The sequence below is a fragment of the Salmo salar genome, chromosome ssa17 (assembly GCF_905237065.1).
Source record: "Salmo salar chromosome ssa17, Ssal_v3.1, whole genome shotgun sequence".
Lineage (NCBI taxonomy): Eukaryota > Metazoa > Chordata > Actinopteri > Salmoniformes > Salmonidae > Salmo > Salmo salar.
The window spans coordinates 77,274,527-77,335,474 of NC_059458.1; the positions used below are offsets into that span (position 1 = coordinate 77,274,527).

Here is a 60,948-nt window from a genome sequence, read left to right on the forward strand (position 1 = left end):
AGGGTGCCCATAGGGAACAGGGGGCCCATAGGGAACAGGGGTGCCCATAGGGAACAGAGGGCCCATAGGAACAGGGGGGCCCATAGGAACAGAGGGGCCCATAGGGAACAGGGTGCCCATAGGTAACAGGGGGCCCATAAGGAACAGGGGTGCCCATAACTGTCATTTTGTTAGTTATATTCCAACATTCTGTAATGTCTCTCTACGAGAGATGGGTGTAGGAGTCAGGCGCAGGAGAGAAGATAATTCCAATAACCAGAAATTAATAATGTCCATCAACAATTCACACAGGCACCGGACAAAAATACACAGTCCAACAATGACCTGTACTCAGGAAGGTTAATACCACCCTCAGACTCAGGAAGGTTAATACCACCCTCAGACTCAGGAAGGTTAATACCACCCTCAGACTCAGGAAGGTTAATACCACCCTCAGACTCAGGAAGGTTAATACCACCCTCAGACTCAGGAAGGTTAATACCACCCTCAGACTCAGGAAGGTTAATACCACCATCAGACTCAGGAACGTTAATACCACCATCAGACTCAGGAAGGTTAATACCACCATCAGACTCAGGAAGGTTAATACCACCCTCAGACTCAGGAAGGTTAATACCACCATCAGACTCAGGAAGGTTAATACCACCCTCAGACTCAGGAAGGTTAATACCACCCTCAGACTCAGGAAGGTTAATACCACCCTCAGCTCAGGAAGGTTAATACCACCCTCAGACTCAGGAAGGTTAATACCACCCTCAGACTCAGGAAGGTTAATACCACCATCAGACTCAGGAACGTTAATACCACCATCAGACTCAGGAAGGTTAATACCACCATCAGACTCAGGAACGTTAATACCACCATCAGACTCAGGAAGGTTAATACCACCCTCAGACTCAGGAAGGTTAAAACCACCCTCAGGAAGGTTCATACCACCCTCAGACTCAGGAAGGTTAATACCACCCTCAGACTCAGGAAGGTTAATACCACCCTCAGACTCAGGAAGGTTAATACCACCCTCAGACTCAGGAAGGTTAATACCACCCTCAGACTCAGGAAGGTAAATACCACCCTCAGACTCAGGAAGGTTAATACCACCCTCAGACTCAGGAACGTTAATACCACCATCAGACTCAGGAAGGTAAATACCACCCTCAGACTCAGGAAGGTTAATACCACACTCAGACGTAGAAAGGTTAATACCACCCTCAGACTCAGGAAGGTTAAAACCACCCTCAGGAAGGTTCATACCACCCTCAGACTCAGGAAGGTTAAAACCACCCTCAGACTCAGGAAGGTACCACCTTACTTTTTATTTTATGATTTTCCCATATAAAGTCTATTCTGACTGAGTGTACTTCTCTAAAGAATGTCTTTGGTGGGGTAATTGGTATTACAGAGAATAAGTACATAAACTTGTGGAGCCATGCCATTCTGAAGAGGTTTATTCTACCTGTTAGATGTATGGGAAGATCCATGTAATTAAATCTGCTTTCATATTGTTGAGTAATGGGATAAAGTTATAATTATATATTTGTTGTCACTTATTAAGCATCCTAAGTATTATATATGTGTTTTAGTCCACTTAAAGGATTACCGTAGATCATGAGTTATTCTTTTTATTATTGACATTATTTAATTTTTTGTCCATGTTAATTTTATATTCTGAGATTTTAGAGTATTCTGAAAATATTTTTAGCAGTTTTCAATATCGGTCAGGTATATCAGGAAATCGCCTGCAAATAAGTTGAGTTTATATTCATGTTTACTGATACCTGTTACGTTTGGGTCCTGTCTAATTATTCTGTAAGCCGTTCAATTGCCAGTGGAAACAGGAAGGGAGAGAGAGGACATCCATGTCTTGTGCCCCTTTCTAAAGTAATTTCATCTGATAATGTATTATTTGTGTATATTTTTGCTTTAGGACATTTTATATAATATTTTTATGAAATGTTTTTTTTTCAGCTGGAAAATTGAAAGCTTCCAAAGTCTTGCTTTAAAAAAGCAAATGTGAGACGGTGGAAAGGCTTTTCGGCATCAACAGCCATTATTGACGAATCTATATCTTGTTTTTTAGCGTATTGTATAAAACTGAAACATGTTCTTCTATTAGTTTGTCTATTTTTTAATAAACCCTGTTTGATTGATATGTACAGTGCATTCTGAAAGTATTTCGATTTAATCCATTTTAGAATAAGGCTGTAAGAGTAATGCTGTAACGTACCAAAATGTGGAAAAAGTCAAGGGGTCTGAATACTTTCCGAATGTACTGTATCAAGTCTGACTGCATCCTGATGACCCAATACCTCTGTAAATGTTCTGTCTCTCTGCATAACGATCTATCTCATTCAGTCATTAACGTGTCTCATTTTCAACGTGATTTCATGAATAGGAAAAACTGAGACTATGCAGGGGTCAGTTCAGGTTCTTTGCAATTCTTTTAAATCCTTTTTTTAAAATCTTCAATAGAGTATAGATGCAATCACCTCAACTGTTCATTCTTCAGACGTGGTCTTCTGCCACCTGGTGGCTCAATCGCTACATTACATCCCAGGCGACAAACTCATTCCAACGAGTGTCTGCGGGTTTTCGCTCCTCCCTTGTAATTGATTGATGAATTAAGGTCACTGATTAGTAAGGAACTCTCCTCACCTGGTTGTTTTAGGTCTCTATACTCTGACCCTAGGAGAATACTACCATCTACTGGTCAATGGAACGAAATGCCCCCTACACTGAAAGCTCAGCAAAAGTCAAATATACAGTATATAGGTGTTCTACTTCTTCTGGTAGTAAGCCTACACTCTTAGAACAAATAATCAAGTTCTACATAGTAACTGTATAAAGTTATATATAGTTATCTAATACACATAGCTATATCTAGTTCTCTAGTTATACATGGTTATATATAGTTATCTAGTTATACATAGTTATATAGTTATATATAGTTATCTAATACACATAGTTATATCTAGTTATCTAGTTATACATAGTTATATATAGTTATCTAATACACATAGTTATATCTAGTTATCTAGTTATACATAGTTATATATAGTTATCTAGTTATACATAGTTATATATAGTTATCTAATACACATAGTTATATCTAGTTCTCTAGTTATACATAGTTATATAGTTATATATAGTTATCTAATACACATAGTTATATCTAGTTATCTAGTTATACATAGTTATATATAGTTATCTAGTTATACATAGTTATATAGTTATATATAGTTATCTAATACACATAGTTATATCTAGTTATCTAGTTATACATAGTTATATATAGTTATCTAGTTATACATAGTTATATATAGTTATCTAATACACATAGTTATATCTAGTTATCTAGTTATACATAGTTATATATAGTTATCTAGTTATACATAGTTATATATAGTTATCTAATACACATAGTTATATCTAGTTCTCTAGTTATACATAGTTATATAGTTATATATAGTTATCTAATACACATAGTTATATATAGTTCTCTAGTTATACATAGTTATATATAGTTATCTAGTTATACATAGTTATATATAGTTATCTAATACACATAGTTATGTATAGTTATCTAATACACATATTTTTATATAGTTATCTAGTTATACATAGTTATATATAGTTATCTAGTTATACATAGTTATATATAGTTATCTAATACACATAGTTATATATAGTTCTCTAGTTATACATAGTTATATATAGTTATCTAATACACATAGTTATATATAGTTCTCTAGTTATACATAGTTATATATAGTTATCTAATACACATAGTTATGTAATACACATAGTTATATCTAGTTATCTAATGCACGTAGTTATATATAGTTATATACAGTTATATATAGTTATGTAGTTATACATAGTTATATAGTTATATCTAGTTATCCAGTTATACATAGTTATACATAGTTATTAGTTATACATAGAATCTAGTTATACATAGTTATATAGTTATATATAGTATATCTAGTTATACATAGTTATCAAGATATTAGTTATAATAGTTATCTAGTTATACATAGTTATACATAGTTATCTAATTATACATAGTTATATAGTTATATATAGTTATATTAGTTATACATAGTTATATATAGATATCTAATTATACATAGTTAGATAGTTATATATTAGTTATCTAAGATATACATAGTAAATATATATAGTTATCTAATATATACATAGTTAGATAGTTATATATAGTTATATAGTTATACGTAATTGTAGAACCAAAAAAGGTTATCAAATATAAATATGATAACTTGGAGTGAAGCATGCCTAACTGGAAATATAAATATGATAACTTGGAGTGAAGCATGTCTAACTGGAAATATAAATATGATAACTTGGAGTGAAACATGCCTAACTGGAAATATAAATATGATAACTTGGAGTGAAGCATGCCTAACTGGAAATATAAATATGATAACTTGGAGTGAAGCATGCCTAACTGGAAATATAAATATGATAACTTGGAGTGAGGCATGCCTAACTGGAAATATAAATATGATAACTTGGAGTGAAACATGCCTAACTGGAAATATAAATATGATAACTTGGAGTGAGGCATGTCTAACTGGAAATATAAATATGATAACTTGGAGTGAAACATGCCTTACTGGAAATATAAATATTATAACTTGGAGTGATCAAGTCTAACTGGAAATACAAATATGCAATGACTATAATAATAGTGTACTCTATGTAATCTTCCCAAATGGCACCCTATTCCCTACATAGTGCACTACTTCTGGCCCGATCCCTATTGGACCTGGCTAAAAGTAGTGCACTACACAGGAAATAGGGTGCCATTTGGGAGAGCCCCTATATACCCACGCACCTGACACACAAAGAGGAAGGAGAAAAAACAATATTTCCAGTAGATCAGGTGTTCTTCACATTTGCATAACCACCAGGAAGTTACAGTAAGTTAGGCATTTAGACGTTGTACCGACCTTCCTTCACGGGGAATTCTGAGTATTTACCTTCATGAGACATTTCGTGGACTCCCCATGTGAACGGCATCTTATTTACTGTCTGTCTAGTATAGCTACTGTATTGTACAGTAAATGCGCGTTTACAGATTAGAGAGAGTTTTTCTTTGTTTCTATCGTGACGGGTGCGCTACATTTATGATTCCAATGACAATTAGAAATGTGAAAATGATTTGCGGGAGGAAAGCTACTCGCTTTTGACTAAACGAAAATGAAGTTACTTCTCCCGGTGGGATTGTTGTTGGCGTTTGTCTCTACTTCATCAAGTCTATGGATTTTGACATGGCCCACACTAAACTGTACTCAGGAGGTAAATGACGACTGACTTTTAAAAATGTATTCGGGTAAACGGTCAAACTCTCTCAGTGCATCAGTACATCCGGCAGGGATCGGGAGTCCCATAGTGCGGCGCACAGTTGGCCCTGCGTGGCCCGGGTTTGGCCGGGGTAGGACGTTATTGGAAATGAGAATTTATTATTAACTGACTTGTCTAGTTAAATAAAAGTTACATTAAAAATATATATCTATAATCTGTCCATCAGGCTGACTTTCATTATGCCAAGGCTACTAATTTACTTTATCATAATAAGATAAATATCTTATCAAAAAAGATGACTACTCATTCTATCGTTCTTTGAAATTGTGATATTATCAAAAACACCACTAATCTCAGCAAGTACATTTATTTGTAATGCATTCAAAATAATTAAAGGACAAATACAGGTGTTTTTTTTTTCCTTCTCATTTACAGTTTGTGATGTCACTATGACCATTTCCAGTGGTCTTTTCAAACAGCTTTTTACACTACAAGGGCATTATCATAATTTTCACAATTTCACAGTATTATTCCAACCTCATAGTGTGTAAATATATCTAAAACAGAGGAAAGTCCGTTTTTTTTTGGCAGTGCTAGACTTAACAGAAATACATGATTAGTTCATCATACATTCTCAGTTGTTGTTGTTTCTTGTTCTATGGTTTTCATTTGCTCATGTGCCTGTGTACGTTCCTGTTTTTGTGCAGGGTTTGAGATGTGAAGCCAACATCAGTGAGTAGTATCTCTGACGTTCCATAGACTCTTACTATTGGTCCACACAGTGTTTTACAGTGTGGGGTTGTTTTGTTCAAACAAACGGTTGCATTGTTCCTTTTTGACGTGATAGTTCATCACTTCCTTCATCAACAAGTGCTCCCCTCCCCTCCCCCTCTGCTCCCCCTCCCCTCCACTCTGCTCCCCTCCCCCCTCTGCTCCCCCTCCCCTCCCCCCTCTGCTCCCCTCCCCCCTCTGCTCCCCCTCCCCTCCGCTCTGCTCCCCCCCCCTCTGCTCCCCCTCCCCTCCCCCTCTGCTCCCCCTCTGCTCCCCCTCCCCTCCCCCCTCTGCTCCCTCCCTCCCCCCCTGCTCCCCCTCCGCTCTGCTCCCCTCCTCTCCTCACCTCTCCTCCCCTCCCATCTCCTCTCCTCCTCTCCTCTCCTCTCCTCTGCTCCCCTCCCATCTCCTCTCCTCCCCTCCCATCTCCTCTCCTCTCCTCCCCTCCCATCTCCCTCTCCTCCCTCCCATCTCATCTCCTCCCCTCCCCTCCCATCTCCTCTCCTCTCCTCCCCATCCCCTCCCATCTCCTCTCCCCTCCTCCCTCCCATCTCCTCTCCTCTCCTCTCCTCTCCTCCCCATCCCCTCCCATCTCCTCTCCTCCCCTCCCATCTCTCTCCTCCCCTCCCATCTCCTCTCCTCCCCTCTCCCTCTCCTCTCCTCCCCTCCCATCTCCTCTCCTCCCCACCCCCTCCCATCTCCTCCCTCCCCTCCTCCCCTCCCATCTCCTCTCCTCCCCTCCACTCCCATCTCCTCTCCTCTCCTCTGCTCCCCTCCCATCTCCTCCTCTTCCATCTCCTCTCCTCCCCTCCCATCTCCTCTCCCCTCCTCCCCTCCCATCTCCTCTCCTCCCCTCCTCCCCTCCCATCTCCTCTCCTCCCCATCCCCTCCCATCTCCTCTCCTCTCCTTCCCTCCCCTCCATAGATAACTGCCTGGATAAAGGGTGGTTGAGGCCTCGGCTCTACACTCCTAACAGCCCAGTGAACCTAGAGGTGGAGCTGGACACTAGAGAAGATGAGGAGGGACACCTGGTGCCTGTTTTAGTGGCCCGATGGAAAGCTCAGGATGAAGGTGGGTTGACTGGCCACTATCACAGTGTGACATGACCTTGCCTCCCTATTAAAGCGCACTAAGCCACAGGGTGCTATTTGTTAGATGTGGAATAAGTGGAGAGTAGCACTAAGCCACAGGGTGCTATTTGTTAGATGTGGAATAAGTGGAGAGTAGCACTAAGCCACAGGGTGCTATTTGTTAGATGTGTAATAAGTGGAGAGTAGCACTAAGCCACAGGGTGATATTTGTTAGATGTGGAATAAGTGGAGAGTAGCACTAAGCCACAGGTTGCTATTTGTTAGATGTGGAATAAGTGGAGAGTAGCACTAAGCCACAGGGTGCTATTTCTTAGATGTGTAATAAGTGGAGAGTAGCACTAAGCCACAGGGTGATATTTGTTAGATGTGGAATAAGTGGAGAGTAGCACTAAGCCACAGGTTGCTATTTGTTAGATGTGGAATAAGTGGAGAGTAGCACTAAGCCACAGGTTGCTATTTGTTAGATGTGGAATAAGTGGAGAGTAGCACTAAGCCACAGGGTGCTATTTGTTAGATGTGGAATAAGTGGAGAGTAGCACTAAGCCACAGGGTGCTATTTGTTAGATGTGGAATAAGTGGAGAGTAGCACTAAGCCACAGGTTGCTATTTGTTAGATGTGGAATAAGTGGAGAGTAGCACTAAGCCACAGGTTGCTATTTGTTAGATGTGGAATAAGTGGAGAGTAGCACTAAGCCACAGGTTGCTATTTGTTAGATGTGGAATAAGTGGAGAGTAGCACTAGAAGTATATTAGCAGTTTGTGACTTTTACATGTCTTCTTCACCTTCTTCTTCTTCACCTTCTTCTTCTTCTTCTCATCAGGAAGTATTCGTTTCCTGAAAGGAACAGAGCTTCATATTCTGAAGGAAGCCACAAACCAGAATCTGTGTGTTCGATATGAATTCTTCGATAAGATACCCATGCTTAATCCAGCATATGAAAAGGTAGGGCGCATTACAAGTGATCAATTTAACGGTAAATATCCATTCTTACGTGACACACCGTAGTAAACAGACAATGTATTTTCTCTCAGTGGTCTTTCTCCCTGGATCGAGTGGTGGTTGAACCCGGCCTGTCATACGTTGTCTCCGTCTCCAACCTCCCCAAACCAAACCTGAAACACTCTGGTTATAACATCTATAAACATATCACTGTCCCAGGTGAGATGAGTAAAACACAGTGTAGAGACTTTGTACACTAGTCTACTGTCTATTCCTACTGCACATTGGATTGGCATCAACAGCTTTCCAGGTATTCAACATTCAATACCTGAAACATACTTGTTATAACGTTTAGTTCAAAATTCAATTCAATCGTGAGGTAATAGATGTCATTTAACCGTAGATTGTAAAGATCCCAAGATTCAGAGGAGCAAGGTGTGTCTGGAGACCGGTGAGTGACCAATCACATTACTGTTATATTATATGAAGTGGTGAGTGACCAATCACATTACTGTTATATTATATGAAGTGGTGAGTGACCAATCACATTACTGTTATATTATATGAAGTAGTGAGTGACCAATCACATTACTGTTATATTATATGAAGTGGTGAGTGACCAATCACATTACTGTTATATTGAAGTGGTGAGTGACCAATCACATTACTGTTATATTATATGAAGTGGTGAGTGACCAATCACATTACTGTTATATTGAAGTGGTGAGTGACCAATCACATTACTGTTATATTATATGAAGTGGTGAGTGGTTGTAATTAACATCTAGTTAAATAAATATCTTAAAATAAGTCATACAGGTATAATGTTCATAGTGTATTGTGACCAGTTCTTGACTTGGACTGAAATAGGTGCCAGTACTCATTTTGGGTGCCGGTACTGTTTATAGAAACTCCTCAATACTTTTATATAAATAAAATAAATAAATAAATAAATAATAAAATCTAATTCTATAAGAGGTGCATAAACACAAGTAGTAGAACATTCCAGGATGCTGCTACTCAGTTCTGACAGTGTTCCTTTGTTGCTGTGTGAAGGGAGTCTGTGGAGACCTAATACTACGCTGGAGCGGTCTACTGGACCACAAGGCAGAACCACGCTCACTGTCGGGTTTGGTACAGACCAGCACTCACACAACTACAGAGTCTCACTACTGTGCTCCAACAACAGACAATGGCAGGACACAGACATGGTATGGTTATTCATGTTATGAATGGCTTATGAATGCCTTATGAACGGCTTATGAATGGCTTATGAATGGCTTAAGAATGCCTTATGAATTTTTACATTTCATTTCAGTCATTTAGCAGACGCTCTTATCCAGAGCGACTTACAGTAGTGAATGCATACATTTCATTTCACGCATTTTGAGTGATGAATGGATGGCTTATGAATGGCTTATGAATGCCTTATGAATGGCTTATGAATGCCTTATGAATCATTTATGAATGCCTTATAAATGATTTATGAATGGCTTATGAATGATTTATGAATGCCTTATAAATGATTTATGAATGCCTTATGAATGATTTATTAATGGCTTATGAATGGCTTATGAATGCCTTATAAATTATTTATGAATGGCTTATGAATGCCTTATGAATGATTTATGAATGGCTTATAAATGACTTATGAATGGCTTATGAAGTCAATAGACATATGTAGGTTCCCTTTAACAAATTAGGCTCCCGAGTGGTGCAGCGGTCTAAGGCATTGCATCTCAGTGCTAGAGGCGTCACTACAGACCATGGTTCGATCCCGGGCTGTATCACAATTGATCGTTGATCGAGAGTCCCATAGGGTGGCGCACAATTGGTCCAGTGTCGTCTGGGTTAGGGGTTAGGGTAGGCCGTCATTGTAAAATAACAATTTGTTCTTAACTGACATGCATAGTTAAATAAAAAAATACATAAATAACTAAGGGCGTGTCCCAAATGACACCCTACTTCCTATCAAGTAAACTACTTATAGGGTTCTGGTCAAAAGTAGTGCACTATATAGGGAATAGGGTGCTCTATTCTAAGTGATAAGGTAATCAAATGGCTACCCGGACTATTTGCATTGTATACCCCCCCCCAAACCCTCTTTTACGCTGCTGCTACTCTCTGTTTATCATATATGCATTGTCACTTTAACTATACATTCATGTACATACTACCTCAATTGTCCCGCCCAACCAGTGCCCCCGAACATTGGCTAACTGGGCTATCTGCATTGTGTCCCGCCACCCGCCAACCCCTCTTTTTTACGCTACTGCTACTCTCTGTTCATCATATATGCATAGTCACTTTAACCATATCTACATGTACATACTACCTCAATCAGCCTGACTAACCGGTGTCTGTATGTAGCCTCGCTACTTTTATAGCCTCACTACTGTATATAGCCTCTCTACTGTATATAGCCTGTCTTTTTACTGTTGTTTTATTTCTTTACTTACCTATTGTTCACCTAATACCTTTTTTGCACTATGGGTTAGAGCCTGTAAGTAATCATTTCACTGTAAGGTCTATACCTGTTGTATTCAGCGCATGTGGCAAATAAACTTTGATTTGAAGTGTTACCGTTTTTTTACATCCTTCTCATTGTGTAAAGAACTACATCATCAGCAGAATTGTGTCTGTAGCTCGCTACATGACGTTACAGACATCGGTACAGAAGACGTGTTGTTTTCCCTTCCAATGGTTTGACCTAGAACATTTAGGTTTGCAAAGCGAGACACTGCACATCCTGTGTCACACTTCATCGATGTGGTTCTGCCTCAGATTCTAATCTTCTTCACACATACAGAGCATTCGGAAAGTATTCAGACCCCTTGACTTTTTCCACATTATGTTATGTTACAGCCTTATTCTAAAATGGATTAAATTGTTTTTTTACTCATCAATCTACACACAATACCCCATAATGACATCACAATACCCCATAATGACATCACAATACCCCATAATGACAAAGCAAAAACAGTTTTTTAGAAATTGTTGCAAATGTATAAAAAAAAGCCAGGAAATATCACATTTACGTAAGTATTCAGGCCCTTTACTCAGTATTTTGTTGAAGCATCTTTGCTAGCGATTACAGCAGTGATTCTTCTTGGGTATGACACTACAAGCTTGGCACACCTGTATTTGGGGAGTTTCTCCCATTCTTCTCTGCAGATCCTCTCAAGCTCTGTCAGGATGGATGAGGAGCGTCACTGCACAGCTATTTTCAGGTCTCTCCAGAGATGTTCGATCGGGTTCAAGTCTAGGCTCTGGCTGGGCCACTCAAGGACATTCAGAGACTTGTCCCAAAGCCACTCCTGTGTTGTCTTGGCTGTGTGCTTAGAGTCGTTGTCCTGTTGGAAGGTAAACCTTCGCCCCAGTCTGAGATCCTGAGCGCTCTGGAGCAGGTTTTCATCAAGGATCTCTCTGTACTTTGCTCCGTTCATCTTTCCCTCGATCCTGACTAGTCTCCCACTCCCTGCCGCTGAAAAACATCCCCACAGCATGATGCTGCCACCACCATGCTTCACCGTAGGGATGGTGTCAGGTTTCATCAGACCGGAGAATCTTGATTCTGATGGTCTGAGAGTCAGTTAGACCAAGCGGTCTGTCATGTGCCTTTTACTGAGGAGTGGCTTCCGTCTGGCTACTCTAGCATAAAGGCCTGATTGGTGGAGTGCTGCAGAGATGATTGTCCTTCTGGAAGGTTCTTCCATCTCCACAGAGGAACTCTGGAGCTCTGTCAGAGTGACCATCGGGTTCTTGGTCACCTCCCTGACCAAGGCCCTTCTCCCCCGATTGCTCAGTTTGGCTGGGCAGCCAGCTCTAGGAAGAGTCTTGGTGGTTCCAAACTTCTTCCATTTAAGAATGATGGAGGCCACTGTCTTCTTGGGACCTTCAATGCTGCAGAAATGTTTTGGTACCCTTCCCCAGATCTGTGCTTCGACACAATCCTGTCTCGGAGGTCTACGGACAATTCCTTCTACCTCATGGCCTGGTTTTTGCTCTGACATGCACTGTCAACTGTGGGACCTTATATAGACAAGTGTGTGCCTTTTCAAATCATGTCCAATCAAGTTGTAGAAACATCTGAAGGATGATCAATGGAAACAGGATGTACCTGAGCTCAATTTACAGTCTCATAGCAAAGGGTCTGAATACTTATATAAATAAAGTATTTCTGTTTTTTATTTGTAATACATTTGCCAAAACTTCTAAAACTCTGTTTTCACTTTGTCATTATGGTATTGTGTGTAGATTGATGAGGATTTCTTTTTAATGTCATCCATTTTAGAATAAGGCTGTAACATAACAAAATGTGGAAATGGGGAAGGGGTCTGAATACTTTCCCAAGGCACCGTACCTACGTCTATGATGTAGAGATCAAGCAGAAAGATAAACGAGTTCATATCTTATGTTTTTCTTTAGACCAACCAAACACTGCTGAATGTAGCGTTTGACCTGGAGAAGTGGCCCCGGACCTGTTGCCATTTTGATGTGGAGGTAAGTCCTCCTTAGAACTTTACAACTTACTTGTTTCCGTCAAATTGCCGGCAGTGTTCAGCAAGCTAGAGGTTTATGTTGTAGACCTGTTGTGTACCTGATAGTGGCCTAGTAAAGCACAGCTTCATTTTCCTCCTACTAGATCCAGCCGTTTTTTAGCCGTTGCAACAACGACTGTGTGCGAAGACGGAGAACGTTTAACATATGTGGTAGGTTCATCAACAAGTCTATTTATTACCTATTTTATGTTCTCCACTAACAGAATATTGGTGTGATTTCAGGGACCCCTCCAACTGTGTTACCTGGAGATTGTTCATCTCCTAAAATCTACACCGCCGTAGCAGCCGTGGTGCTGCTGCTGGTCAGCGGACTGGTCTGTTGTCTTGTCTATCAACTACGGAGACGGAGAAAGAAAGGTTGGTTGAGGAGAGATGCCGTTATCGCTCACTTAATATCTCTCACTTAATCACTCAAAATGTATTGGAAATGGGTTATTCAGTGCTCCTTAGTGACAAACAAGTTATTTTGACAAGTCTCTATTTGACTTACTTTGGCTGTTCTGAAATACAGGCATGTATATGATATGCTTCGTTACTGCACGGCCATGTAGCCATAACTAAATGCATGACATTAATTAAGACATTAGCAGAATATGATGGTTAAGAAATGAGGATGGATTTTGGGAGTCAATGGTCCGTGAAATAGAGGAGCATCAATCTGACTTCCTGTTTCATAGTTTCATCTTTCTAGTTGGTACTTTTATTGCTATCTTCTTGTTCTCTTTTTTTTTCATTTTCTCATTATTCTCTTTATCACTCTTTCTCCTCTCACTCCCCTCCCTTCCTCCCTTCCTCTTTCTCCCTCCCTCCCTCCCTCCCTCCCTCCCTCCCTCCCTCCCTCCCTCCCTCCCTCCCTCCCTCCCTCCCTCCCTCTCTCTCTCCCTCCCTCTCTGCTCTGTCTCCCTCCCTCCCTCCCTCCCTCTCTCTCTCCCTCCCTCTCTGTCTCTCTCTCTGTCTCTCCCTCCCTTCCCTCTCTCTCTCCCTCCCTACCTCCATCTCTCTCTTTCCCTCCCCTCCTTCCCTCTCTGTCTCTCTCTGTCTCTCCCTCTCTCTCTCTGCTCTGTCTCTTCCCTCCCTCTTTCTCCCTACCTACCTCCATCTCTCTCTTTCCCTCCCCTCCTTCCCTCTCTGTCTCTCCTTCAGTCCTACCAGGCCCCTATCCCCCAGCTGTAGAGCTAGAGGCCCAGATTCCTCATCTCCCCAGGGTTCCTCCCAGGGTGTTGGTGATCTACTCTCAGGACCATCCTCTCTACAGGAAGATAGTCCTGAAGCTCTGTGCCTTCCTCCAGGCCAAGTGTGGAACTGAGGTGGTGTTGGACCTTCTAGACACAGCCTGGCTGGGCACTGTGGGGAGACTACCCTGGCTGGAGTGGCAGAGACAACAGGTGGGTAGACACCAGGAGTGCTGATCTAGGATCAAGTGTCCCTTGTTCATGTAATATCCTTCAATATAATCTAAAAGGCTAGACTGCTCCTAGATCAGCAGTCCTGCTCTGAAACGCTTTATACATACAGGCCCGGTAGAGAAGAGGACTAGACGGTTAGGATGTAAAAGTGGGAATCTGAAGGTTGTTGTTTTCAGACCCTGTACCGTTGTTCCCTTTAGCAAGGCACTTGAACAAAACAGAAAAAAATTATGTTTCCACAGATGGACAGATTGACAAATCTGTCTCTCTCCCCCTCTCTCCTCGATCCCCTCTCATCTTCTCTTGTCCTCTCTTCTCTCCTCTTCTCTCCCCCTCGTCTCTCCCCCTCTCTTCTCTCCTCTTCGCTTCTCGTCTCTCCCCCTCTCTCCTCTCCTCTTCTCTCCTCTCCTCCTCTTTTCTCCGCTTCTCTCCCCCTCTCTCCTCTCCGCTTCTCTCCCCCTCTCTCTTCTTCCTCTCTTTTCTCCTCTTCTGTCCCCCCTCTCTTCTCTCCTCTCCTCCTCTTTTCTCCGCTTCTCTCCCCCTCTCTCCTCTTCCTCTCTTTTCTCCTCTCCTCTCCTCCTCTCTCCTCTTCTTGTCTTCTCCTCTCCTGCCTCTTCTCTCCTCTTCTCTCCTCTTTTCTTTCCTTGTCAACTCCTCTCTTCTCCTCTCCTCCCCCTCTCTCCGCTTCTCTCCTACAGGTCAACAAATCATCAGACAAGATCCTGGTCCTCTGTTCTCGTGGCGTCCAGGCCAAGTGGAGGGCGATGTGTGGCCAGAGTCGTGTGACGTTAAGAGAGGACCTCCGGTCGCCCATCGACGACATGCTGACCCCGGCCCTCAACCTCTTCCTGCCCGACATGCAGCAGGCCGCCGCGCTGGGGAAGTACATGGTGGCCTACTTTGACGATGTCGGCAGCGAGCGTGACGTGCCGTCTGTCTTCGACATCGCTGTGAAGTACAAGCTAATGAAGCACTTTGAGGAGCTCTGCTTCAGGATCCTGGACCAGGAGAAGTACGCACCAGGACAGGTCAGTTTGTTGATGGGATCTCCCTATGCTTCCTGCCTGGTCTGTTGTTCTGTACCCTAGTGTATGGGACAGGGACGGCCAGTCTGGTCCTAGCTTTCTCAAGGTAATAGTTAGGGATGCACTATATATCGGTGAACACATCAGAATCTGTTGTGGAAAATACCAGAGCTTGTGAATTCAATTAGACTTTATCACAGAGAGCAACAAAGCCGAGTTAGTTCAGGAAACAACTGAATCTCCATTCTTAGTGCTTGGTTTTTATACAGTCTTACCTTTACATAACGTCATCACCCCATTTTCCCAATCTTGTTGTCTTACTTAGTTTCCATCCTCTTATTGGCTCAGACATTGGGGCATAGATTCTATTGGTGGCCTGACATGCCTTAGCTAATGTTCCTGTCCAAAGGTCTTCACAAGTTCAGACTGACGTTGTCTTATGTATGATTAACCCATGTGCGTGTCCCAGTATCCTTCACAAGATTAGATATGGCCCAGACCAGTCACGTCTTGTTAGTTTACCTTGCTTCGCCTCATCGACACAGATTCTGCTTACGTTCTGTTTTTTTACATGTCCAATGGTCAATTCGATGTTGATCCAGCTTTGTACACTCACATGGGCTTAGCGTTCATTCTGCTTACACACGTCTAATATTTAAGCTTATATTAATTATTGTTTCTACTTCAAAGAGAACAGTATAGGTACTGAGAATCATCAGATGACTGGAAAATCTCCAACAAATCGGACGATATTAGCTAAAAATGGCAACATCGGTATCGGCCCGATGTCTAGTTTAACGCCGATGTTTAAAACCGATGTCAAAGCTGACGTGCATACCTATATAACGTAGGTACATGACGTAATGACGCCACGTAAAATCTTGCGCTACACGTGTAACACAGAATTCCTAACCTAGCCCACAATGTCTGCTGTGTGGATCGAGCAGTCGTAAAGTCGAGCAGTAATTTGAAAGAGAAAGAAAATTTCAGCGAGAGACAACTCAAAGTTGAAATCCTTTAAAGCCAACACTATCAGTAGCACTGTCAAAGCTGTACAAAACAGTCTGCAAACAAGCAAACACCGTCCACGAACTATGTGTTTTCAATACCGCGTTGGTAGTAAAGCATAATTTGTTCACCGCAACTTCTGGGGTAGCTAGCTTTAGCTTGGTACCTAGCTAGCACCAATACAACCAGCCTGAAAACAATGACCAGTAGAAACTGCAGCCATTTTCATTTTTCTTAGCAATGATTTAGGAATCCTTGTGAGTAAGTATTAGCTAGGAAGCCACTTGTTGTTCGCCAATTGAAATTGAACTTCAGTTCATGAAAATAAATAGCTAGCCAGCTACTTAACCCTTTTGCCCAAAGCTAACGTTATAAGCAGCCAGCTAACTTAATCTGGCTAGTGATGCTCGAACCGGACTGGGTTATGTGTTGTGAAGCTAGCCACAATAAGGATTAGCCACAACAGTGGACTTTGCGGTTGGCCTTCAAAATAAAAGTATGTAATTAACAGTGATGCAAATGAATACAAATAGTAGAATTATGCCATACTTTTATTTTTAAGGCTAACCGCAAAGTCCACTATTGTGGCTAATCCTTATTGTGGCTAGCTTCACATAGATGGGTCCAACCAACATTAATCAAATAAGAACTGTCTTATAAATTAGGGTTATTTTAGATGATGACACCTAGCTATATAGTTAGCTGGCTAACGATAGCTACTGAAACAGATGATGTCGTTTTGCTACGTTTTTGGGGAAGAACATTGTCCGCATCCATGAGCTAGCTAGCTTTTTTTATGACCAGCACTGTAGGTGCGCTAGACAACTTTACCCGCATCATAGCAGACGTATCGATGAATCGTTGTGACATATGAAATACGAGTGGTAGTGTAATCAATGTGTAATAACATACGTAAAAAAATGAATGAATGCATTAAATTATTACTGCGCCCCTGGCCCAGTCATGTGAAATCCATAGATTAGGGCCTAATGAATTTATTTCAATTGACTGATTTCCTTATATGAACTGTAACTCAGTAAAATTTTCAAAGTTGTTGCGTTTATATTTTTGTTCAGTATATTTTGAACGTGTCAAATAAAATGAATTAATTAATTCAATCAGGTCAGCCACATCGAGGGGATCGGAGTGGAAGAGTACTTCAAATGTCCATCGGGGAGGGATCTGCGTGACGCCATCGAAGCCTTCCAGGTGTTCCAGCTAGAAAACCCAGACTGGTTTGAACAGGAGTGTGTTGACATCAACGCAGAGGAGGAAGTGGTCGCAGTAACAGAGTATGATGCTCTACTGGAAAATCCGGTCGCGCCTGTTCTAGAGTTTGTTCCAGAGTACAGGGAGGGGCCACCTGTTCTAGAGTTTGTTCCAGAATACAGGGAGGGGCCACCTGTTCTAGAGTTTGTTCCAGAATACAGGGAGGGGCCACCTGTTCTAGAGTTTGTTCCAGAATACAGGGAGGGGCCTCCTGTTCTAGAGTTTGTTCCAGAATACAGGAAGGGGCCTCCTGTTCTACAGTGTGTTCCAGAATACAGGAAGGGGCCTCCTGTTCTGGAGATTGTTCCAGAATACAGGAAGGGGCCTCCAATCTCCAGCTATGATGTAGAGATCAATGAAAACAGCCAGGGAGTCCAGGTCTTGACTCCTGAAGTGAGACTGGAAGGTAAGCTTATCAGAGGGGAGTGGAATGATAGCACAAACTGACTGGTGCCCAGGCTAGGGGTTTGGTACAACAGAACAAATGTCTGTCTAGTATGGATTAATAAAGTCTTCTTCTTCCAGGTAATGGGACGTCTGTGCTGGAGCTTCTTCCAAGGGTCAGCTCTGACAGCCACCAGGTGTACCCATCATACCCAGTCGTTGAGGCCCCACCTGGGGTACTTATCTCTGATCTGCACCCCCATGCCCTGGAGAGTCAACCCTGTGGGTTGTCAGATCTTCTCCTGAGTGAGCCACCTTTGGCCAGAGAGAACTGTCTCCACCTACAGGAGAGGTGGGGAACAGCAGACCGCTGCCCTCTAGAGAACGAGGAGGAGGCATACAGTCCTTCTTGTCAACCCTCTGTTGACACCCTGGAACAACTAATGTCTCTCCAGCTGTCACTCTGTGGTCTCAGTGCTATCCCAGAAATCACCTCTGTGTCCACAGAGAATGGCTACTTATCACAACAGCATGGAGAGATGGACCTATCACTTCCTGTCAAGATGAGCCAATCACAACTGTCCTTCAGCTCCATCCAGGTTACCCCACCTGTACCAATGGCTAGTCAGATTCAGTACCTCCCTCCCCTGCCAGAGATAACCCACTCCCAGCCGGTAGAGATGGAGGAAGGTGGGGAGGTGATGAAGCCTGCTGCCCAGGAGAAGAGACCCGTCAGTGGGTCAGACCTGGGCTATATCTCCAGGAGCTCCTTCCAGCAGGACTCTTCTGTACACTACCCTGTAGGAGAGGCCAGCGACAATCCACTGGTGGCGCTGGCCAGGTTACAACAGGCTCTCTACCTAAACAATTAAATACTCTGGCTTCTGCAATAAGATGCAGAGGGAACGTTGTTAATCATATATTCTGGATCATAAACACTTTAGTTGTTCAGCATTGTCTTTCATATTGTTATAACACTTTTGTCTATAAAGTTTTTCTGATTTCCTGTTTGAAATGATACACAACCTGGGGAGTCAATGAATCAGCCAATGGGTTTGTACAGCATAATCCATACATTTAGTTCTGACATCACTTCCTTATATCTGGTTGTACAGGTTCTACAGGACAATAAAACTGATCATGTCCATATTTCAGATATACACAATACACAACATTCTACATGTAGAATTTGCTTTCTGTAAACAATAACCAGTTTCTGTTTTCCTGTACACTATTTGGGAATCAAGATTTTTGTCCCAAATGGCACACCAATTCCCTATATAGCGCACTACTTTTGACCAGAGCCCTGTGGACACAGCCCCAAATATAAATCCCATTTCAACAAGTTGTTCAACAAGACATAGAAAACATGCATGCTGGGAACAGAACCGTAGTATCTGTTAAATATAAATCAAATGTAGTCAGTCAGAGTTAGTCTTGGACTCTGTAAACCAGTATTCTAGATCCAAGAATGAAAGCCCTTGGTGGTTCAGTGCTTCTTCTATTGGCCTATTACTGTACAGTAAACATATTTTTTGTCAGTACATACATTGTTACAACCTGTCTTATCTAGCCTGGGTACCTGTCTGATTGTGCTGTTATGACAACTCATGACAATGAGCAATGGAGTTGGTGAGAGCACAAACAGATCCGGGGGCCAGGCTCTCTCGTATCATCTCTAAACAGATCCGGGGGCCAGGCTATCTTGTATCATCTCTAAACCCCAAGTACAATTGCGCAAACCTTTTCAATATCTCAATATGCAGCAGTGTCATTGGCACGTAAATAATATCTAAAGAGTATAAAAACATTGTAAATACTTTGGCTTGATTGAGTAGGAACAAACAGAAGCAAGAAAGAGCCATTCCATTTTTATTTGAGTTCAATCAGCCAACAGAAAGGCTAGGTAGAAGGACACCTCAGTTCAATCAGCCAACAGAAAGGTAGGTAGAAGGACACCTCAGTTCAATCAGCCAACGTAAGGCTAGGTAGAAGGACACCTCAGTTCAATCAGCCAACAGAAAGGTAGGTAGAAGGACACCTCAGTTCAATCAGCCAACGTAAGGCTAGGTAGAAGGACACCTCAGTTCAATCAGCCAACAGAAAGGCTAGGTAGAAGGACACCTCAGTTCAATCAGCCAACAGAAAGGTAGGTAGAAGGACACCTCAGTTCAATCAGCCAACAGAAAGGCTAGGTAGAAGGACACCTCAGTTCAATCAGCCAACAGAAAGGCTAGGTAGAAGGACACCTCAGTTCAATCAGCCAACAGAAAGGTAGGTAGAAGGACACCTCAGTTCAATCAGCCAACAGAAAGGTAGGTAGAAGGACACCTCAGTTCAATCAGCCAACGTAAGGCTAGGTAGAAGGACACCTCAGTTCAATCAGCCAACAGAAAGGTAGGTAGAAGGACACCTCAGTTCAATCAGCCAACAGAAAGGTAGGTAGAAGGACACCTCAGTTCAATCAGCCAACAGAAAGGCTAGGTAGAAGGACACCTCAGTTCAATCAGCCAACAGAAAGGCTAGGTAGAAGGACACCTCAGTTCAATCAGCCAACAGAAAGGCTAGGTAGAAGGACACCTCAGTTCAATCAGCCAACGTAAGGCTAGGTAGAAGGACACCTCAGTTCAATCAGCCAACAGAAAGGCTAGGTAGAAGGACACCTCAGTTCAATCAGCCAACAGAAAGGTAGGTAGAAGGACACCTCAGTTCAATCAGCCAACAGAAAGGCTAGGTAGAAGGACACCTCAGTTCAATCAGCCAACAGAAAGGTAGGTAGAAGGACACCTCAGTTCAATCAGCCAACAGAAAGGTAGGTAGAAGGACACCTCAGTTCAATCAGCCAACAGAAAGGTAGGTAGAAGGACACCTCAGTTCAATCAGCCAACAGAAAGGTAGGTAGAAGGACACCTCAGTTCAATCAGCCAACAGAAAGGCTAGGTAGAAGGACACCTCAGTTCAATCAGCCAACAGAAAGGCTAGGTAGAAGGACACCTCAGTTCAATCAGCCAACAGAAAGGTAGGTAGAAGGACACCTCAGTTCAATCAGCCAACAGAAAGGTAGGTAGAAGGACACCTCAGTTCAATCAGCCAACGTAAGGCTAGGTAGAAGGACACCTCAGTTCAATCAGCCAACAGAAAGGTAGGTAGAAGGACACCTCAGTTCAATCAGCCAACAGAAAGGTAGGTAGAAGGACACCTCAGTTCAATCAGCCAACAGAAAGGCTAGGTAGAAGGACACCTCAGTTCAATCAGCCAACAGAAAGGCTAGGTAGAAGGACACCTCAGTTCAATCAGCCAACAGAAAGGCTAGGTAGAAGGACACCTCAGTTCAATCAGCCAACAGAAAGGCTAGGTAGAAGGACACCTCAGTTCAATCAGCCAACAGAAAGGTAGGTAGAAGGACACCTCAGTTCAATCAGCCAACGTAAGGCTAGGTAGAAGGACACCTCAGTTCAATCAGCCAACAGAAAGGCTAGGTAGAAGGACACCTCAGTTCAATCAGCCAACGTAAGGCTAGGTAGAAGGACACCTCAGTTCAATCAGCCAACAGAAAGGCTAGGTAGAAGGACACCTCAGTTCAATCAGCCAACAGAAAGGTAGGTAGAAGGACACCTCAGTTCAATCAGCCAACAGAAAGGCTAGGTAGAATGACACCTCAGTTCAATCAGCCAACGTAAGGCTAGGTAGAAGGACACCTCAGTTCAATCAGCCAACAGAAAGGTAGGTAGAATGACACCTCAGTTCAATCAGCCAACATAAAGGTAGGTAGAAGGACACCTCAGTTCAATCAGCCAACAGAAAGGTAGGTAGAAGGACACCTCAGTTCAATCAGCCAACAGAAAGGTAGGTAGAAGGACACCTCAGTTCAATCAGCCAACAGAAAGGTAGGTAGAAGGACACCTCAGTTCAATCAGCCAACAGAAAGGCTAGGTAGAAGGACACCTCAGTTCAATTAGCCAACAGAAAGGCTAGGTAGAATGACACCTCAGTTCAATCAGCCAACAGAAAGGTAGGTAGAAGGACACCTCAGTTCAATCAGCCAACAGAAAGGTAGGTAGAAGGACACCTCAGTTCAATCAGCCAACAGAAAGGTAGGTAGAAGGACACCTCAGTTCAATCAGCCAACAGAAAGGTAGGTAGAAGGACACCTCAGTTCAATCAGCCAACAGAAAGGTAGGTAGAAGGACACCTCAGTTCAATCAGCCAACAGAAAGGTAGGTAGAAGGACACCTCAGTTCAATCAGCCAACAGAAAGGTAGGTAGAAGGACACCTCAGTTCAATCAGCCAACAGAAAGGTAGGTAGAAGGACACCTCAGTTCAATCAGCCAACATAAAGGTAGGTAGAAGAACACCTCCGTTCAATCAGCCAACAGAAAGGTAGGTAGAAGGACACCTCAGTTCAATCAGCCAACAGAAAGGTAGGTAGAAGGACACCTCAGTTCAATCAGCCAACAGAAAGGTAGGTAGAAGGACACCTCAGTTCAATCAGCCAACGTAAGGCTAGGTAGAAGGACACCTCAGTTCAATCAGCCAACAGAAAGGTAGGTAGAAGGACACCTCAGTTCAATCAGCCAACAGAAAGGTAGGTAGAAGAACACCTCCGTTCAATCAGCCAACAGAAAGGCTAGGTAGAAGGACACCTCAGTTCAATCAGCCAACAGAAAGGTAGGTAGAAGGACACCTCAGTTCAATCAGCCAACAGAAAGGTAGGTAGAAGGACACCTCAGTTCAATCAGCCAACAGAAAGGCTAGGTAGAAGGACACCTCAGTTCAATCAGCCAACAGAAAGGTAGGTAGAAGGACACCTCAGTTCAATCAGCCAACAGAAAGGCTAGGTAGAAGGACACCTCAGTTCAATCAGCCAACAGAAAGGCTAGGTAGAAGGACACCTCAGTTCAATCAGCCAACATAGAAATGCCCTAATTTGACTTTATATTATAAAATATAATTTCCTTTTATTCCACAACTCGTGTTCACAACACTTCATGAAGAAACCCATCAACAATCCTCCACTGTTCACTGCACTCAAAAAGGCACATTTTTTTTCTCAGTATTTTTTCATTCCTATTCATCACCTAACTGCATATTCATCATAGCCTGGTCTCAGATCAGTTGGTGTTCTAGCCAACTCCATACAAGACATACAGTTTGGCATGCACTGAGGCTGAGTAACAAGAAGCTGGCATGATGGCACATACAGACTGGCACTCGGGATGTATTCAGCTCACTCTTTTCCCATCAGAAAAAAGTCAAGGACAAACAGGAACAGGAAATGACACATCACCATAAGGTTGAATGAATTATATTACATCCAAGATCTATTTTAATAACCAGAGGCCGAGGCACTGGAAACTAAATGGACTACTTTTTGTAACACAGTAAATACAAGATGTCGGCTGATGTTATATACTGTACAATAGTGTCTGCTCTGCAGACTACGGTCATTACCAATATGGATTTGGCATTTTTTTTTATCAAACATAATTTTGGTGTTTTTCACTGTATGAGAAGATCAATAGGAGAAACAGAGACCTACATTTTGGGATGACGTGTGTACGACCGTGATTTATTCTCCAATCTGTCTGTAACCCTACATTCTCTCAACCCTGTTCTATTGGTTGCACAGTGACCTATTTCTCTCATATAAGGGCCTTCTGTTAGGTAATAGCAGTGGGGTTATTGTTATTTTTATCCAGAGTTTATCCAGCAATAGGATGTGAAACACCTCGCATACCAACGCCACACCCATCTGATTCCACAGCTCCACATTCCTTCATAGCACCTTGGAGCAGATGGTCTCATCATGTTTGTATCCAAATTATATCACACCCACTATTCATTTTTGAAGCTCCGTTCATTTCTTGTGAGAAATTGACATGGCTGACACTGGATAAATTCCATCAGTCAAGACTGTCAGTACACATGTTGACCGACAGACAGACAGACAGACAGACAGACAGACAGACAGACAGACAGACAGACAGACAGACCAGATGATATTGACTGGATACAAAGAGGTAGTAGGCCTTGTCTTGAGGAGAGAGAGAGACAGAGTGAGAGAGAGACAGACAGACAGACAGACAGACAGACAGACAGACAGACAGACAGACAGACAGACAGACAGACAGCGAGAGACAGTCAGAGAGAGAGACAGACAGAGAGAGAAACAGACAGACAGACAGAGAGCGAGCGAGAGACAGAGAGAGAGAGAGAGACAGACAGAGACACAGACAGAGCGAGAGAGGGAGAGACAGAGAGACAGAGCGAGAGAGAGAGATAGAGCGAGAGAGAGACAGAGCGAGAGAGAGAGAGTGAGAGAGTCAGAGAGAGACACAGACAGAGAGCGAGAGAGACAGAGATCGAGAGAGACAGAGAGCAAGAGAGACAGAGAGAGACAGACAGACAAAGAGAGACAGACAGACAAAGAGACAGAGAGCGGAGAGAGAGAGAGAGAGAGAGAGAGAGAGAGAGAGAGAGACAGAGAGCAAGAGAGACAGAGAGAGACAGAGAGCAAGAGAGACAGAGAGAGACAGACAGACAAAGAGAGACAGACAGACAAAGAGACAGAGAGAGAGAGCGAGAGAGAGAGAGACAGACAGACAGAGAGAGAGACAGAGTAATAGTAGAGGTCGCTCTATAGCTGTCTGCTCCGTGTCTCATCATCATGACATATTGTTGTGGTACTTCATATCATACAGTAAAATACACATAGTGATGTCAAATCCTTAAGAAATACCAACTGATATATATTGATAACATGAAATATTCCCCCCAAATAGTTTAGGAAATGAGAGGACATGATTAAACATTGGAATCATTAAGTATATATCACAATTCCACAGTAATTAGGCATCTAAATGAGCACAAGGTTTCCATCTATTCATTGATCAGGAAACGCTATCTGGAAGGTTCACAGATTGGGAGACAAGAATTGACCAATGTAAAACATGACTTTACATCCACACCATTTCCAAGATTCAGTTTCAAAACGACAATCTTTCTTGCACTTTTGTCAAACTCGTTCAAACAAATCAAATCAACGAGACGATTCTCACTCTTCTAAAAGTCCCCCCAACAATACAAGCACAAGTCAATGATTTCAATTCACAAACCCCCACTAATCAACCACCACTACTACTTCACAACCATACCCCCGACAACGCATTAGAGGAATCTGTCTGGCCAGTGCCCTGGTCGGCCAGGTCTGCCAGGTTGCCAGGTCTTCCAGGTTGCCAGGTCTTCCAGGTTGCCAGGTCTGCCAGGTTGTCAGGTCTACCAGGTTGGCCAGGTCTTCCAGGTTGCCAGGTCTGCCAGGTCGGCCAGGTCTTAAGCAGGTGTAGTTGATGCATAATGATTCTGTAGCACCTGTTGTAATCAAATGTTCTTCTGACATCTGAATAAATGACAAAATCGTCAATAAGGCTGTCGTTGATTGACACCTGTGGGGGTGCATCCTCATTGGCACCCTAAATCCTATATAGTGCACTCCTTTTGATCAGAACCCTATGAGCACTGGTCAAAAGTAGTGCACTATATAGGGTATAGGGTGCCGTTTTAGGGCGTATCCCTGTCCTGGCCCTCAAAATTCTTCAATCACTCATGTGCCTTCCACCCTCCAGGGGGATAAAATAAAATCCAGGCCGTTTTAGGTCTAGGTAGTGACGGCCAGGGTGAGATCCAAGCCGGGCCTATGACTGCGTGGTAACGGCCAGGGTGTTAACATATCCATGGGGACACATATCGTTCTCCGAGACACAGTGAGAGAACTGCGCCGGGTTACTTCCCTCACCGAACCTCCTGACTCCCCGCACTGTGAAGCACTGTTCCATCAGCTCTAGACACTTACAGACCAGGAAGAACATATTCTTCAACATGAACACTGGGACGGGCATCTTGTGAACATACACCTGGAAGCACCGGACCACCAGAAGAGGAGCGTTGACCAGCACACCGACCAGGAACCTAGCCCAGACCCAGCGACACCGCATCTCAGAGGCTGTCAACTCGTATAACCACACCACCGGGACGCCCAGGGCGATGAAATACACCGAGATGACCGTGTATTTTAAATAGACCGTCGGTATTTCGTTCCTCAGAAACAACTCCACCAGGGTAAAGCTGTCTACGAGGTCCAGACAGGTGGTCATGAAGCAGCTCTGGGACCGGTGGCGCGTAGCTCCGTTCTGGTCCTCGGTGATAGAATTGATGAGACAGTAGAGTAACGGGACCGAGAGCAACATGATAATCTTAAATCCAGTTACACCGAATGGAACTTTGAGCGCGATGAGATCTAATATCGAAGTCTCTAGAATGAGGACCATTTTAGGGGTGCAGGCGATCACGTAGATTAACCAGGCCAGGTAGGCGTAGGTAAACTCGCCGAGGTTACAGCCGAATATAGAGCTCTTTTGGTGGAACCCACACGCCCGCTCTCTCTTGCTCCTGGCGTTCTTCATGAAGAAGATCCCCCAGCCAGAAATCACCACCAGGTCGGTGGCGATCCACGAGCACCAGTACAGATCAGTGAAGATAATGAGGTAGAAATCTAGAATGCCTCCTTGGAATATCAGAATGAGGAAACACAGGATCTTGTAGAGAACGTTTCTCTTGGACCTCTGGCCGAACAGGGGAGCGGTCTGCATGAATTCCTCAGAGGTCATGATATAGGTGTCTGTAATAGCGGAGGATACTCCGGATACCAGCTGCTTGATGGAGCTCTCGTCTGGGTTGATACTCCCCGCGGACGTCTGTGTGTCCCTCCTGGACGAGGCGCTACGTATGAACAGCTGTCCGACGCCGTAGTCCGGGGCGGATGAAACCGGTGAGTCCGGGCAGATCACAGCTGCTTGGGGATGGGGATAGTTGGAGCTGGCCTTGGGATTGTCGGCGGCACCAATTTCTGCTATCATTGTATGCATGTATTTGCGCGTTCGCTTCCCTTTCTCTCCTCTCTTCTTTTTCTTCCCTGGTTCCGTAGTGTTAGATGCTTTTAGCACAGAGTTTCTAAACCCAGAGGCGCAACATCGCGATACTTCCGGGAACAGACCAGTGTTGAGAAGTCAATGAGAGACGTGAAGAATTCTTCCTTAGTTAACTTTCTCAAAATCTAAAAGGTACAACCTATATTCGAGCCAATGTCTTAAGTAGTTGAACGTGTTGTCACTCCAACTTCGTGAAAGTGACAAACTGTCCCGTTTTAATTTTCGTAAAAATGACTTTATATTGAAGAAGTGCCTTTGCTTTGCGTGTTTTTGCGCATGCGCCAACCTGCCAACATCGCCATGATATCGCCTACAAGCGTGATGGGGGATTTCTATTGGAGAAGCAGTTTCTACCTGTCTTCACACTGTACTGTCTTTGCTTTAGGTTGGAGAGCGATAGGGGCGCGGCGTAAACCAAGGCGTGGATTTTCTCTCCCACTGGAATGAAATGCGGTGGATGGAATTATTGCTGTGTGCAGATGTGTAGCCACAATCGTTCTGTTCATTTGAGCTTTCCAGGATTTAAAAAATTGAGAATCCTTTACCGATATTCGGCAACATTGGACATGAATCATACTGTTGATATAACGGTTGATCTATCCCTAGGATTTGTTAAGCAAAATAACTTGATATTATTGGAGTGTCTGGTAAATGATAGGCAAGGATATTTATAAAGTGAGTAGCCAGGAATAGAGTAGTTATAACGCCAAGGGCCCTTACGCCCCCTCTTCAGAGGTGTCATACAGGAAATAGAGGGTCTGCTATGTCTAGAGATGTCATACAGGAAATAGAGGCTCCATGTCTAGAGGTGGCAGGAAATAGAGGCTCCATGTCTAGAGGTGACAGGAAATAGAAGCTCCATGTCTAGAGGTGACAGGAAATAGAAGCTCCATGTCTAGAGGTGGCAGGAAATAGAAGCTCCATGTCTAGAGGTGACAGGAAATAGAAGCTCCATGTCTAGAGGTGGCAGGAAATAGAGGCTCCATGTCTAGAGGTGGCAGGAAATAGAGGCTCCATGTCTAGAGGTGACAGGAAATAGAAGCTCCATGTCTAGAGGTGACAGGAAATAGAAGCTCCATGTCTAGAGGTGGCAGGAAATAGAAGCTCCATGTCTAGAGGTGGCAGGAAATAGAAGCTCCATGTCTAGAGGTGGCAGGAAATAGAGGCTCCATGTCTAGAGGTGGCAGGAAATAGAGGCTCCATGTCTAGAGGTGGCAGGAAATAGAAGCTCCATGTCTAGAGGTGGCAGGAAATAGAGGCTCCATGTCTAGAGGTGGCAGGAAATAGAAGCTCCATGTCTAGAGGTGCATGCAGGAAATAGAGGGTCTGCCATGTCCAGAGGTGGCAGGAAGTAGAGGCTCTCCATGTCTAGAGATGTCATACAGGAAATAGAGGCTCCATGTCCAGAGACGTCATACAGGAAGTAGAGGCTCTGCCATGTCTAGAGATGTCATACAGGAAATAGAGGCGCCATGTCCAGAGACGTCATACAGGAAGTAGAGGCTCTGCCATGTCTAGCTCTATACCTCTGGTGCAGGGTGTCGTTGTGCTCTCACCATCCATCACTATCTATAGTGAGCGAGCAGCCTGGAGACACCCTGGACCAGAGCTAGTCTAGCCCTCTGGTCTGAAGCATTTCTAGCTGAATCCTCCAGCAGAGTTAAATGGACTACCAGTGTCTCCACGTATCCGGGCTTCATCCCACCCTGTTAAATGGACTACCAGTGTCTCCACGTATCCGGGCTTCATCCCACCCTGTTAAATGGACTACCAGTGTCTCCACGTATCCGGGCTTCATCCCACCCTGTTAAATGGACTACCAGTGTCTCCACGTATCCGGGCTTCATCCCACCCTGTTAAATGGACTACCAGTGTCTCCACGTATCCGGGCTTCATCCCACCCTGTTAAATGGACTACCAGTGTCTCCACGTATCCGGGCTTCATCCCACCCTGTTAAATGGACTACCAGTGTCTCCACGTATCCGGGCTTCATCCCACCCTGTTAAATGGACTACCAGTGTCTCCACGTATCCGGGCTTCATCCCACCCTGTTAAATGGACTACCAGTGTCTCCACGTATCCGGGCTTCATCCCACCCTGTTAAATGGACTACCAGTGTCTCCACGTATCCGGGCTTCATCCCACCCTGTTAAATGGACTACCAGTGTCTCCACGTATCCGGGCTTCATCCCACCCTGTTAAATGGACTACCAGTGTCTCCACGTATCCAGGCTTCATCCCACCCTGTTAAATGGACTACCAGTGTCTCCACGTATCCAGGCTTCATCCCACCCTGTTAAATGGACTACCAGTGTCTCCACGTATCCGGGCTTCATCCCACCCTGTTAAATGGACTACCAGTGTCTCCACGTATCCGGGCTTCATCCCACCCTGTTAAATGGACTACCAGTGTCTCCACGTATCCGGGCTTCATCCCACCCTGTTAAATGGACTACCAGTGTCTCCACGTATCCGGGCTTCATCCCACCCTGTTAAATGGACTACCAGTGTCTCCACGTATCCGGGCTTCATCCCACCCTGTTAAATGGACTACCAGTGTCTCCACGTATCCAGGCTTCATCCCACCCTGTTAGATGGACTACCAGTGTCTCCACGTATCCAGGCTTTTGACCCAGGTAATAGATCGTTCACTATATGGAATAGGGGTGGATTCTGGGACATTAAGTCATTCAGATTGACAGCAGAGAGAAGACAGTAATATGGACCAACGTCCCCCGATGTCACATCAATTCCCCACAGGACACAGACACGTCATTAAATATGCCGAGGTTGACTGGCTGGGACGGCAACAGACCTTCAGAGTGAGGACAAAGCACGGCAGAGAACCACTGTTTTTCCTAGTAGGGACTTGAGTTAGTGGGGGTAACAAAATAATGCATTCTGGATGGAATAACAGATCACAGAACCACCACGTCAGAGCCCCACTTAAAATGTAGAAATGTGAAATTCTAAAATGTGTAGACTCACGTGTAGTACAATCCATAATATAATATAAATATATATATAAAATCAGAGCACAACTTAATGACACAGATCAATAATGAATTCCACTCAGTAAAACCCCTGGTAACTTTGATAATAAACTTTAATTTCAAGTCATGATGGATGGTTGTGGACCATAGAGAAACATCATATATATAGTGCATTCTAATGGGAGTTCAAAGAGAAGTAGTGACCAGACAGGTCTGTGTTCCAAATGGCACCCTATCTAGACCACTGGTAGTTCACTAGAGCCCTATGGTATAAGGCTCAGACCTGGTAGAGTCCACAACCCTGAAGAAATGAGGCTGTTCTGAGGGGGGGAGGGGGTATTTGTAATGTTTTGTACACTCAGTCTATAGTCAATATGGTGCCATTAGGGACACAGTGTCATTGAGTGTCACTTTCAGCTTGGTTCTGAGGAAGGACTTGTCATGAGGTACCACAGGCGTTCCTGAATAATACCTGCGATGGGACGGGGACGGGGGGTAAAAGTGGTCTTGGGGCCCATTTCAAAAAACAACTTTAGATAGTGTAAGTTGTTCCCCGAAGTTCACCCCCCTCCTTGACAGAGAGGGAGTCGTCACCCCCCCTCCTTGACAGAGAGGAGTCGTCACCCCCCCTCCTTGACAGAGAGGGAGTCGTCACCCCCCCTCCTTGACAGAGGGGAAGTTCCCCCCTCCTTGACAGAGGGGAAGTTCCCCCCCTCCTTGACAGAGGGGAAGTTCCCCCCCTCCTTGACAGAGGGGAAGTTCCCCCCTCCTTGACAGAGGGGAAGTTCCCCCCCCTCCTTGACAGAGGGGAAGTTCCCACCACCCTCAGGAGAGGGAGGAGGGAAAGAGTGAATATAGGAAGTCGACAGGACTGCTGTCTCCCTCCACCCAATAACTCAGTGCATGACCAGAGGACTACGATACCCATGACCACCACAGACATGACATCATCACCAGGAAGTGTAGTTGTGGAGAGTTGGTTTGGTGCATCATCCTCAAAAAACAAACAAAAAAAAAAACAAGTCTTAAAAACATCACCTGGGTAAAAATGGTCAAACCCACGTCCACAAATAAACACTGTTTATTAGCGATATTTTCAAAAATGTTTGTAATTCTTTTCCTTTTTTTAGTTTTGTTGTTATTTTTACATGAACCTGACACGGATAGATAAATTCACAAGGACAGGACGTTTCTAGAAAATGTTTTACACCCACCTGTTCTCATTTACATGTATTTTTTTTCCTCATGTGTTTTGTTTTTCTTCATGTAGTTGATTTCTGAATGAAAGGCCCAAAGGCACTGCCACAACAGAGGAAAGAAGCTACTGTCCAAACACACAAGACAGTCCATTCTACAGCGCAGTAAAGGTGAAGAGGGTAGTCAAAGGATAGGGGTTTTAACGTTAACGTTAGGAGTAGTGCTATAGGTAAATCTCGTAGATATCGTCCAGCTCTTCGTGAAACAAGTCCCATTCGTCCTCCGAGTCCGTGACGTCGTCGTCGGTTCCCGCGGCGAGGAGCATGAGGAGCATCTCGCTCAGTTCAAAGGTCACCATCTCCTCGTCCTCGTTGTCCAAAGAGTCGCTGCTGTTCTCCCGCTCTTCAAACAGGTCCCACAGGGGCGTCCTCCTCGAGTTCTGGAGGGGAGAACAGGAATATTAAAAACAGGAATTCCTTTCAGGTATTATGAAAGCAGAACAGGAAGCGTTACAATAAGGGCTGAGAACTTCTGGACCGTGAGACAAATTGTCCAAATGCCACATCATTGTCTGTTAACGTCCGAACCCCATAGGAAAACCGAAAATCGTCTCGATCCATCTCTGACGGAAAGGACATTTGTCAGAGCAGCGTCTCACCCTGTTCCTGCCGTTGGACCCTGCTTGTCTTCTCTGAGGCTGAGGCTCCTCCAGCCGTCCGTCAGGGAAGGCGTGTTTGTAGAAGCAGTTGGAGCCAAACGGGCAGGTGCCACGACCCTGGTCGAAGTATCGACAGGCTTTAGTCCTGAGGAACAGAGACAGACAGGACAGTCATGATAAGACCGGTCAACTTTTCTCTCTGCTAGCGCACGGCAAGCGGTACCGGGCGCCAAGTCTAGGTCCTGTTTATTATCTATACATAGTAACTTTATCCCTACCTACATGTACATATTACCTCAACTAACCAGGACCCCCGCATTTGACCGGTACCCCTGTATATAGCCTCATTATTGTCATTTTATTGTGTTATTTTTTACTTTAGTTTATTTGGTAAATATTTTCTTAAAACTGCATTGTTGGTTAAAGGCTTGTAAGTAATTATTTCACTGTATGTTCTACACCTGTGGTACTCAGCGCATGTGACAAAATTTGATTTGAATTCATCACATGCCATGAAGCAGGCATGACACACATTAACACTAAACCTCAAGACCAAACAAGGACAATACTGTGGAATCTATGGGCCAAACAGTGATTAATACAATACTGTGGAATCTATGGGCCAAACAGTGATTGATACAATACTGTGGAAGCTATGGGCCAAACAGTGATTGATACAATACTGTGGAAGCTATGGGCCAAACAGTGATTGATACAATACTGTGGAAGCTATGGGCCAAACAGTGATTGATACAATACTGTGGAAGCTATGGGCCAAACAGTGATTGATACAATACTGTGGAATCTATGGGCCAAACAGTGATTGATACAATACTGTGGAATCTATGGGCCAAACAGTGATTGATACAATACTGTGGAATCTATGGGCCAAACAGTGATTGATACAATACTGTGGAATCTATGGGCCAAACAGTGATTGATACAATACTGTGGAAGCTATGGGCCAAACAGTGATTGATACAATACTGTGGAAGCTATGGGCCAAACAGTGATTGATACAATACTGTGGAAGCTATGGGCCAAACAGTGATTGATACAATACTGTGGAAGCTATGGGCCAAACAGTGATTGATACAATACTGTGGAAGCTATGGGCCAAACAGTGATTGATACAATACTGTGGAAGCTATGGGCCAAACAGTGATTGATACAATACTGTGGAAGCTATGGGCCAAACAGTGATTGATACAATACTGTGGAATCTATGGGCCAAACAGTGATTGATACAATACTGTGGAATCTATGGGCCAAACAGTGATTGATAAAATACTGTGGAAGCTATGGGCCAAACAGTGATTGATACAATACTGTGGAAGCTATGGGCCAAACAGTGATTGATACAATACTGTGGAAGCTATGGGCCAAACAGTGATTGATACAATACTGTGGAAGCTATGGGCCAAACAGTGATTGATACAATACTGTGGAAGCTATGGGCCAAACAGTGATTGATAAAATACTGTGGATAGCAATACCTATTGATACAATACCTATCCTCAGTACATAGCTCACCCCCCCTCCTCCTATCCTCAGTACATAGCTCACCCCCCTCCTCCTATCCTCAGTACATAGCTCACCCCCCCTCCTCCTATCCTCAGTACATAGCTCACCCCCCTCCTCCTATCCTCAGTACATAGCTCACCCCCCCTCCTCCTATCCTCAGTACATAGCTCACCCCCCCTCCTCCTATCCTCAGTACATAGCTCACCCCCCCTCCTCCTATCCTCAGTACATAGCTCACCCCCCCTCCTCCTATCCTCAGTACATAGCTCACCCCCCTCCTATCCTCAGTACATAGCTCACCCCCCTCCTCCTATAGTCAGTACATAGCTCACCCCATGCCATCCTTGTATTTCTGTATCAGTTTTTGCTTGTCTTCCTTGTCCTCCACCCAGTACTCACTGGGGATGACGAAGTTGGACGTGATCCGACACTCTGGACAGGACCTGGGAAGAGAGAGAAGTTTAGTTGGAATAGGGTTCTATTTCAGACAGTCTATTACTGTCCACTTCACATTCATCACAACATGCTCTGGAGTTCAAAGGGAACAGCTCTGATGAAGCCACCAGAGGAGAGGAAGTGCCGAGGTGATGTGTTCCACCAGAGGAGAGGAAGTGCCGAGGTGATGTGTTCTACCAGAGAGGAAGTCCCGAGGTGATGTGTTCCACCAGAGGAGAGGAAGTCCTGAGGTGATGTGTTCTACCAGAGAGGAAGTCCCGAGGTGATGCGTTCTACCAGAGGAGAGGAAGTCCCGAGGTGATGCGTTCTACCAGAGAGGAAGTCCCGAGGTGATGCGTTCTACCAGAGAGGAAGTCCCGAGGTGATGTGTTCTACCAGAGAGGAAGTCCTGAGGTGATGTGTTCTACCAGAGGAGAGGAAGTGCTGAGGTGATGTGTTCTACCAGAGGAAGTCCTGAGGTGATGTGTTCTACCAGAGGAAGTCCTGAGGTGATGTGTTCTACCAGAGGAGAGGAAGTCCTGAGGTGATGTGTTCTACCAGAGGAAGTCCTGAGGTGATGTGTTCTACCAGAGGAAGTCCTGAGGTGATGTGTTCTACCAGAGAGGAAGTCCTGAGGTGATGTGTTCTACCAGAGGAAGTCCTGAGGTGATGTGTTCTCTACTTCAAAAGAAACCCACCCAGTGGAGGAGCAGCAACACCGCCCCTCCTTCCCTCCCCCCACTGGTCAGTCCAGCTTCATGTGTCTAGTTCCTTACTAAATCTAAATATCCAGTCCATCCACACTAAATTGGTCACCTCTACAGTGCTAATTTAATGTAAGCGGTCCCCGAAGCTGAAAAACCATAGCTCGTCTGTCTCTGCCACACCAGGGACCATAGCTCGTCTGTCTCTGCCACACGAGGGACCATAGCTCGTCTGTCTCTGCCACACGAGGAACCATAGCTCGTCTGTCTCTGTCCCAGGATTCAAGGTTTGAAAAAACCTTTTGTCTTTAAAACAATGCTCCCCTAATCACCTGTATCAGAGTCATACGTAAGGCTCTCTCCATTCTGAGGGACTCCCAGCATCCCTCATTTGAAGAATTTGTTGCTTCCCTCAAGGAGCCGGTATCTGCGCTCTAAGTTTCAAACTGACAGGTGTAAACTCTACCTCAATAAGCTCTAGTCGTCTCGTCTACCTCAATAAGCTCTAGTCGTCTCGTCTACCTCAATAAGCTCTAGTCGTCTCGTCTACCTCAATAAGCTCTAGTCGGTCTCGTCTACCTCAATAAGCTCTAGTGCGTCTCGTCTACCTCAATAAGCTCTAGTCGGTCTCGTCTACCTCAATAAGCTCTAGTCGTCTCGTCTACCTCAATAAGCTCTAGTCGTCTCGTCTACCTCAATAAGCTCTAGTCGTCTCGTCTACCTCAATAAGCTCTAGTCGTCTCGTCTACCTCAATAAGCTCTAGTCGTCTCGTCTACCTCAATAAGCTCTAGTCGTCTCGTCTACCTCAATAAGGTGTAGTAGTCTCGTCTACCTCAATAAGGTGTAGTAGTCTAGTCTACCTCAATAAGGTGTAGTAGTCTAGTCTACCTCAATAAGGTGTAGTAGTCTAGTCTACCTCAATAAGCTGTAGTAGTCTAGTCTACCTCAATAAGCTGTAGTAGTATTGTCTTCATATTGCAGCATACACTGCTTTGGTTTTAGGTCTACATTTGTCACGTGTTCATTGTATTTTTTACTACGTGCTGCAAAATGAATTGTCCCTCGGGATAATAAACACTACTTCCTTACTTGATGATCCTGTCCCTCGGGATAATAAACACTCCTTCCTTACTTGATGATCCTGTCCCTCGGGATAATAAAGGCTACTTCCTTACTTGATGATCCTGTCCCTCGGGATAATAAACACTCCTTCCTTACTTGATGATCCTGTCCCTCGGGATAATAAACACTACTTCCTTACTTGATGATCTTGCTCTCGAACGTCTTGGCGCTCCTCCACTTGCGGATGCACTTCAGGCAGTAACAGTGGCAGCAGTTGGACAGGATGCCGAAGCGTCTCTCACTGGGGTTGGGCTTGTCGAACACCACCTCCATACACACGCCACACTGCATGTCCTTACTGCGCTGGATGGCAAACGACAGCTCCATGTCCTTCTCATGGGCCTCAATGCAAGCCTGAAGGGAAAAATAAAGGTATAGCTAACCACTATAACGCATTATGAAGCCTGAAGGGGAAAAATAAAGGTATAGCTAACCACTATAATGCATTATGAAGCCTGAAGAGGAATAATAAAGGTCTAGCTAACCACTATAACGCATTATGAAGCCTGAAGGGGAATAATAAAGGTCTAGCTAACCACTATAACGCATTATGAAGCCTAAAGGGGAATAATAAAGGAATAGCTGACCGCTATAATGCATTATGAAGCCTGAAGAGGAATACTAAAGGTATATCTAACCACTATAATGCATTATGAAGCCTGAAGAGGAATACTAAAGGTATGGCTAACCACTATAACGCATTATGAAGCCTGAAGGGGAAAAATAAAGGTATAGCTAACCACTATAACGCATTATGAAGCCTAAAGGGGAATAATAAAGGAATAGCTGACCGCTATAATGCATTATGAAGCCTGAAGAGGAATACTAAAGGTATATCTAACCACTATAATGCATTATGAAGCCTGAAGAGGAATACTAAAAGTATATCTAACAAATATAATGCATTATGAAGCCTGAAGGGGAATAACAAAAGGTATGGCTAACCACTATAATGCATTATGAAGCCTGAAGAGGAATAATAAAGGTATAGCTAACCACTATAATGCATTATGAAGCCTAAAGGGGAATAATAAAGGTATAGCTGACCGCTACAATGCATTATGAAGCCTGGGGGGGAATAATAAAGGTATAGCTAACCACTATAACGCATTATGAAGCCTGAAGGGGAATAATAAAGGTATAGCTAACCACTATAATGCATTATGAAGCCTGAAGAGGAATAATAAAGGTATAGCTGACCGCTACAATGCATTATGAAGCCTGGGGGGGGAATAATAAAGGTATAGCTAACCGCTATAACGCATTATGAAGCCTGAAGGGGAAAAATAAAGGTATAGCTAACCACTATAACGCATTATGAAGCCTGGGGGGAATAATAAAGGTATGGCTAACCACTATAACGCATTATGAAGCCTGAAGGGGAAAAATAAAGGTATAGCTAACCACTATAATGCATTATGAAGCATAAAGGGGAATAATAAAGGAATAGCTGACCGCTATAATGCATTATGAAGCCTGAAGAGGAATACTAAAGGTATATCTAACCACTATAATGCATTATGAAGCCTGAAGAGGAATACTAAAAGTATATCTAACAAATATAATGCATTATGAAGCCTGAAGGGGAATAACAAAAGGTATGGCTAACCACTATAATGCATTATGAAGCCTGAAGAGGAATAATAAAGGTATAGCTAACCACTATAATGCATTATGAAGCCTAAAGGGGAATAATAAAGGTATAGCTAACCGCTATAACGCATTATGAAGCCTGAAGGGGAGAGAGATACTAAAGGTATAGCTAACCACTATAATGCATTATGAAGCCTGGGGGGGAGAGATACTAAAGGTATAGCTAACCACTATAATGCATTATGAAGCCTGGGGGGGAATAATAAAGGTATAGCTAACCACTATAATGCATTATGAAGCCTGGGGGGGAGAGAGATAAAGGTATAGCTAACCACTATAATGCATTATGAAGCCTGGGGGGGAGAGATAATAAAGGTATAGCTAACCACTATAATGCATTATGAAGCCTGGGGGAGAGAGATACTAAAGGTATAGCTAACCACTATAATGCATTATGAAGCCTGGGGGAGAGAGATACTAAAGGTATAGCTAACCACTATAATGCATTATGAAGCCTGGGGGGAGAGAGATACTAAAGGTATAGCTAACCACTATAATGCATTATGAAGCCTGGGGGGAGAGAGATACTAAAGGTATAGCTAACCACTATAATGCATTATGAAGCCTGGGGGAGAGAGATACTAAAGGTATAGCTAACCACTATAATGCATTATGAAGCCTGGGGGGAGAGAGATACTAAAGGTATAGCTAACCACTATAATGCATTATGAAGCCTGGGGGGGAGAGAGATACTAAAGGTATAGCTAACCACTATAATGCATTATGAAGCCTGGGGGGGAGAGAGATACTAAAGGTATAGCTAACCACTATAATGCATTATGAAGCCTGGGGGGGAGAGAGATACTAAAGTTATAGCTAACCACTATAATGCATTATGAAGCCTGGAGGGAGAGAGATACTAAAGGTATAGCTAACCACTATAATGCATTATGAAGCCTGGGGGGGGAAACCAAAACAAGTTAACCACCAGAAACCATCACAGGGCAGTTAACAAAACAATGATGAAGTCATTGGTAATGGTTAAGTGTCTCCATTCTAGAACACTGATACTTTATAGTATATAAATACAGTATCTGACAGTAAAACAAGGAGACCGTAGTATATAAATACAGTATCTGACAGTAAAACAAGGAGACCGTAGTACATAAATACAGTATCTGACAGTAAAACAAGACAGTAGTATATAAATACAGTATCTGACAGTAAAACAAGACGACTAAGTACCACAGAGCCTACTGACGTTAAATCAGACTGCTCCATTGACAACGGCCTTTGACCTTGGTGTGTTCTGATGGAGGGGAGTGTGTTGACGGGACCGTTACCTTGGTGTGTTGACGGGACCGTTACCTTGGTGTGTGTTGACGGGACCGTTACCTTGGTGTGTGTTGACGGGACCGTTACCTTGGTGTGTGTTGACGGGACCGTTACCTTGGTGTGTGTTGACGGGACCGTTACCTTGGCGTGTGTTGACGGGACCGTTACCTTGGCGTGTGTTGACGGGACCGTTACCTTGGCGTGTGTTGACGGGACCGTTACCTTGGCGTGTGTTGACGGGACCGTTACCTTGGCGTGTGTTGACGGGACCGTTACCTTGGCGTGTGTTGACGGGACCGTTACCTTGGCGTGTGTTGGACGGGACCGTTACCTTGGCGTGTGTTGACGGGACCGTTACCTTGGTGTGTTGACGGGACCGTTACCTTGGTGTGTTGACGGGACCGTTACCTTTGGTGTGTTGACGGGACCGTTACCTTGGTGTGTTGACGGGACCGTTACCTTTGGTGTGTTGACGGGACCGTTACCTTGGCGTGTGTTGACGGGACCGTTACCTTGGTGTGTTGACGGGGCCGTTACCTTGGTGTGTGTTGACGGGGCCGTTACCTTGGTGTGTTGACGGGGCCGTTACCTTGGTGTGTTGGACGGGACCGTTACCTTGGTGTGTTGACGGGACCGTTACCTTGGTGTGTTGACGGGACCGTTACCTTGGTGTGTTGACGGGACCGTTACCTTGGTGTGTTGACGGGGCCGTTACCTTGGGGTGTGTTGACGGGGCCGTTACCTTGGTGTGTTGACGGGGCCGTTACCTTGGTGTGTTGGACGGGACCGTTACCTTGGTGTGTGTTGACGGGGCCGTTACCTTGGTGTGTTGACGGGACCGTTACCTTGGTGTGTTGACGGGACCGTTACCTTGGCGTGTGTTGACGGGACCGTTACCTTGGCGTGTGTTGACGGGACCGTTACCTTGGCGTGTGTTGACGGGACCGTTACCTTGGCGTGTGTTGACGGGACCGTTACCTTGGCGTGTGTTGACGGGGCCGTTACCTTGGTGTGTTGACGGGACCGTTACCTTGGTGTGTGTTGACGGGACCGTTACCTTGGTGTGTTGACGGGACCGTTACCTTGGTGTGTTGACGGGACCGTTACCTTGGTGTGTTGACGGGCCGTTACCTTGGTGTGTTGACGGGGCCGTTACCTTGGTGTGTTGACGGGGCCGTTACCTTGGTGTGTTGACGGGGCCGTTACCTTGGTGTGTGTTGACGGGACCGTTACCTTGGTGTGTGTTGACGGGACCGTTACCTTGGTGTGTTGACGGGACCGTTACCTTGGTGTGTTGACGGGACCGTTACCTTGGTGTGTTGACGGGACCGTTACCTTGGTGTGTTGACGGGACCGTTACCTTGGCGTGTGTTGACGGGACCGTTACCTTGGCGTGTGTTGACGGGACCGTTACCTTGGCGTGTGTTGACGGGACCGTTACCTTGGCGTGTGTTGACGGGACCGTTACCTTGGTGTGTTGACAGGACCGTTACCTTGGTGTGTTGACAGGACCGTTACCTTGGTGTGTTGACAGGACCGTTACCTTGGTGTGTGTTGACGGGACCGTTACCTTGGGGTGTGTTGACGGGACCGTTACCTTGGGGTGTGTTGACGGGACCGTTACCTTGGTGTGTGTTGACGGGACCGTTACCTTGGTGTGTGTTGACGGGACCGTTACCTTGGTGTGTTGACGGGACCGTTACCTTGGTGTGTTGACGGGACCGTTACCTTGGTGTGTTGACGGGACCGTTACCTTGGTGTGTTGACGGGACCGTTACCTTGGTGTGTTGACGGGACCGTTACCTTGGTGTGTTGACGGGACCGTTACCTTGGTGTGTTGACGGGACCGTTACCTTGGTGTGTTCCGATCGCTGGGCGTCGTTGGAGGGATGGAGCACCTGCAGTCCGCACATGTCACACACGTCGCCATGGAGATAGGCACAGTTAAGTCCGTAGCGACACTCCCCCATGGCGGCGTAGGGACACAGAGTCTTCCTCAACTCCTTATTGTCTACCGCAGGGTCTTTCTCTTGCTCCATCAGAGGACCCATCCTCATCCCCGACCCTTCAGACTTCACTGGGTCTAATGGGGGAGGGGAACGAGAAGAGAACGAAAAGGAGAGATAAGAGGTGAGAGAGCCAGACACACAAAGATACACCCTTATTAGGCAACATGGAAACATTCATTGACTTGGCTCCAACAAAATGTCATCATTTATTTACCTCTTGGGTCTGGTGGTCTATAAACCAACTTGTAAATAAAAGATGCTAAAATGTCCCAAAAGGAAACACTCTCCATCAATAAACCATCCTACAGGGAGAGAGGAGGGACAGACTGAAAGTGTCTTATTGAGTCACTGACAATACATCATGTCCCCCCCTACAGGGAGACAGGAGGGACAGACTGAAAGTGTCTTATTGAGTCACTGACAATACATCATGTCCATCCTACAGGGAGACAGGAGGGACAGACTGAAAGTGTCTTATTGAGTCACTGACAATACATCATGTCCCCCCTACAGGGAGACAGGAGGGACAGACTGAAAGTGTCTTATTGAGTCACTGACAATACATCATGTCCCCCCCTACAGGGAGACAGGAGGGACAAACTGAAAGTGTCTTATTGAGTCACTGACAATACATCATGTCCCCCCCTACAGGGAGACAGGAGGGACAAACTGAAAGTGTCTTATTGAGTCACTGACAATACATCATGTCCCCCCTACAGGGAGACAGGAGGGACAAACTGAAAGTGTCTTATTGAGTCACTGACAATACATCATGTCCCCCCCTACAGGGAGACAGGAGGGACAAACTGAAAGTGTCTTATTGAGTCACTGACAATACATCATGTCCCCCCTACAGGGAGACAGGAGGGACAAACTGAAAGTGTCTTATTGAGTCACTGACAATACATCATGTCCCCCCTACAGGGAGACAGGAGGGACAAACTGAACGTGTCTTATTGAGTCACTGACAATACATCATGTCCATCCTACAGGGAGACAGGAGGGACAAACTGAAAGTGTCTTATTGAGTCACTGACAATACATCATGTCCCCCCCTACAGGGAGACAGGAGGGACAAACTGAAAGTGTCTTATTGAGTCACTGACAATACATCATGTCCATCCTACAGGGAGACAGGAGGGACAAACTGAAAGTGTCTTATTGAGTCACTGACAATACATCATGTCCCCCCTACAGGGAGACAGGAGGGACAAACTGAAAGTGTCTTATTGAGTCACTGACAATACATCATGTCCATCCTACAGGGAGACAGGAGGGACAAACTGAAAGTGTCTTATTGAGTCACTGACAATACATCATGTCCATCCTACAGGGAGACAGGAGGGACAAACTGAAAGTGTCTTATTGAGTCACTGACAATACATCATGTCCCCCCCTACAGGGAGACAGGAGGGACAAACTGAAAGTGTCTTATTGAGTCACTGACAATACATCATGTCCATCCTACAGGGAGACAGGAGGGACAAACTGAAAGTGTCTTATTGAGTCACTGACAATACATCATGTCCATCCTACAGGGAGAGAGGAGGGACAGACTGAAAGTGTCTTATTGAGTCACTGACAATACATCATGTCCATCCTACAGGGAGACAGGAGGGACAAACTGAAAGATCGCTACATTCAAATCATCCATAAAGGCTTTTCTTTCACACCGTGTCCGGCCACATGGCAGAAGTTGGCAGCGACGGGCACTGTTGGCATATCAGTGGCTCTGGACACACACCCTTACAGAAAGCTAAGGACATCCTGGCAGACTGGTACAAACTCAGCCTGTCAGCAAGCTAAGGACATCCTGGCAGACTGGCACAAACTCACCCTGTCAGCAAGCTAAGGACATCCTGGCAGACTGGCACAAACTCACCCTGTCAGCAAGCTAAGGACATCCTGGCAGACTGGCACAAACTCACCCTGTCAACAAGCTAAGGACATCCTGGCAGACTGGTACAAACTAACCCTGTCAGCAAGCTAAGGACATCCTGGCAGACTGGTACAAACTAACCCTGTCAACAAGCTAAGGACATCCTGGCAGACTGGCACAAACTCACCCTGTCAGCAAGCTAAGGACATCCTGGCAGACTGGCACAAACTAACCCTGTCAGCAAGCTAAGGACATCCTGGCAGACTGGTACAAACTCACCCTGTCAGCAAGCTAAGGACATCCTGGCAGACTGGCACAAACTAACCCTGTCAGCAAGCTAAGGATACATCTGGGTCCCAAATGGCACCCTATTCCCTACACACACTGAGTGTACAAAACATTAGGAACACCTGATCTTTCCATAACAGACCGACAAGGTGAATCCAGGATGAAAGCTATGATCCCTTATTGATGTCACTTGTTAAATCCACTTCAATCAGTGTAGATGAATGGGAGGAATCAGATTAAATAAGGATCTTTAAGCCTTGAGACAACTGAGACATGGATTGTGTCTGTGTGCCATTCAGAGGGTGAACGGGCAAGACAAAATATTTATGTGCCTTTGAACGAGGTATGGTAGTAGGCGCCAGGCGCACCAGTTTGTGTCAAGAACTGCAACGCTGCTGGGTTTTTCACACTCAACAGTTTCCCGTGTGTATCAAGAATGGTTCACCACCCAAAGGTCCCGTGTGGCTCAGTTGGTAGAGCATGGTGTTTCCAACGCCAGGGTTGTGGGTTCGATTCCCACGGGGGACCAGTACGGAGAAGAAAAAAAAATGTATGAAATGTATGCATTCACTACTGTAAGTCGCTCTGGATAAGAGCGTCTGCTAAATGACTAAAATGTAAATGTAAAATGCAAAGGACATCCAGCCATCTTGACAACTGACTGTGGGAAGCATTGGAGTCAACATGGGCCAGCATCCCTGTGGAACGCTTTCAACACCTTGTAGAACCCAGTAGGGCCCCAGTAGGGTGCCTCGTTGGTACCTGGGGTACTCCAGGAACAGGGTCGTCTACCCCTGGTGTGGTACCTGGGGCACTCCAGGAACAGGGTTGTGTGGTACCTGGGGTACTCCAGGAACAGGGTCGTCTACCCCTGGTGTGGTGCCTGGGGTACTCCAGGAACAGGGTCGTCTACCCCTGGTGTGGTGCCTGGGGTACTCCAGGAACAGGGTCGTCTACCCCTGGTGTGGTGCCTGGGTTACTCCAGGAACAGGGTCGTCTACCCCTGGTGTGGTGCCTGGGGTACTCCAGGAACAGGGTCGTCTACCCCTGGTGTGGTGCCTGGGTTACTCCAGGAACAGGGTCGTCTACCCCTGGTGTGGTGCCTGGGGTACTCCAGGAACAGGGTCGTCTACCCCTGGTGTGGTGCCTGGGGTACTCCAGGAACAGGGTCGTCTACCCCTGGTGGGGTGCCTGGGTTACTCCAGGAACAGGGTCGTCTACCCCTGGTGTGGTGCCTGGGTTACTCCAGGAACAGGGTCGTCTACCCCTGGTGTGGTGCCTGGGTTACTCCAGGAACAGGGTCGTCTACCCCTGGTGTGGTACCTGGGTTACTCCAGGAACAGGGTCGTCTACCGCTACACTAGCTGAACAACTGAGCCCTACATTAGTATGACAGTACACTTTATTGATAAGGAGTTTCAACTGAAAAGGTTGGTGCTCGCAAACCTCAGACTTCCCCAGAAATCACAGGGAGACAACATGGCTCTGGGGTTGAGAGAAGCTTTAGTCACCTGGGGCCTGAATGAGGACCAACCAGTGTGACAGGGTTGAGAAAAGATTTAGTCACCTGGGTCCTGAATGAGGACCAACCAGTGTGACAGGGTTGAGAGAAGCTTTAGTCACTTGGGGCCTGAATGAGGAGCAACCAGTGTGACAGGGTTGAGAGAAGCTTTAGTCACCTGGGGCCTGAATGAGGAGCAACCAGTGTGACAGGGTTGAGAGAAGCTTTAGTCACCTGGGGCCTGAATGAGGACCAACCAGTGTGACAGGGTTGAGAGAAGATTTAGTCACCTGGGGCCTGAATGAGGAGCAACCAGTGTGACAGGGTTGAGAGAAGCTTTAGTCACCTGGGGTCTGAATGAGGAGCAACCAGTGTGACAGGGTTGAGAGAAGCTTTAGTCACCTGGGTCCTGAATGAGGACCAACCAGTGTGACAGGGTTGAGAGAAGATTTAGTCACCTGGGGCCTGAATGAGGACCAACCAGTGTGACAGGGTTGAGAGAAGCTTTAGTCACCTGGGGCCTGAATGAGGACCAACCAGTGTGATAACAATCCCGATGTGGTAAAGACTACCTCGTTGAATGACTGGACCAGACAGGCTGCACCTTGCTATCGGGACGCGTTACACATGTTTTTAAGGCACTTTAACTTACAATTATAATAATCATTGTGTAATTATGTACAAGGAGGCTCAATCACAAGCTTCCTAGACACACTCACCCCTTCCACAATAGTACGGCTGGCCTGGTACAAACTCTGCCGCCATAACCCAGTCCCCTGCCCCTGATCCATGAGGGTTCTCTGGGCCGTCTGCCGACTCACCACCCGCTGATCCACTGGGAACGGGGGCTGGGGCGCTGGCGGTGAGGGACGTAGGAGGGAGAAGGGCGCAGGCGGAGGGCGGCAGCGACGGCTTGGGCCCGTCTTCTTTAGAGTGTTCAAACCTGGAGGGAGAGAGAGGAAGGGAGAAGGGGGTGGGGGGGGTCAGAGAAAGACAAGAGAAAGAATCATTTAAACGATTCAATGTTAAGGTTTATCTAGGCCATCATCATAATGTCATCCAGGGAACTGAACTCATCTTACAACCTACTTTTTTATTCAAGACAAAGCTTCAAACCCACAACCCTGGCGTTGTAAGCACTATGCTTTACCAACTGAGTTACACGGGACCTCCTCCTCCTCCTCCTACGTTGGGATCCTATATAGATGTGTGTAGACTAGCACTCAGTTGGGATTCTACACACAGGTGTATAGACTACTACTGAGCAGTAGCAGTAGCAGCAGCAGCAGTCTACACAGGTATACAGAATCCCAACGTAGTAGTAGTTATAACATTGGAGTCCCACAAGGGTCAATATTAGGCCACCTTCTGTTGACCATCTATATAAAATGATCTCCCACTTGCTTGCCCACAAGTTAACATGCTGATGATACAGTTCTGTATGTACACTCAAAAACAAAACTAGTTGTTAACAAGTTAACTAAAGCTATGGTACATGTTTCTAAAAATTAATGACTAATTCTTAACCGCCATTTTAATAAAATTGACAAGATTGTACTTCTCTAAGAAATCCATTGATTGTTCCCAACCAGCTGTTCTTGTTAAAACGGGGGAGAATCTGAAAGTTGTGGTTAACTTCTCTCTGCATCATTTTGGACTCCAACTTGACATGTAAGGATCATGTGAAGAAGGTGGTGGTGGTGGTGGTCAACACGGTTAAGTTTGGATTAACCAACTTTAGGTTTTTATATAAAAAAGGCCTTTCCTTCCTCTGGAGGTCTGCTGTGATCTTCTCACATCTGAGATAATGCCTCACATGCTGGTCACAAGCAGGAACTACTATTCTGAAACCAACTGAAATCACTCCACAATAAACAAACACTTCAGATTGTTGATAACAAACCAAACAGTTTCCCTCATGTCATATAACTTACAAACATAATTGATTTAAGTCTGGATAACTTCAAGCAGTATGTAGATGAATGCCTTGTCTTTAAGATCCTGCATGGTCTTGCCCCTCCACCCCTATGGCGGCATATCATGCTCAAGGAAAGCACCTTCAGGATAACAAGGGCAGTAACTAGAAGGGATTGCATTGTCCCTTTTCGACACAGTATTAAAAAAAAATGAAAAATTAAAATAAATTAATACAAATATTTAAAAATTAATAAAAATATTTTTACAATTTAAAATTTTTAAAAAATTTAATAATTTAAAAAAATAAACAATTAAAACATTCGTTATTCTCCGTTAGAGCTACAATATACTGGAATGCAATGCCCATGGACTTGAGAAGCTGCATTGATTATTGTATTTTGTTTTAGTTATATTGAAAACATAGCTCAAATCTATCCAAACCTGTACACACGAGTACTGTGGTTCCTCATACGTAAGATGACTGTTGTTGTTGATGTCGTTAGAATGATATATTATTGGATGTAATGATATGTTGTATTGTTTTAGTCAGTATGTGTTTAGTGGCTGTGTAAAGGCCCTTACCTGCCCAGGGACTACGGCTGCTAATTAGCTTTTGGCTAATCCCGGTACATTCACATAGCTGTTATATTGATTTATGTACATTGTCCCCTATAAATATAGTAACAGTCTACACAGATGTATATAGAATCCCAGCTGAGTAGTGTAGTACTAGTCTACACACTATATTACTCAGTTGGGATTCTATATACACATCTGTGTAGACTACAAATAACATTTACATAACAGGTTTCTTCTCAGCTGTCACCATTAAAACAGAGTGTACAGACCACTGCTATGAAGGAAGTGTCAAGCTGGCAACATGAACAGCAAAGAATAATTCATTTAACAGATTTAAGGCATTTCTGTAGGCTGAATTTTACAGACGTCTTATCGAGTAATGAACTCTGACCTCTGGGGACTGGGTCTAGGTTTAGACTACAGATGAATCCCTCTGGGGACTGGGTCTAGGTTTAGACTACAGCTGAATCCCTCTGGGGACTGGGTCTAGGTTTAGACTCCTCTGGGGACTGGGTCTAGGTTTAGACTACAGCTGAATCCCTCTGGGGACTGGGTCTAGGTTTAGACTACAGCTGAATCCCTCTGGGGACTGGGTCTAGGTTTAGACTACAGCTGAATCCCTCTGGGGACTGGGTCTAGGTTTAGACTACAGCTGAATACCTCTGGGGACTGGGTCTAGGTTTCTACTAGTCTACTTAGAGAACCAGACAGAACGTTTGCATTGGGCAAACAAGAGGTGCTGATGGGGGGGGAGAAAGGACCGGGGGGGACGGCTGGAGAGACAGGTGGGGATGAAGAACACATTAATAAAATGACTGAAGAGCCGTGGAATCACACCAACCAACAAGGGAGGTGGGCAGTCAAAGAGAACAGCGAAGAGAGACACTTATGCAATTGCCATGCAGGCCGCAGTTCTCTACATCCTGCCCTGGGGCTGCAGAAAGACCGACTGCATCCCAATTGGCACCCTATTCCCTTTATAGAGCAGTACTTTTGATCAGACCTATAGGCCTAGTAGTGCACTATATAGGGAATAGGGCTCTGGTCTAAAGTAGTGCACTATATAGGGAATAGGGTGCCATTTGGGACCCAGAGAGAGAACGCCACAATAGCTCCAGGACCCGGTAGTTCATCTACAATAAAGAGCCCACAGAAGAGCCCTTTCTCTGGCTGCCCCTTCTCCTGTCTAACCCCCTCGCTCCTCCTCTCCACCTCCTTCCTCCACCCTTCTCCTGTCTAACCCCCTCGCTCCTCCTCTCCACCTCCCCTCCTTCCTCCACCCTTCTCCTGTCTAACCCCCTCGCTCCTCCTCTCCACCTCCCCTCCTTCCTCCACCCTTCTCCTGTCTAACCCCCTCGCTCCTCCTCTCCACCTCCCCTCCTTCCTCCACCCTTCTCCTGTCTAACCCCCTCGCTCCTCCTCTCCACCTCCCCTCCTTCCTCCACCCTTCTCCTGTCTAACCCCCTCGCTCCTCCTCTCCACCTCCCCTCCTTCCTCCACCCTTCTCCTGTCTAACCCCCTCGCTCCTCCTCTCCACCTCCCCTCCTTCCTCCACCCTTCTCCTGTCTAACCCCCTCGCTCCTCCTCTCCACCTCCCCTCCTTCCTCCACCCTTCTCCTGTCTAACCCCCTCGCTCCTCCTCTCCACCTCCCCTCCTTCCTCCACCCTTCTCCTGTCTAACCCCCTCGCTCCTCCTCTCCACCTCCCCTCCTTCCTCCACCCTTCTCCTGTCTAACCCCCTCGCTCCTCCTCTCCACCTCCCCTCCTTCCTCCACCCTTCTCCTGTCTAACCCCCTCGCTCCTCCTCTCCACCTCCCCTCCTTCCTCCACCCTTCTTCTTCTTCCTCCCTCCTCCACCTTCTTCCACCTCCCCCCTCTTCTTCCACCCTTCTTCCTCCCTCCTCTACCTCATCCTACTCCTCTAGCCCCCCTATGGAATAATGAGGGCTGATACATCATCATATGGACTGACCGGAGGAATGTCCCTTTACATACCAACAGCAGCAGCACAACGCTACACATGTTCAAGTCCTCTCAGTGGGCAGGCTAGTAGTCAAATAAATACTCTGTATGGGAAAAGTACAAGTTATTACCATATCCATCCAGACAGCTAAACAAAACACATTCCCTTTAAGTCTAGTTACATAACAACAACAGCTCAATGCTACACCGGTTCAGGTCTAAGCCATCTCAGTGGGTAGGCTAGAAGGCAAATGCTCACAGAGTCAGCAGCCTATGGATGGACTATGTAAATCCTTGTTATTACCATACATCTAGGCTAGACAGCTAACAAAAGCAAATCGTGTGCCATCCCAAATAGCACCCCTTATTCCCGATATAGTGCACTACATTTGATCAGGGCCCTGGTCAAATGTAGTGCACTAAATAGGGAAAAGGGTGCCTTTTGGGACTAAACAGACAGTTGACCTGGGGGTATGCTAGCAGCGGTAACTATGGGATGGTAACTATGGGGATGCTGCTAAAAGCAGATAAATAGGGGAGACGCTGTCTGAACGAACTGGTTGAACTCATGTCTGGTTTAAAACTCAATGAGAAGTCCACAAACAACTGTGGTGAGAATGAGTTCAGTGAGATTTCTTAGGATGTGATGTAGGCTAGGACTCCCACGCTGACGGCATAGCCTGCACTGTGCTTCCTGGGTCTCATTGATTTAGTCTATTGTTTAAAAAAAACGCAAATAGTAGTCCATTTAAAAATGTTCACTAGTACCCGTTAGCCCATACAACTCTCACTTCACATAACAATACATACGATTACTCAAGTGAGTATCTCAACTCGGCACAATTAAAATGTTCTCTCAGTGTGCCATTTCAGGGCGACCCGCATTTTTCCTTCTCACAACAAAGTCTCACATTTCAGTCTCAATCCCATTTCCCAGCCTGTCATTTTCTTTTTAAAAACGGATAACACCATGAAAGGCCTTGCTTGGGCAAACTTTCCTAGGAGTAACAACATCACAGCATAGAAATGCAACCCAAGATTATTTACACAGTAAGAGACATTGTAGGGAAGTTTGACTTTCTCAGAACACAATGTAAATATGGGTGTTTGATTTGATGGAGTGTTTGAGTTGTTGGGTAATTGTCATGTTGACCTAATCTAGCCTAGGTCAGTTTGGGTACTCTTACCCACTCCTAACGGTCATTGTAACGCCAAACCATAGGAGTTGGCAAGACCACACAAACATCTGGGACCAGGCTAATGTTTTACCTTTTAGTCATTTAGCAGAAGCTCTTATCTAGAGAGAGACTTACAGTTAAGAGCATTCATCTCCAGATAGCTAGGTGGGACAACCACATATCAGTCAGTACATTTATCTTCAGATAGCTAGGTGGGACAACCACATATCATAGTCAGGACATTCATCTCCAGATAGCTAGGTGGGACAACCACATATCAGTCAGTACATTCATTAGAGGTCCACCGATTATGATTTTTCAACGCCGATACCGATTATTGGAGAGAGAGAGAGAGAAAAGGCGATAACGATTCAATGGGCCGATTTATTTATTTATATATAATGACAATTACAACAACACTGAATTAACACTTATTTTAACTTAATATAATACATAAATAAAATCTATTCAGTCTCAAATAATGAAACATGATCAATTGGTTTAAATAATGCAAAAACACAGTGTTGGAGAAGACAGTAAAAGTGCAATATGTGCCATGTAAAAAAGCTAAACGTTTAAGTTCCTTGCTCAGAACATATGAAAGCTGGTGGTTCAATATTCCCAGTTAAGACGTTTTAGGTTGTAGTTATTATAGGAATTATGACGCGTCGACTATTTCCCTCTATACCGTTTGTATTTCATATACCTTTGACTATTGGACGTTCTAATAGGCACTTTAGTATTGCCAGCCTAATCTCAGGAGTTGATAGGCTTGAAGTCATAAACAGCACTGTGATTCAAGCATTGCTAAGAGCTGCTGGCAAACGCAGTAAAGTTTAAATGAATGCTTACGAGTCTGCTGCTGCCTTCCACCACTCAGACTGCTCTATCAAATCATAGACTTCATTATAATATAACAAAAAACGAAATACGAGCCTTTGGTCATTAATATGGTCAGAACCGGAAACCATCATTTCGAAAACAAAACGTTTATTCTTTCAGTGAAATACGGAACCGTTTCGTATTTTATCGAACGGGTAACAACCCTAAGTCTAAATATTGCTGTTACATTGCACAACCTTCAATGCTATGTCATAATTACGTAAAATTCGGGCAAATTAGTTCGCAACGAGCCAGGCGGCCCAAACTGTTGCATAAACCCTGACTCTGCGTGCAATGAACGCAAGAGAAGTGACAATTTTTCCCCTAGTTAATATTGCCTGCTAACATGAATTTCGTTTAACTAAATATGCAGGTTTAAAAAATAAATACTTCTGTGTATTGATTTTAAGAAAGGCATTGATGTTTATGGTTAGGTTCATTCGTGCAACGATTGTGCTTTTTTCACAAAAGCGCTTTTGTTAAATCCTCACCCATTTGGCGAAGTAGGCTGTGATTCGATGATAAATTAACAGGCACCGCATTGATTATATGCAACGCAGGACAAGCTAGTTAACCTAGTAATATCAACCATGTGTAGTTAACTAGTGATTATGTTAAAGATTGATTGTTTTTTATAAGATAAGTTTAATGCTAGCTAGCAACTTACCTTGGCTCCTTGCTGCACTCGTGTAACAGGTAGTCAGTGTGGTGGCTAATTTCCGCATTACCAAATGAGGAGTTACAAACGCACCAGTCCGAGTTAAACTACATCTTTAATACTTAAGATACTTTTGCAAAAGTTCTTGACCCCACTAATGCATTCTCTCGAATGAACCAGGAAGGTGATTACAGAATGGCTACAGGGATCTTTTATAGCAACGATACAGCCCCTTCAACGTACATTGACAAACCACAGATACTTAGTAACAGTTCACAAAGGTTAAGTTTTGTATGACAGATATCAATAAAACACATCAGACAGTAACTGCTATGTCAACAGGATTAATGGTATAGCCCAGTATCTGGTCTCCTTAGAACCGTCCCTCCCTGGTACGGTATTGAACAGAACTATTTCATCCAGTGGCATATATCAATTGTCAACTCTAGATACTCCCATCTCAAGCAAACCCCCTCTTGACCCTACTCCTGGACAGGCTCACTGGAGGGAGTGAGCATCTAGGCCATATATTATCACAGGATAAGTGTGAGATCTAAGAGAGAACATACAAGGGTCCATTTACTGCCATAATCCTCCCCACAATAAAGAAAAGGAGGGAGTGACTTGCTCACAGACATTGTGGAGACAAGTCATTGGTTCCCCAGTAATCACGCCATCCCTTCACATGGTTTAAGAAATAGGTAAAGACACATTCCCATGACGACAAGTCTAACCTCTCCCCTCTCTGGGCCCCAAGTGTCTGAGACCCAGCTAAGGTAGACGTGCAACTGACAAGACACCAGAGTCCAATGGACAATTTCTAATGATAAGTACCTCAAATAAGCATATTATACTAATAAAACATCTTAATTATCTATGTTACCCAACTAATTCTGATTCGTCCACGACGTCAGCCTGCCACGCAGTCTCCTCGTGAATTGCAATGTAATCGGCCATAATCGGTATCCAAAAATGCTGATTACCGATTGTTATGAAAACTTGATACTTGATACACTTCTAAAAGCCTGCATCACACCATAGCCTGCTGAATTCACAAGAACTTTCCTTTAATTTTGGGCACAAATGAAAAACGTGGCACTGACTCACCCATGGATTGATGTTTCAGCATCGTTTGGCGTTCGACGAGCCACATGGACGTGCAGTTACAAGCCTGCTGGAGAGTTAGTGGCAGGTGGACGAGCAATGTCCACCGTCATAGTACGGATGAAGCCTGACCTGGAATGTGAAGCTAACTGAAGCTGGTAAGGTTTTCTAAGCAGATCTATATTGCTTCATGGGATACAGGCTGATATGATATCCCATTGCTAGGGCCCTTAATGACCTCTAGCCTGGTTGATCCCGGTATAGGCGCGTGCGTGCAAGCAAATTGAACATGTTGATATTAGGAAACCGCTGTGGCGTTCTTAAGTGTCAGAAGATTCCCCGGAAGAGAATTCCACTATACAGCCTGCTAACTGTTTTCAGAAGCAAAGCTGACTTACCAGTCACTGACTGCACTAAACATACTGTATCCTACTGCCGTCTCAGTCAATACTAAACATACCGTATCCTACTGCCGTCTCCGTCAATACTAAACATACCGTATCCTACTGCCGTCTCCGTCAATACTAAACATACCGTATCCTACTGCCGTCAATACTAAACATACCGTATCCTACTGCCGTCTCCGTCAATACTAAACATACCGTATCCTACTGCCGTCTCCGTCAATACTAAACATACCGTATCCTACTGCTGTCTCCGTCAATACTAAACATACTGTATCCTACTGCTGTCTCCGTCAATACTAAACATACCGTATCCTACTGCTGTCTCCGTCAATACTAAACATACCGTATCCTACTGCCGTCTCCGTCAATACTAAACATACCCTATCCTACTGCTGTCTCCGTCAATACTAAACATACTGTATCCTACTGCCGTCTCCGTCAATACTAAACATACTGTATCCTACTGCCGTCTCCGTCAATACTAAACATACTGTATCCTACTGCCGTCTCCGTCAATACTAAACATACTGTATCCTACTGCCGTCTCCGTCAATCCTAAACATACTGTATCCTACTGCTGTCTCCGTCAATACTAAACAAACTGTATCCTACTGCTGTCTCCGTCAATACTAAACAAACTGTATCCTACTGCTGTCTCCGTCAATACTAAACATACTGTATCCTACTGCCGTCTCCGTCAATACTAAACATACTGTATCCTACTGCTGTCTCCGTCAATACTAAACATACTGTATCCTGCTGCCAATGGCCTGCATCTAAGATGTAAACACAGCCTTTTGATCGGCTGTCAGCGTGTTAACTAAAGTTAGCTCCCAAAGACTGAAATAAGATATCTGTTTTTAGTGCACTTGAAATATGCAGAATGCAATATGAATGGTCTATATCATTCTTGGCATCTGACCGCAAGGCGCTACAGAGGGTAGTGCGTACGGCCCAGTACATCACTGGGGCCGAGCTCCCTGCCATCCAGGACCTCGATACCAGGCGGTGTCAGAGGAAGGCCCTAAAAGACTCAGCCACCCAAAGCATTACTGATGCAGGATCCTGAACAGCTTCTCCCCCTCAAGCCATAAGACTGATAAATAGTTAGTTTAAGATGCACTATGCAGACATCGCTCAGTCATTTCCTGGTTACAAAAAATTACAATAGTTCACTTAATTTCAGTTTGACACAAAACAAGCAAGCATAGTGTAGAGAATCATTGTTCCATCTAAACTACTGAAATATATTTTCCATTATCAAAAATATATCTTTCTTTTTCAGCTATTTCGAAGCTAGTGTACAAAACCGAAAGGAAAAAAAACTTAAAATTTAACAGGAAGCATAGAAATAGCACACATAGAACAGCTCTACCACTTTAGACTTGCTTTCAATGAGCATTACAGAGCTATAACACACATTTCTATGTGAATTTGGGTTGGGTCGCCTAAAGTGACACATTGCAGCTTTAAATATTTAACCAAATAGCTGGACGATCTGCACTGACCCTGTTCACACAAATTTTGTGTATATAGTCAAGTTGCTATTACCCATTGACTCTACTGTTACCCCCCCCCAATGTGTATATAGTCAAGTTATCATTTCCTATATTATTTTATGAGTTATACTTTTGGCTATTTTTCTTTCTCTCTACATTGTTGGGAAGGAACCGTAAGCAAGCATTTCACTTAGTCTACACCTGTTTGTATTTATTATGGATCCAGACTTCCCGGGGACCAGCTAAATGAAGGCAGTTAGACTGTTTTCTTTTAGTTTGTTTTTTTAACATTACATTCACAGATTTCACTACACACTGACAAAGCATGAAGCATGTGACGAATAAAAATGTGATTTATATGAAGAGGTAACTCCGTTTATCATTTAGAACTAATGCATTGAACGCCGTTTACAGTTGACAAGCTTGGTCAACGTGACCGGCTCGGGATGCTAGCGTTTCATTAGCTAGCTCTGTCAGTGAATTCAATGTTTTAAAAAGCTTTGGTACGACTGTCTGCATTCCAGTAACTAGCAGCAGGCTTGAAAGAAACATTCAAATCATATCATTTGAAACCCAAATAAAACAACGTAGATTAGAAAGATGGGTATCATGTAGGCTACAAATGGGAGGTTTAAAGACAGGTGCATATGCATATTAGCCAATACATACGCCATAGCCTACACATACAGCATACCATGCAATACAATCTCCTCTAAAAGAAAAACAGCTGTACAATGTGCTCTGAAATAAGATGACCAGAGATTGATTTCTAAAACCAGATGAGTTCTCCAATAGCAGCTGCCCAATACCATGGTGGTCATGTATAATGCTGGATGTATTGGACTATAAGGTATAGAGAATGATAAACCAATACCATAGTGGTGATGTATAATGTATTGGACCATAAGGTATAGAGAATGATGAACCAATACCATAGTGGTCAGGTATAATGCTGAATGTATTGGACTATAAGGTATAGAGAATGATAAACCAATACCATAGTGGTCAGGTATAATGCTGGATGTATTGGACTATAAGGTATAGAGAATGATAAACCAATACCATGGTGGTCAGGTATAATGCTGGATGTATTGGACTATAAGGTATAGAGAATGATGAACCAATACCATAGTGGTGATGTATAATGTATTGGACTATAAGGTATAGAGAATGATGAACCAATACCATAGTGGTCATGTATAATGTATTGGACTATAAGGTATAGAGAATGATAAACCAATACCATGGTGGTGATGTATAATGTATTGGACTATATAGAGAATGATGAACCAATACCAAAGTGGTGATGTATAATGTATTGGACTATAAGGTATAGAGAATGATAAACCAATACCATGGTGGTGATGTATAATGTATTGGACTATAAGGTATAGAGAATGATGAACCAATACCATGGTGGTGATGTATAATGTATTGGACTATAAGGTATAGAGAATGATGAACCAATACCATAGTGGTCATGTATAATGTATTGGACTATAAGGTATAGAGAATGATGAACCAATACCATAGTGGTGATGTATAATGTATTGGACTATAAGGTATAGAGAATGATGAACCAATACCATAGTGGTCATGTATAATGTATTGGACTATAAGGTATAGAGAATGATAAACCAATACCATGGTGGTGATGTATAATGTATTGGACTATATAGAGAATGATGAACCAATACCATAGTGGTGATGTATAATGTATTGGACTATAAGGTATAGAGAATGATGAACCAATACCATAGTGGTGATGTATAATGTATTGGACTATAAGGTATAGAGAATGATAAACCAATACCATGGTGGTGATGTATAATGTATTGGACTATATAGAGAATGATGAACCAATACCATAGTGGTGATGTATAATGTATTGGACTATAAGGTATAGAGAATGATAGAGACTGTAGGATTATAGAAAAAGCTGTTGGCGTATTAATGTTGGGAGTTTGAAATAATGTTCAGTGAATGTGAGTATATTTAGGTGGTTTAAATTATTATTAACTTTCCTACTTAATGTTTTAAAAAAGTGGACTGTGCTAAAATCTTGCTAATCCAGTCATTATTGTACCGACTACGACGGTGAGAGACATGTTTTAGATAACGTACGTGTCATGTATCTACCATCTTGGCGGCAGGGTAGCCTAGTGGTTAGAGCGTTGGGCTAGTAACCGAAAGGTTGCAAGTTCGAATCCCCGAGCTGACAATGTACAAATCTGTTGTTCTGCCCCTGAACAAGGCAGTTAACCCACTGTTCCTAGGCCGTCATTGAAAATAAGAATTTGTTCTTAACCGACTTGCCTAGTTAAATAAAAGGTCAAATATGTATATACATTCCAACACCATCACAAATAGTGATTCACCATGTATGAGTACAGAGACAAAATAGAAAATGTCTCAGGCAGTATTTGACGTATCTAAATAAAGTGTAACCTACTAATCCATGTCTAGATAGAGAAGTGGCGTGTTGGGGAACAATCTTACAGTCCAGAAATGACAGCTATACCATCTATGGCAAAAGCATTGGTCTCTGCTGGAGACAGTAGAACTGTCAACACAGGCTTTCAGTATTGCCCCGACCTCTCTGTAGGAACATTCATGTACCCAGGCACCAATGGTGTATGGAAAGGATCCCACCCTGGTCACTGATGTAGATGACCGATTTTAGAGAGAGAGACAAGTGGCTTAGCAGAATGCAATCTAAAGCTTGTGTGGTCTAGACACAAGAATTCTACCATCTAGGGCTAAAGTTCCTGACGGGGACAATACAACTCTACCATCTAGGGCTAAAGTTCCTGACGGGGACAATACAACTCTACCATCTAGGGCTAAAGTTCCTGACGGGGACAATACAACTCTACCATCTAGGGCTAAAGTTCCTGACGGGGACAATACAACTCTACCATCTAGGGCTAAAGTTCCTGACGGGGACAATACAACTCTACCATCTAGGGCTAAAGTTCCTGACGGGGACAATACAACTCTACCATCTAGGGCTAAAGTTCCTGACGGGGACAATACAACTCTACCATCTAGGGCTAAAGTTCCTGACGGGGACAATACAACTCTACCATCTAGGGCTAAAGTTCCTGACGGGGACAATATAATTCTCATCATGACATGTTACAGTAAGTAGTACAATGATCCGTTTGTCACCTGTTAAACTGATTTTATATTGAATTTAATCTTTGATATGCTCAAACAAGCATGTGTAAATGTTGTTGGTGCTCTTCAACTCTAAAATGCACTAGATTGTATAAGACAAAACCTACAAATAAAAAGACAACAGGCAAATGCATTTGTGGTTTCTCCTCAGAGGTGAGTGAATAAGCCCATGCTTGGTGAATAGCAGTTGGTTGATCTCTGAGAGAAGGACACAGGAGAGCTGAATAGATCGTGAGAGACAAAAGTGAAAGAAAATCATCACCACAAAGGAATGTAGTTTGTGAGCTATAAAACGAACATCCTGACAGTCTGAGGCAGGGTGCTCTGCAATCATCTTACTATTGACAGGGATAATGTGGCATTTCTTATTTGTTAGTATGAATGAAATGAGTTAGTCCTGCCTTGATGACTGTATAAGATTTACACTACTTGTCCTATAGATTTTTGAAGTCTTAAATTACTTGGAATAAAGTGATAACTAAAAGGCTCCTTGTCCCAGATTTACCTGCTAGCTAGCGGTAAAGCTATCTGTTCCTGCTAGCTAGCAACATATCGACTTGTTGTAACTAGCAAGCTAGCTACATTACTACAGTTGATGCAATCTAAGTTGGGAGTCATTTTACAACTTGCATAGATGGTATCACATTCCTATAACTAAATAGATGACAAATAATTTAAAAAAGTATTTACCTGATAGCAGTTTGTCAGACGGTGGTCTCGCGAGCGGTCTCCAGCTGTACTACCTTAAGTACGGATTACGTGATTGGCAGACGTAGTACCATGGATAGTACACAAGTTCTGATTGGTTTACAGTTTAGTACTCCGTGGCATTTAGCTGTCCAGCTAGCGAACTTAAGTACTTTGAAATAATGTGCAAGAATTGACTTTGCCAAACAGAAATGTGTTCAGAATAAATAAATATACACAAAAGGTAAACCCAAGCTCCTCCCTCCACAGTAGTGCTGAGTGGTTAACCAACATTAAGGTTTATTATTATTCTTCTTTTTTAAACGAATTGACCGACATTGATTCAATTACTTGAATTCCATTTCGTTCTGGTATTTGTGAGCCCAACACAGTTTCTCTAGAGAAATCAAATAATTTGAGAGAAATCAAGTTAGGAACGATGTAGGATGCTGGAAGTGGTAGTTTTCATTAAGCAAATATTCAACCTAGTTCAAAGCAGAAACGTGGTAATAAACTACAATGACCATAATTCATTGTGCCATTTTTTTCCAGCTCAGAGAGTGATCAGAGAGGAAGAGGCGAAGCGAGAGGTTTTACTCTTGGCAAAATAAGCACAATGACTTTCTATGGGCTTATTTTGGACCTAAGCTTGTCACCTGCCTTCCTGCTTTTGTGACAGTGACTGCAATTGTTAGGGTCTGAGACATGAGCATCTCATCATTGTTTACAGATCTCTGGACGGATACACTTTTTACACCTGCTACGTTGGGTTAGATACACTCAGACCACATGAGAGAGAAACTTACACAACGACAAGAGGGACAGAGACAGTTTGTGAAAGTATACCTCATCTACTATGAAGAACTAGTAAAATGATTGTATGGCTGCAGAGCTGTCTGACATAGGCAGGCTGACTACAGACAGTACAGTATGGGCAGGACAGAAAGTTAGATGGCCTGGCTGGCTGGCTGCTACTGCCTGAACAGAGATGATCAGGCTACTTTAAGGAATGAAAAGTAAATCACCAAATTAAACCCCAAGTAAAATACAAAACTGAAATATTCATAATTTCATTGTTGTCTACTAAATGTGGAACTTAGAGACAATGGAATGTTTTTAATGTTTTGACAATTGAATGTTCACTATTTTTGGCTTTGGAATTTCCATTAAAAAGCTTTAAAATAATTGTAACACCATTATTTCATAATGTATTTACTGTAAATAGCTGAACCGACCTCAAAAAGCACCAAATCGCTCAGCACGACTTGGCAGAGCTCTATTAATCTCAAAACGTAAAGCAGATAGCTTGCTATGGCCCACCACTTACAAGACACATATTAAACACTTGAAATAAGCTTTACCTGCACCGGTCCCCAAACACACAGTTTCCTTTCTGAAAGAACTTGCAAATCATAGCTGCAGCTGGTTGGCTGGTGTTAAGATCATGGGAATATCGACAGTTGGTGCCTTCTTTGCAAAGCCCATGCATGAAATACCTGCGAATAACCAAAAAACTAAAGTCACACAGATGATTTGAAATCTGCTCTGTTGAAATACCTGCAAATGGAAAGACAAAATGAAAAATGTCTGCTAAAGTTATTCCACATCGATTACAACAAACAAACAGCCTGAATTTAGCTTTTGAACCAAACAATGATGCTCGTTGTAAAACGTTATTGTGGGAATATGAAGGGTAGCAACAATTCTTCCTGTTATCAACATTTTATTTTTTATCACTTGCGACAAATAAGACCTAATGATACAAATATCTCAGGAGCTTTGACTCAATATTCCACTACAACTAATATCCAGCGGAATTCACAGACCAGTGGATAGCTAGTAAACAGACTAGCAATATTACCAAACTGGTGTTGACGGTTATGACCAATTTCAGAGTGTAATTAACTAGCTAACATTAACTAACAGAGTAAACACTCCCTGGTTTATATCATTCTAGCTAGTTAGCTGGATGTCTCTACCGCATTTAAGCTTTGGTCGAGGAATGAGAGCTCTGCGAAATATCCAACCATATTACAACCCCCCCGGAATCATTTCAGTGTTTAGCTGATGAATATTACCCAACCATATTTAACAATTTGATGATGTTAATGATATGAATTCAGTGTGTGTTTGCCGCTGGTTGTCCGTGCGTTTTCCTTTCGTGTTGCCATTGCGGATGTTACTGTCTTTACTTTGAATCGTATGGAGAATAGCTCTCTAGCTAATGGCTCAACTGCAGGACGAATCCGTTTACCATCGGCTGGCTGGATCACAACAAACACAGCTGGGCTTGCTACGGGAGCACAAAAGACGGCGTTGGAAGTCTCTTAACAAACGGCCAAACCCCGGCGTTTTGGTTACAAACCATGGACAACATCAATATAGTTGTGCTAAATTGATCCCCGGGTCTTGTCCTACCTGCAGGTGACGTGTTTGGTCCAGGCTCCTGTTATTGCTGGAGCCGCTGTAGCTGCTGCCTCCGCCATTGCTGTTATGTTGAGGTTGAAGCCCAGTACCCGGATCTTCCGGAAAGTCGAGCTCCGAATCGGGAATCTTCGGAAAAATCGACGCTGCTGCTGTTTCTGTGCTTGTGACCTGTAATGAAGCCCATGCACCGACCTACCGCCAGAGGGCACGCCAGAGCAGCAGGATATTTCAGACAAATCAATCAAATAATCTGAACACAGATAGAACAATGAGACATATTTTACCCGATGTATAAATGTGAAGCATCCGGTTGGGTCAAATATGGTGATGAGAGGAAGCCCAGTGGACGGCAGTGGAGAAGATCGAGGGTGAGATTATGCAAATGTTCTCATCTATGAATAATTTGATCTGAATACAGTTTTCTGTTACCAAAACTAGAATTTGTTACGAACAGAGTG

At 44.0% G+C, this 60,948-nt stretch overlaps 3 protein-coding genes and 1 non-coding gene across 7 annotated transcripts; 2 read left to right on the forward strand and 2 right to left on the reverse strand.

The window, feature by feature from the left end:
• The first annotated feature begins 4,932 nt into the window (after positions 1–4,932).
• LOC106594646 (interleukin-17 receptor A) lies at positions 4,933–18,934 on the forward strand. Its single transcript, XM_045700174.1, has 14 exons — positions 4,933–5,319; positions 6,033–6,057; positions 7,022–7,168; positions 8,010–8,131; positions 8,221–8,347; positions 8,532–8,579; positions 9,185–9,339; positions 12,560–12,634; positions 12,777–12,843; positions 12,916–13,050; positions 13,837–14,078; positions 14,798–15,127; positions 17,255–17,807; positions 17,927–18,934. Exons 1-14 carry the CDS (start codon positions 5,221–5,223, stop codon positions 18,655–18,657), a joined length of 2,856 nt encoding a protein of 951 aa, XP_045556130.1. The 5' UTR covers positions 4,933–5,220; the 3' UTR covers positions 18,658–18,934.
• A 5,362-nt stretch (positions 18,935–24,296) lies between these two features.
• LOC106576660 (transmembrane protein 121B-like) lies at positions 24,297–26,925 on the reverse strand. The gene has a single exon (XM_014153905.2). It carries the CDS (start codon positions 26,705–26,707, stop codon positions 25,478–25,480), a length of 1,230 nt encoding a protein of 409 aa, XP_014009380.1. The 5' UTR covers positions 26,708–26,925; the 3' UTR covers positions 24,297–25,477.
• A 3,904-nt stretch (positions 26,926–30,829) lies between these two features.
• Positions 30,830–60,669, reverse strand: mkrn1 (makorin, ring finger protein, 1). 4 transcript variants are annotated; one of them, XM_045700176.1, is made up of 8 exons: positions 60,482–60,669; positions 59,425–59,559; positions 44,730–44,953; positions 40,187–40,416; positions 35,545–35,759; positions 33,543–33,586; positions 31,620–31,764; positions 30,830–31,400 (listed from the first exon to the last, which is right to left on the reverse strand). In XM_045700176.1, the coding sequence occupies exons 1-8, from the start codon at positions 60,547–60,549 to the stop codon at positions 31,313–31,315; spliced, it is 1,149 nt and encodes a 382-aa protein (XP_045556132.1). In that variant the 5' UTR covers positions 60,550–60,669; the 3' UTR covers positions 30,830–31,312. The 4 variants fall into 4 exon arrangements, 3 of the variants coding, with proteins under 3 accessions (XP_045556132.1, XP_045556131.1, XP_045556133.1); XM_045700175.1 differs by having other exon boundaries at positions 33,476–33,586; XM_045700177.1 differs by lacking the exons at positions 30,830–31,400; positions 31,620–31,764; positions 33,543–33,586 and having other exon boundaries at positions 35,541–35,759.
• Positions 42,963–43,038, forward strand: trnag-ucc (transfer RNA glycine (anticodon UCC)). Its single transcript has one exon. It is a non-coding gene; the product is annotated as a tRNA-Gly (tRNA).
• Positions 60,670–60,948: the final 279 nt, after the last annotated feature.

Bases quoted from the DNA above. Each gene is read 5' to 3' on its own strand.
- LOC106594646 (XM_045700174.1), top strand. From the start codon at position 5,221: ATGAAGTTACTTCTCCCGGTGGGATTGTTGTTGGCGTTTGTCTCTACT. The intron at 14,079-14,797 runs GTGGGTAGACAC...TCTCTCCTACAG, and splicing joins TGGAGTGGCAGAGACAACAG to GTCAACAAATCATCAGACAA. The intron at 17,808-17,926 runs GTAAGCTTATCA...TTCTTCTTCCAG, and splicing joins TCCTGAAGTGAGACTGGAAG to GTAATGGGACGTCTGTGCTG.
- LOC106576660 (XM_014153905.2), bottom strand. From the start codon at position 26,707: ATGCATACAATGATAGCAGAAATTGGTGCCGCCGACAATCCCAAGGCC.
- mkrn1 (XM_045700175.1), bottom strand. From the start codon at position 60,549: ATGGCGGAGGCAGCAGCTACAGCGGCTCCAGCAATAACAGGAGCCTGG. The intron at 44,954-59,424 runs GTAAAGCTTATT...CTCTCCCTCCAG, and splicing joins GTGTTTGGGGACCGGTGCAG to GTTTGAACACTCTAAAGAAG. The intron at 35,760-40,186 runs GTAACGGTCCCG...TTTTCCCTTCAG, and splicing joins AGCGATCGGAACACACCAAG to GCTTGCATTGAGGCCCATGA.